Source organism: Peromyscus eremicus, chromosome 9 (assembly GCF_949786415.1).
Source record: "Peromyscus eremicus chromosome 9, PerEre_H2_v1, whole genome shotgun sequence".
Lineage (NCBI taxonomy): Eukaryota > Metazoa > Chordata > Mammalia > Rodentia > Cricetidae > Peromyscus > Peromyscus eremicus.
In genome coordinates this window covers 77,608,398-77,669,345 of record NC_081425.1, presented here as the reverse complement: position 1 = coordinate 77,669,345, position 60,948 = coordinate 77,608,398, and the positions used below count along the sequence as shown (strand labels likewise).

At 37.5% G+C, this 60,948-nt stretch overlaps 2 protein-coding genes across 5 annotated transcripts in view; both read left to right on the top strand.

Moving 5' to 3' along the window:
* The first annotated feature begins 375 nt into the window (after positions 1-375).
* Positions 376-47,705, top strand: Ppp3cb (protein phosphatase 3 catalytic subunit beta). 4 transcript variants are annotated; one of them, XM_059273804.1, is made up of 14 exons: positions 376-502; positions 13,802-14,002; positions 14,639-14,763; positions 17,592-17,703; positions 21,573-21,718; positions 22,155-22,294; positions 22,399-22,476; positions 22,581-22,675; positions 25,746-25,871; positions 30,305-30,382; positions 37,444-37,525; positions 38,260-38,357; positions 43,826-43,855; positions 45,936-47,705. In XM_059273804.1, the coding sequence occupies exons 1-14, from the start codon at positions 418-420 to the stop codon at positions 46,112-46,114; spliced, it is 1,575 nt and encodes a 524-aa protein (XP_059129787.1). In that variant the 5' UTR covers positions 376-417; the 3' UTR covers positions 46,115-47,705. The 4 variants fall into 4 exon arrangements, with proteins under 4 accessions (XP_059129787.1, XP_059129786.1, XP_059129789.1 ...); XM_059273803.1 differs by having other exon boundaries at positions 37,441-37,525; XM_059273806.1 differs by lacking the exon at positions 43,826-43,855.
* Positions 47,706-60,616: 12,911 nt separating this feature from the next.
* Mss51 (MSS51 mitochondrial translational activator) overlaps positions 60,617-60,948 on the top strand; it is a 5,188-nt gene continuing 4,856 nt past the window's right edge. The window contains exon 1 of the mRNA XM_059274515.1: positions 60,617-60,948. This exon is cut by the window's right edge and continues 1,160 nt beyond it. The gene's annotated coding sequence lies outside the window, so the exon portion shown is untranslated.

Below are 60,948 nucleotides of genomic sequence, written 5' to 3'. Positions count from 1 at the left end.
TAGGCAAATTGTCATATGTTTGTCTAATAGCAGGAAATTCTGAGCTCTGACTACGTCTCTTCATTCTCCTGGGCTCCAAGAAGGCCAGGGAAATGTCTTTTCTTCCTTGCACTCACCACAGCCTTTAAATCTGCTCTGCACTCTCTCCTTACTGTCAAGTGTTTATGCATGCAAGGAATTTTCACCTGATCCCTTGGCCTGCTCTCGTTTCGGTAGTAGGTACAGTAATTTTGCTCAAGTCCCTAGAGCCTGTCCCGCCCCCGCCCCCGCACGCGCGGTGCATGACGGTCTTAGCCCCTCTGAAGGGAAAGAGGGTCCGCCATGTTCCCCGGCGGCGCCGCCGCTTGGCTCTGGTAGCCGCCGCCCCCGCCCCCAACCCCGCCCGGCCCGGCATTTAGCCGAGCCCCGGGCCCCAGCATGGCCGCCCCGGAGCCGGCCCGGGCCGCGCCGCCCCCGCCCCCGCCTCCGCCGCCCCCTCTCGGGGCCGACCGCGTCGTCAAAGGTGAGAGGTGGCCAAAGCCCTGGGGGCCTGGCGTGAGGCGCGGTGTGAGGGCGGGCGGGAGTCCGTCCCCTCGGGAGCGGGCCCGGCGGGGCGGGCGAGTGACTGGCTGCCTCCCTTGGGGAGTGGCCCCTGGGCGGGTCCCCGCTGGGCCGGGCTGAGGCGGTGGCTGCTCCGCGGGCTCCCGCTCGCCCTGCAGGCCGGGGCGGGGGTTTGGCGCGGGGCGTCGCTGACGCGGGGTTCGGGGCCGCCCGCCCGCGGGGCCGCGCGCCCGCCGCAGTGAGCCCCTTTGGTCCCTGCACTGCCTGTTCCCGGCGCAGAGCCCGCGGTGAGCTTCCGGCTCCGCGACAGCTGCACACCGGGCTCGCCCGGGCGCACCGAGGGGCCCCGGATCTCCTGAGCGGCGCGTCGTCGTGACGAGCCGTCGAACTGGCCCGGGTTCTGGCCCACGCCTGCTCCCCGGTGACAGCGCCTAGCGAGCGTCTGCCGCGGGGCGTTCGCGTTCGGTCCTCAGGTGCCTCCCCGCGCGGAAATTGGGGGAACCATATGGAATTGGACAAGGCTGAAGGATCCAGACGGGATCTAAGAGCCCGGACTCGGAACTGCAGAGCAGGGGAGAAAATCGTGTTATAGAAAGAAGGCGAAAAGTCGCATATATCGGAAGTAGTAGATAGTTTAAAAACCGTCAGCACTGATTAGAAAGGGTTACTGTCGCCTCTAAACATAGGGCATAACTCTAGAAGAGAAAGTGAAATCTTTCTCAGCCAGGGAGGAGGAATTAATGGATAATTGTGTACAGGTAAACAGGATTATTTAAAATAGAGAAATTGATAGGCAGTTAAGAGGTCCTTAAGAGTCCAAGCTTTCTGAGAGAGCATGTCGACCACAGACAATACTGTGGTTATTAGTAAGAACTTGAAATTATTTTCTTTGCTGTATAGCGTAGTCAATAAACAGAAACTGTAAAATAAAGATTTCGTTATTTTGATTACATTTAAAGATTTTTATTTTCAAATTCATCTTCTCAAATATAGTGGCACAGTGTTTAAACACTGTTAGCTCAGTTTTGAACTGTGACCATGGTTTGCCATTAAAATACTTTAAAACAAGAAACTCTTTTCTCCTTTGTGTTTTTTTAAATTTAAAGTTTTCAGTCTGCACTTTTGGTTCTTGAATCTAGGCGTATGTGATTGGGTTAGGCATTAGAATGAGCTGAATAGTTTATGAACTTCTTTTTCAGAAAAATCTTATTTTTTTTTTAGGGAAGAAAGATCAGACATTGATCATATCAAATCCTTTAATTTTATGGGTGGCGGTTTAAATGGAGGACACTGCCTACCTCTTCATTTTCTTAAATATATTTCCTATATGTGCAGGTGCTTTTCACCAGAATAATAGCTGAGTTCACATTCCCGAACCATGTATTTATGCTGTCCTCATGTGAATCTTGTTCCTTGACATATATGTGGCAGTACTTTTCCCATACTGCTTTAATGAAGCAAAAAGGAGATTCCAAGCATAAGGCAGATGCCTTAGGGGTGAGTTGTGAGCCCAAGACACAGCCATTTACAGTTTATTGGTTTGAAATTAAAACCATGTTCGGCTAGGTGGTGGTGGCGCACTCCTTTAATCCCAGCACTCGGGAGGCAGAGGCAGGCGGATCTCTGAGTTCTAGGCTAGCCTAGTCTACAGAGTGAGATCCAGGACAGGCTCCAAAGCTACACAGAGAAACCCTGTCTCAAAAGAAAAAAGAGCTGGTTTTGAAATTTTCAGTTACAAAGCTTAAAGTAAACATAGCTTGTGCATTAGTTGTGTCTTCATGGAGACAACTTTCATTTCCTTGTGGAATTTATTAAAATTCCTGATACTATGATGGCACATGTATTTAATCCCAGCACTCGGGAAGCAGAAGCAGGAGGATTGCTGTTAAGTTTGAGGCCAATCTGGTCTATATAGCAAATTCCAAGCTAGCCAGAGCTACATAATGAAACTCTGCCTCAAAATAAATATAATTATTAAAACAAATTAAGCTCAGATTTCATTTAAGTTCAGGATATTGTTTAAGCTTTGCATATACACTATTTCATAAGAGTGAAAAATTACCATTAGTATTGAATATAACTAGTCTTTTACTCTGGAACATTTTCTTCTTGTCTTTAAATTTTAGGTTCAGTGCTTCAACTCTAAAGACCTATTTTATGGATATGTAGGTTTTTTTGTTGTTTTTGTTTTAAGGTCTTGTTTTATGTGTATGGATGTTATGAATTTGCACTACATATGTATGGTGCCCCAGGGGGCCAGAAGAGGGTTTCAGATCTTGTGGAATTGGAGCTACAGAAGGCTCTTAGCAGCCATATTGGTGTTGGAAACCCAATTCAGATGCTCTGGAAGAGCAAGCAGTAAATGCTGTTAACTGCTGAGCCATCTCAAGTCCCCAGACATATAGCTTCTTAGGAGAATATAGAATGTTTTGTTTACTGTCACACTTATGAAATTCACTTATAAGTTTGGGAGATTTTAATATTTTAAGTGATTCGTTTATAAATATGATGAGCCTGTCACTAAACTTGTTAGTAGCAATTGTATGTCTCTGGTCATGGTTGATTAGGTTTCCTGGTTAGTTATACTCAGTTCTGAACCTAGTAGTCCAGCTACTGACTCAGTTCAAACTCTCTTCATTAAAAATTTAACAGAGCCAGGCGATGGTGGCGCACACCTTTAATCCCAGCACTTGGGAGGCAGAGGCAGGCAGATCTCTGAGTTCGAGGCCAGCCTGGTCTACAGAGCGAGATCTAGGAAAGGCACCAAAGCTGCACAGAGAAACCCTGTCTTGAAAAACCAAAAACAAACAAACAAACAATAAAAATTTAACAGAGAGGCTGGTAGTTAATCCCATGTACTTACAGAGGACCCGAGCTCCGTTCCCAGCATCTATGTTAAACAGCCCACAGCTTTCTAACTCCAATTTCAGAAGATCTGATGCCCTCTTCTGGTCTCTGTGGGAAGCTGCATTCATTTGCTTATACTCCAACACAGACACACCATGCATACACATAACTAAAAATAAAAATGAACCATTTAAACAAAAAACAAAACAAAAACCTGATGTGGTTAGTCACAATGGCGTATGTTCTTAATCCCGATACTTGGGAGGCTGAGAAAAAAGGATCACTAGTTCAAGATCAGCCATGGCCACATAGTGAGACTGTGTTTCAAAAATCCCCAAAAAATGGGTGGTGGCTGGTGGCGCACGCCTTTAATCCCAGCACTCAGGCAGATCTCTGTAAGTTCGAGGCCAGCCTGGTCTACAGAGCAAGATCCAGGACAGGCACCAAAACTACACAGAGAAACCCTGTCTGGAAAAAACAAGAAACAAACAAAAACCAAACCAAAACAAAAAAAATCTCCCAAACAAAACAAAATATTGGGGTTGGGGATTTAACTCACCTGGGTTCGGTCCTCAGCTCCAGAGGGAGGCGGGTGGGGGGATGTTAAATAAATCCCAATTTGTTTCTGAAGCTTCTGTTACTCTTTTTTGTATATATTTCAATTAAGAAAATGGAAACAGGCTGGAGAGATGGCTCAGTAGTTAAGAGTACTGGTTGCTCTTCCAGTGGTCCCAAGTTCAATTCCCAGCACCCACATGGTGGCTCACAACCATCTGTAATGAGATCTGGCTCCCTCTTCTGGCCTGCAGGGATACATGCAAACAGAACACTGTATACATAATAAATAAATAAGTCTTTTAAAAAAGAAAAAAAAGAAAGAAAATGGAAACAAACAGGTTTATGAGATGGCTTAGTGGGTAAAGGTGCTTGCTGCCAAGCCTGACAACCAAAGTTAATTTAATCCATGAGACCCACATGGTAGAAGCAGAGAACCAGTTCCTCTGGAAAGCTGTTCTCTGACCTACACACACACACACACACACACACACACACAGGAAAGCTGTTCTCTGACCTACACACACACACACACACACACACACACACACCACACACACATAAATAAATGGAATATAGCTAATAGAATGTAGGCTTAACAAAAAAGAAAATGGAAACAAACTAGGAAAAATGCAACTGTTCATATGTACTTTATTGCCACATCAGTAAAATGTGTAATTGAAACATAAAATCCTGATTAAGGAGTATTCCTTTCTTCCGCTCCCCATAGATTTACTTAACCTAATTTGTCCAGTTAATTTTCCTCACTAAATTGTGCATATTTTGCTACATAAACTTAAAGCTAAAATGTCACTGACTTGATCATATCATATTAGATTTATGTCCATTTTAGCACCCACAATTTTTATGGGTTTTTTTCCCCTTTTTTTGGAGAAAAGGTTTCTTTGTGTAACATCCGGGCTGTCCTTGAACTTGTTTTCTAGACCAGACTATCCTTGAACTAACAGATCTGCCTGTCTCTGCCTACCAAGAGCTGTGAGTAAAGGTGTGTGCCACCACTTCCTGGCTCATTTTGTTTTTTAAAGAAAAAATGACTATACTTTGTAAGTTTGGGGTGTGAGTGGCAAAAATGCCATGGCACTCATGTGGGTGTCAGTTCTCTTATTCTACCATACGGATCCTAGCAGTTCAACTCAAGTTAAGTCTGACGATAAGGGTCTGGACCTGCTTAGGCATTTCACACAGCTCCCTTTTGATTCTTAGGTAGCCCAGAGGCTGACCTCCAAGTCAGTTATTTAGCTGAGAGTGGCTTTGTACTTAACCCTCCTGCTTTCATTTCTCTAAGTGATGGGAGTGCATGCGTGCACTGCCATGCCTGGTAACAATTGTTTTTTACATTCAACATTTCACTCCAATTTCCTAGGTTTTATTAATTATAAATTGTCACATTTTCAGATTGAACCAAAATGCTGAAGAGTGTACTTTGTTTTAAATTTATTTATTTTTAATGGGCAGCCTTATTCATTTAGGTTCCTCTACTTATAAATCAGAGCTCATTTACCAGAGTATTTCCAATACCTTAGTTTTATTAGAATTGTTCAATTTTCACCAGAGATTTGCAAATGATTAATACATACTTGGGAATCACATAACAATTTCAGTGTTGTCCACAAGTATTTTTATTTCATATTTTAAAAGCAGTTTGAGGAGCTGGCGAGATAGATGGCTCAGAGGTTAAGAACACTGGCTGTTCTTCTAGAAGTCCTGAGTTCAATTCCCAGCACCCATATGGTGGTTCACGACCATCTGTAATGAGATCTGGCTCCCTCTTCTGGCCTGCAGGGATACATGCAAACAAAACACTGTATACATAATAAATAAATCAATCTTTAAAAAAAAAAAAGCAGTTTGAATGTTAGTTTTTACAAAGTATCTTGTAGACCTATGTATAATGGTAACGCCTTAAAATGATTTTTCTTCTTTTTACCTGTTAAAATTTTAACCATAGTAAGATAAATTTTTAGTACCATGTGTCCTAGAGAAAGCAAAGGAACAGAGACCATAATGTATGTTTGTGTTTAAAAGAGAAGAGAAAGGACTATGGTCGCAAGTTATTTTATTTATTTATTTATTTATTTATTTATTTATTTATTTATTTATTTATTTATTTTGGTTTTTCGAGACAGGGTTTCTCTGTGTAGCTTTGCGCCTTTCCTGGAACTCACTTGGTAATCCAGGCTGGCCTCGAACTCAGAGATCCGCCTGGCTCTGCCTCCCGAGTGCTGGGATTAAAGGCGTGTGCCACCACCACATTTTAGAAGGAAAATGCCAAGAAGGAAATTCAGCTGCTTAGTAGAGAACTGAAAGCCAGAGCTATTGAATGAATAAGCAAGGCTTGTAAGGGGAAGTTTGGTGAAAAGAACCTTGATGTATTAAATAAGATGTGTTTTAGTGTCAATCATATGACTTCATAACAATGTTAATTTATATTCACAGATGAAATAATTGAACAAATTGATAGTTGATTGACTGTACATAAAATTTATTTTAGGACATCAAAGTTATAAGCTGGGCAGTGGTGGTGCATACCTTTTATCCTAGCACTTAGGGAGGCAGAGGCAAGCGAGTCTCTGAGTTCGAGGCCCGCTGCTCTGCAGATGAGTTCCAGGACAGCCAGGACTACACAGAGAAACCCTGTCTCGGGAAACAAACAAGCAAACAAAGTTATAAAGTAGTAACTGTAGGAACTATCTCTCTTCTTATTTGTAGGGAGATAGTGGCAGTGTAAGAGGTAAAGTCTTGATCCTTGGAAAAATAAGTACTCATAAAAAGTTAATAAATTTCTTTGAGTATGGATGTGGTTAATATTTATTGCAAAACTAGCAAGTTGTCTTAGTTCAAAAGATGTAGTAATGCCTGGCCTGGCAGGGCTCTTTTTTTTTTTTTTTTTTTTTGGTCTTTCGAGACAGACATTTTGGTGCCTGTCCTGGATCTCACTCTGTAGACCAGGCTGGCCTTGAACTCAGAGATCACCACTGCCCGGCTAGGGCTCTTTTTTTTTTTAAGACAGGGTCTCATTATGTAGCCTTCAAAGACCAGGTTGGCCTTGAACCCAGATCATCTGTCTGCCTCTGCCTCCCCAGTGCTGGAATTAAAAGTGTGTGCCACTACACTCTTTTTATGGGAGATAGATATATATTAATAAGAGAAAAGTCTTGATCTATTTATTGTTTGTTCTTTTACTCTTTTGGCTCTTTGGTCTTTGGGGGCCCATCACCCAACTCCCAAATAAATCACACACAGAGGCTTATTCTTAATTATAAATGCCTGGCCTTAGTTTGGCTTGTTTTCTTTTGGCCAGCTTTTCTTAACTTTAATTTATCCCATATACCTTCTGCTTCTTCTGTAAATCTTACTTTCACTCTTATTGTGTGGTTGGCTGTGTGGCTGCCCCTGGTGTCTTCTTCTCCTTGTTCTCTTGCACCTCCTTCTTTTCCTCCCAGATTTCTTCTCATATTTATTCTCTCTGCCTGCCAGCCCCATCTATCCTTTCCCTGCCTTGCTGTTGGCCGTTCAGCTCTTTATTAGACCATCAGGTGTTTTAGACAGGCACAGTAACACAGCTAAACAGTTAAACAAATGCAACGTAAAAGAATGCAACACATCTTTTCATCATTAAACAAATGTTCCACAGCATAAACAAATGACATCTTAAAATAATATTCTACGACATTAAAGGATGGGTAGGATTGAAATAAAAAGGTAGGGTTGTTTGCATGTGCAGTGTTTATTGTGTACATGCTTTGTACCAGGCATTTTACTAGGAATTGGAGGATTTAACTCCATTGGTAGTGTGCTTGCCTAGCATGCAGGAAGCCCCAAGTTTCATCACCAGTACCACATAAATCAGGCATAGTGACACATCCTTGTAATCTTTAGTATTTGGGAAGTTGAGTCGGTAGTATCAGAAGTTCAGGGACATCTTTGGCTACATGTTGAATTTGAGGCCAGCCTGTGATACATGAGACCCTGTTTTAAAATAAAAGGTATTAAGTAAGATAGTCTGTGTGGCTAGTAAAGTGGGGATGACAATTTAAATAAACATCTTGAGTTAGGAGCAAAGTGCTATTAGAATGATAAAGGGAAATGACAGCAAGCTCAATTTAAAGCATCACTAAGCATAATGAAAGCATCACTAAGCATAATGAAAGCATCTCTAAGAATAATGTTTAGAGGTACTCCTTGAAAGATGAGTAGAAATGGAATACAGAAAACAAACAGAAAGGTACAGAGTTTAAAAATGCATGGCAGTAATATGTAAGATGCTTGGCAAGGAATGGCAGATAAAGTTGGAAAGGGACCTTTTGTGTTCCAAGGTAAAAAGCTGAAATGAAGCTTTAACAGCAGGCTAGCCTCTGGATGATTAAGAATGCAGACTAGATAGAATCAGACTTCCTGGCATTGAAAACTACCTCTACCACTGAATAACTTCATGTAGACAAGTTCTTAACATTCTAAGTCTTAGTTTTCTCATCTAAGCTAGTGTTAATATGGTCCTATTATAGAGTTTCTGGCAAATTAATGAAGATAGTGCATGTAAAGTATGTGCTGTAGTGCCTGGCCTGGCATGTGGACAGTACTGAATCAATGGTAGCCATCACTGTTACTGTTTTTGAAGATTTTAAAGTGGAATAGTGATCTGTTACGGTTTTGAAAGCTAACTGATGAGGTTGTGTGGAATAAATTATTAAAGGAGGTAGAAGCTTTAATTAGATTTAGTTCTGTTAGTAAAGTAGTTCAAGAGATGGATGACCAAAGCATCAATTAAGGGAAAGAAAAAAAAAAACAACAAACAGGTCTGATTATGCTTAATAATAGTAGGAGGTAGATATATATTGGATAAATGATGGAGAATGGGAATGAAACAGATAAACAACACTATCTAAGGGATAATAAGATTAAATTTGTTTTGGGGATTGATTCAATTGAACAGTTATAGTTGGAAGTACAGATTGGAGTTATTTGTTAAAGACTGAGAATGGTCACATTGAGAAAGACCTTAAGGTTCTCTGCACCCAAATTTAATGGCTTAACAACCATCTGTCACTCCAGTTCTGGTGGTTCTGATGCCTTTTTCTGGCCTCCAAGGTCACCTGCACACATGTGCACATACATATACTCAGGTCCACACTTATAAAAATATGGCTAGAGAGATGGCTCAGTGGTTAAGAACACTTGTTACTTATTGCTTTTGCAGAAGACTCATTCAGTTCCTAGCACCCACCTAGTGGTTAACATCCATCCAGAACTCAAGTTCCAGGGAATATGACACCCTTTCTGACCTCCATGGGCACCAAGCATACACATGGCACACATACATACTTGCAGATAAAACAACCTAAAATAATTAAAAATATATAAAAATAATAAATCTTTTCAAAAAGTCTAAAATCCAGAAAAGGGGGGAATCCATAAAAATTTAAATCTGAGTGTAATACCATGACAAAAATAGCAAAGAAGGAAACAAAATTTGATGAAGGAATACTTAAGGAACAACCACAATTAAAGAGATCCATGGGATGCTTTGAAAATTTGAAAATAATGTTATTGTGCTTACTGAATCTTTCCTTAGGTCGTGTGGCTACTCCATAGTTTTACATCAGACTGATGAAGAACCTATTGTGTGGTTTGGTTTCATATTTGAGGTAGAATCTCTCTGAGCTCAGGCTGGCCTTGAATTCTTGTTCCTCCTGCTTTTACCTCCTGAGTGCTAGCATAGCAGGTGTGCACCAGTATTTCTGCCTTGAGGAGCTTTTGATGATCCCTTAGATCAAATGAAACTTACCTCTATGTTGATATAAAGACAGATGATCCTGGAGCATCATTTAGACCTAGTTTGAACTATGGCTCTGCACCTTGAGAAGCTGCTTAACATCTCAGAGCCTGTTACCTCATTGATGAAATGGAGATGAAATCTATCTGATCACACAAGACGTATCTGAAAATCATGTTGAACTGGGTATTGGAAAGCACTTTACAGACTAAATCATAAATACATTGGCATTGCTACATAAATTGGTCTTAAGATGTATGAGTATTTTAGAAACTACTATATACTAACAATTGAATAAACTATATATTGTGGATCATTTGAGATACAGAGACGAATGACCTAGCCCCTTTACTTTCAAGGCACTCATAAGCTGATAAAGAAGACAGGCATTTAATGATGCAAAGTTGTAATACAAGTATATGCCATGTCCTGTGTTTTTTGGCCCAAAAAATAAAGGGTACGGCTGGGCGGTGGTGGCGCACGCCTTTAATCCCAGGACTCAGGAGGCAGAGGCAGGCGGATCTCTGTGAGTTCGAAGCCAGCCTGGGCTACAGAGTGAGTTCCAGGAAAGGCACAAAGCTACACAGAGAAACCCTGTCTTGAAAAACCAAAAACAAAAAACAAAAAAAACCCGAAAGAAAGAAAGAAAGAAAGAAAGAAAGAAAAGGTACTGTTAATGTAGGATAGGAATGTCATAAAAGTTTCCAAGAATGAAACACTAAATGAGATTTAAAGGCCAGGGGTAACTGGGTGTGGTGGTTCCTGCATGAAACATCTTATTATTTGTCCCTGGGTGTTGGGGGCTAAAGTGAGAGATTGTGGAAGTTAAGTTTAAGTTCAGCATGGGCATAGTGAATTCCAGGTGAATCTGAGCTAGTGTGAAACCTTGTCTCAATTCCCCCAACATAAGGTGAGATTGTATACCCAAAACAACATGACATGCAAAGTAAATCAATCTATCATCTATCTGTCTGTCTATTGAACAAGTTGTCACCATATAGCTTGGCTGGCTTGGATCTTGCTGTATAGACCAGGCTGGCCTCAAACTCATAGAGATATACCTACTTCTGTCTCCTGAACCCTGTTCTCTGCACTACCATACCTGACTAAAATAGTGTAGTTGTTTGTTTTTTTCTACTCTTTGGGGGCTTGCCACTCAGCTCCCAAGTAAATCACACACACAGACTGATTCTTAGTTATAAATGCCTGGCCTTAGCTTGGCTTGTTTCTTGCCAGCTTTTCTTAATGTATATTTAATCCATCTGTCTTTTGCCTCTGGATTTTTACCTTACTTTATTTTTGTATACCTTTCTTTCTTACTCTGTTGCTAGTTGTGTGGCTGGGTGCCTGGCCCCTGATGTCTTCTACCTCCTCTTGCTCCTAGATCTCTCCTCTCCCAGATTTCTCCTTCTATATGTTTTCTCTGCCTGCCAGCCCTGTCTGTCCTTTCTCCTGCCTTGCTATTGGCCGTTCAGCTCTTTATTAGACTATCAGGTGTTTTAGACAGGCACAGTAACACATTTTCACAGAGTTAAACAAATACAACACAAATAAAAGTAACACACCTTGAAATAAAATTCCCCATGGGGTGGTGGTGGTACAGACCTTTAATCCCAGCTCTTGGGAAGCAGAGTCAGGTAGATCTCTGAGTTCGAGGCCAGCCTGATCTACAGGGTGAGTTCCAGGACAGCCAAGACTACGCAGAGAAACTCTGACAGCCAACACTGCACAGAGAAACCCTGTCTCAAAAAACCAAATAATAATAATAATAATATTCCCCAACAAAAGTTTTAAATTAATGTAATTTAAGAAATAAAAGTAAGTTAATGTCTGAAACATAGAATATGTTCAGAATATGAGGTATTGGTAAAAGATGGGGGTAAAATATAGGTGGGTATTCAGTCATGAAGGACCTCTATGTCATGATAAAATAAATAATTTGAATTTTAGGGATGGATAGATATCAGCACAGTGGTTGAGAGCAATTAATGCTCTTACAGAGGACCTGGTTTCAGTTGCCAACACCCACATGGTGGCTCACAGCCATTCATAACTCCAGTTCCAGGTGATCAGATGCCCTCTTCTGACTTCTGAGAACACCAGTCATGCATATAGTACATATACATAATACATACACACATGTGGTACACATACCTACATGCAGACAGAATACTCACACAAAATAAATAAAAATTTCAATTTTATATAATAGTGAAGCCAATCTGAAATAGAATATTGATGCTTGAATTTTAAAAATAGTATTCTGTAGGTTTAGGCAAGTGGCTCAGTTAGTACAATGCTTGAGGACCTGAATCCCTTCCCCGAAACCTAAGTGGGCAATACAGTAAGTTAAATTACATAGGTAAACATTTGGCTTTGGTTTTATCTATATCCCTAAAAGATCATATTAAAGTTGATCAGAAAACATTGTATGTTTGTTTTAAGAACATGGAAGATGGACTGGAAAAGGTAAAGGTACTTGCTGCCCAACCCTGGCAACCTGAATTTGATCCTGGAATCCATGTAAGATGGAAGTAAAAAACCAACCCTACAAATTTGTCTTCTGACCACCACACACATATTGTGGCACATATACTCATATCATGCAGACCAATAGTTCTCAACTGATCTAATGCTATAACTCCTTAATACCGTTCCTCATGTTTTGACCCCTGACCATAAAATTACTTTTCTTGGGCTAGAGAGATGACTTAGTGGTTAAGAGCACTGGCTGCACTTGCAGAGGACCTGGGTTCAATTACCGGCACCCACATGGTGGCTCACAACCGTCTATAGTGGGATCTGATGCCCTCTTCTGGCAAAAAGTCAACAGAGCACTTATATACATAAATAAATATTAAAATTACTTTTGTTGCTACTTCATAACTGTAATTTTGCTACTGTTATGAATCATAATGTAAAAAATTTGTTTTCCAATGGTCTTAGGTGATGCCTGTGAAAGGGTCATAACCCACAGCTTGAGAACTGCTGATGTAGACACATACACATACTGTAATATTTGTTTTAAAAATAGCATGGAAGATTACCTTATATTTGCAGTTTTTCTGTTCAGACTTATATAGTAATAAGTATATTTTATAATTTGAATATGCTTTATAATTAGTTCTGACTGAAAGTGTTTTGTAGTAAAGAAAAAAATTTTAGTTATCTTGAAATTTTTTTCAAATAATTCAATTCTCTAACTATTTTCAACAAAGAACATGTTTGTTTGTTTGTTTGGTTGGTTTTTCAAGACAGGGTTTCTCTGTGTAGTTTTGCGCCTTTCCTGGAACTCACTTTGTAGACCAGGCTGGCCTCAAACTCACAGAGATCCGCCTGCCTCTGCCTCCTGAGTGCTGGGATTAAAGGCGTGTGCCACCACTGCCCGGCATAGAACATGTTATTTGTATATAGCTTATTATTTCTCCCCTTCTCCTTACTAGAGATTGAGTGTAATGCCTTGCACTTGTGAAGCAAGCACTATACCACTGAGCCTAGGTCTCACATAGTTTAGCTAGGTAGCTTCCTTCATTTAAACTTGTTTGCCTGCTTACTTTTTTATTTTTGAGACAAGCTTCAGTAGCCTAGGCTGACTGCAGATATGCTAGATTCTAGACCTGTGTAGCTTAATAAGAGCTGTGGAAGCTGGGTTTGGAGGAACACCTGTAATCCCAGCACTTGGGAGGTAGAGGCAGGCGCATCTCTCTGGGTTCATGACCAGCCTGGTCTACATAGTTCCAGGAGAGCCAGAGCTGTATAGTGAGACCCTTAAAAAAAAATAAAAAATAAAAAGAAAGAAAGAAAAAAATATATATATATATATGCGCACACTTAGCTAACATGTAGAAGGACTTGGATTTCATCTCAACCACACACAGAGAGCAATGTTATTTGATTACTCTTTTAGAAAAAATTTGTTTAAATTAACACTTCTATCCACTAAATGAAGAAGAAAACCTTTTCAAATCTATTTTAAAAATTTATTTTTGATTTTATCTAAATCCAATTATTAGTTTCTTTGTTAATATATTGTTACTTATGTTCATTTTTTTTAAAAAAATGCAGCTGTCCCTTTTCCCCCAACTCATCGGTTGACATCTGAAGAAGTATTTGATATGGATGGGATACCCAGGGTTGATATTCTGAAGAATCACCTGGTAAAAGAAGGTCGGGTAGATGAAGAAATTGCACTTAGAATTATCAATGAGGGTGCTGCCATACTGCGGCGGGAGAAAACCATGATAGAAGTAGAAGCTCCAATTACAGGTAAACTTACTTGTGTTTTGGATATTATTTAACCAGTATTTAGTTGATTGGAGATAAACCTATTTCCTTTTCAGTCATATCATATACTGATTAATATTATATGGACATTGTCTCGATTTTAGATTTTCTGTAGTTTAGGTTTTTGTTTTTAATATGTGTACATGAAGCTAGTCTAATATAAAGGTTTCATCAGTTGTATTGGCCGTACTTCAGTTTGATTCAGTACTTACTTTGCTCTTAATTACTAGTGGCAAATACCTTGATATATCAATCAGCATCCTAATGTGATCATTTGAAGGCCATTGAAAAGTACTGAGCTGAAATTGGGGTTTTATTGCCAGCATTAGAATCTTGTTATCCCTTGAAGTGCTTCCTTAGCTTCTAAAAGAGGAGCTTTATAAATTTAGATGAAAAATTCGTTACTGACAAATCTTGTTTACTTCTGTTACATCTTGTTTTAGATCTTGAGCACATGAGCACTTGGTTAGATATCATCCCTATGGTGACTCTTCTTAGACCACTCTTCAGATATTTCTTGATAGCATTTATACTATCTCATGTTACAGCAGTTAGAGTTTAAGTAATATTTGTTAATTCAGAGGCTTTTTTTCATATCTGATAATCTTCTTGTTTCAGTGTGTGGTGACATCCATGGCCAATTTTTTGATCTGATGAAACTTTTTGAAGTAGGAGGATCACCTGCTAATACACGATACCTTTTTCTTGGTGATTATGTGGACAGAGGTTATTTTAGTATAGAGGTAATAATCATATACTGTCATTTAATTTACTATTGTTAATATAGATTATTAATCCTAGTACAATAAGTTCCTAAAAATACTTGTATTGGGTTCTTTTTAATACCTCTGTATATTCTGAAATTTGTAGGAAAAGCTATTATTTATTCCTTTTTCAGACCATTTAATTAGTTTTCTTTGTATCATTTCTTATAATTACTGTTTTTTCCCCAGTGGAAATGATGAGCAGACTGAAATCTTTACTGTCTTTGTATCTCATGGCTTAAGAGCTAATGATAGTCATTTCTTTACCTCTTTTGCCACTAAGGGCATTAAACCATGAGAAAAATTACATTTTCCTTAAAACTAGGCATTATATTATGCTTTTATTGCTTAACCTGTAGATCTATCTCATCGTGATGCTATTATGACTCAAGAATATCTGAAACCATTTTTTTTAAACTTAAGAGGCATTAAAATGACCTATTGTTTGTCACTTAATTCAATGATTCTTTTTGCTTCTTTTCCTTTTGATTGTATAAAGTATGGAAAAGTACAGAGCAGCCTGTGTTTTCTGACACATATATCTTCTTTATTTAAATGAAAAATGGAACCATATTAAAACATTTTTTTCTATCTTGTCTTCATATATCTGTATACTGTGATATTTTACACATTGGAAAATACAAACCTACAGAGTCATTTTAATAACTGTATTGCCTTCCATTGAATAAACAAGCCATAACTTCTTGTTAGACACTTATGGTTCCCAAGTTTTTTCATTGAAGTGATATCTTACTGGAACATTGTAGTCCTATATTTCTGTGTATTTACCCTATTTATTTCTATAGGACAAATTTGTAGGTAGACTTGTTTAGTGAAAGCTCTGTCAGTATATAATTTATGTTACACATTTAATATATCCCAACCAGGTTTAAGCATTAACAGATACTGGTTAATTTAGTCCTCACAACATTGTTATGAGGTAAGTACTATTATTTATCCATTCAGTAGATGAAGAACCTAAGGTTTGAAGTTAAATTAACTTGACCAAAGATAGTAAGTGGCACAGTCAAGCGGTCTGACTCTAAGCTTGTGCTTTTAATCACCTGTCCTAATACTGAGGTCTTCTTACCCGGCAAATTTCCACTCTACTTAGTGTTGCATATATCCACTTTTAAGGTGTTCTCAGTATGCTGTAGTTCTTGATAAGGACTTTGGGACTGTGTCTGTTCCTTCCCTAGAGAATTTTATTATCCTAGGCTCTTCTTCCCATTCATATTTTCATTATCAAACCCTTTAATCTTTGCTTTAAGAAAAATTAGAAAATGGTCCTGTCTAACAAAGAATTTAGTGTAATTGATAAAATCAGTAAAGTAAAACTTAGTTGTTAGTGAGCATGTTGGTGTATATGTACTCATTTAATGTTTTGTAGCAGCACTCAGGAGGCCAGAGGCAGGCAGATCTCTGTGAGTCCGAGATCAGCCTGGTCTACAGAGCGAGTTCCAGGAAAGGCGCAAAGCTACATAGAGAAACCCTGTCTTAAAAAAGAAAAAGAAAAGACTGTTTTGTAGCTTAGTTAGTTAATAATACTGTTACAAAAAAGAAGATAAAGAATCAAAACTAAGAACAGTTTATTTTTAGTAGATGTCTTTTTGGCTTTATTACCTTTTTTTTTCCCCTCAATAAAATGAAGGTCTGAATAGTTATGCATTTCAATGTACTTGATTAAAATAATTTTTCTTTTCTTTTTCTTTCTTTCTTTTTTTTTTTTTGGTTTTTCCAGACAGGGTTTCTCTGTGTAACAGCCCTGGTTGTCTTAGAACTCACTCTGTAGACTAGGCTGGCCTCGAACTTAGAGAGACCCACCTGCCTCCCGAGTGCTGGGATTAAAGGCGTGCGCCACCACCGCCCGGCTATTTCAGTGTTTTTATGTTATAAAAATTTCACTTTCTTTGAATTGGAGTAGATCAGTGGTTCTCAACCTTCCTAATGCTGCCACCCTTTAATACAGTTCTTCATGTTGTAGTGACCCCAGCGATGTTGTTTTTGTTGCCACTTCATAACTGTAATTTTGTTACTGTTATGAATTGTAATGTAAATACCTGTGTTTTCTGATGGTCTTAGGCTACTCCTGTGAAAGGATCATTCGACCCCCAAAGGGGTCACAACCCATAGGTTGAGAACCACTGGATTAGATAATAAACACCTGCCTAATGTAAGGAAACGTTTGTAAACAACAAAGCAAACATAGAACTTGGCACTTGTGTTAGGCAGTGTGGCATAATGCTTAAGATGACAGGATCCAAACCTGTATTTATTCCTTTGGAGCTTTGTAATTTTGAACAAGTTACTTAGCTTACTGATTTAGTTTCCTTATATATAAAATAGAGGTAACATGATAATTGCTTTTTGACCTTTTGGCTAAGATAAAGTGGAGATCTATTACATACATCATTTTTTGTTTGAGAAAAATTGTTAGGTACTCTAGTGCTCAGCACATTGTAAGTATTCTATAACAGTTAGCTGCTTTTTTTTTTTTTTAATTATTAAGGAGGAAGCTATTTTGCTAAGCTATGTTAAAAAATCTGTAAATCTTAAGTTTAAGTAATTAAGTAGGTTGATTCATTAATTCAAGTATTCATTGCTCTTCTATTTGCTAGATACTTTTCTAGGAGAGTCAAAAGCAGTAATACAACAAAGTCTGATTTCATAAAGTTTATGTTTATTAAGGAATAAAGCAATAAAGAGTAAGAATTTGTAAGGTTAATATAGTTAAAAGAAAAGAAGCAAAGATCAATGTAGTTAAATAAAATATAAGAAAAATTCAGTGGAAACATTTTCTTTTGCAGTGTGTCCTGTATTTATGGGTCTTGAAGATTCTATACCCAAGCACATTATTCCTTCTGAGAGGCAACCATGAATGCAGACACCTTACTGAATATTTTACCTTTAAGCAGGAATGTGAGTACCTTCAGGAGAAGTGTTTTCAATTCCTTGGTATTCTTTTGGATGACATTGGTAGTAAGAGATATGAAGGGTGACAGTGGAGTGCATAAGAACAGATTCCATGACCACACATGTACATTTCTGAGAAGAATTGTTAAAGACTTCAAGTTTATTTCCGGTTAAGTTTTATGGATATACCTAAGAACAGTTTGGATTTTTTTTCATAATTTTTTGAATGTCTTAAAAGTGGTGTAATAATTTTATGTATTTATTAAGCTATATATAGTTAACAAAGACCAAGGGGAGTGGTGGTATTGTTTCCTGGCAGGTTTTTATCAAAAAATTATTTATTTTTATTTTATGTGTATGGGTGTTTTGCCTGCGTGTATGTATGTGCACCACATGTGTGCCTGGAGTTCAGAAGATCCCCTGGAATCTGAATTTCAGATGGTTATGAGTTGCCATGTGGGAGATTGGAACCTAACTCTGGTCTTCTGCAAGAACAGCCAGTGCTCTTAATCTCTTAGCCATTTCTCCAGTCCTCCTTTATAGACTTCTATGTCTCCATTTTGAGGCATCCCAAAAAACATACATTTATCTTGTCATCATTATAGAACATTTCAAACATACTGTTAATGAACTCAGTATTTTTTAAGTTTATTTTTAGTGTTTTAAATTATGTGTGTGTTTGGGTATGTATGTGTACATGTGTCGTGGTATACATGGAGGCCAGAGGCATCAGATCCCTCTGGAGCTGGAGTTACAGATGGTTGTGAGTCATTTTGTGTGGGTGCTGGAAATTGAACTCGGGTCCTTTGGAAGAACAAATACACTTAACCACTGAGCCACCTCTCCAGACTTGAATTAAAATTCTTAACCTACAGTATTTATTCCTTTTTTCTTTCAAATAAAGCAATAATAATCTATCAGCCACTAGATGTTGGCCTTTTTCACACTTCAAACTTGTTTAATTAATATCTACAACCATATTAAGTCTTTGAATTAAGTTCTAAAAATAGTTTAATTCTATGATGTTAGAGGGACCCCTTACAAATACAAAAATATATATGCATAAGTCTCAACAATGTATAGTATTTGCTTATAACTTGTTTATATCCTCTCATAGACTGTCTTTAATGCCTAATATGCATAAATGCTGTGAATATGACTTAAGGTTAATTGTATTGTTTAGGAAATACTAAAAAGGAACAAATAAGTCATGTGTTTATTGTGAAGGCATTTTTTTTTTCTGAATAATTTTGACCCAAGGTTGACTTAATCTACAGATGAAGATCCCACTAATACAGAGAACTGATTGTAATTTTAGAACTACTTGGGCATGGCAGCACATGTCTTTAATCTTAGCTCTCAAGAGGCAGAGGTAGGCGGATCTCTCTGTGTTTGAGGCCAGTGTGGTCTATATAGTAACTTCCAGGGGTGCATATTGAGACCCTGTCTTTAAAAAAAAAAAGAGAGAGAGAAAAAAAAAGGGAAAAAAAAGAGAAAGAATAAGTAGAGACATAGAGACAAGAAGAAACATAGAATACAGCCATCTAACTTCAAGAATGAGGCAATCAAACATAAGATGAAATATGGAAAATGCATGTTGATTTAAGAGTTCAAATTAAAAGTTTTATTAAACCACATTACTAAACAATTGATCTATCAGTTAAGAGTCCCTGGGTGCTAGATGTATAGGGATTTTTCTCTTTTTAGATTTAGTTATAATTATGTATATGTGTATGTATATCTCTGGGAATTGGTGAGTGTCAGTGCCTGTGAAGGCCAGAGGCATCGGAAGTCCCTGGAGCAATTAAAGGCAGTTGTGAGCGTGGGTGCTGAGACTCAGACTCCCATCCTTTGGAAGAGCAAGAAGCACTCAGAGTTGCTGAGCCATATCCCTAGCCCCAGGAGTTTTCTTATGTTTGGTTGTTAACTAAAGATTGTGGTTTTAATAATCTTCCCTACTCCCATGCATGTGCATATTTTATATTTTTGGTTGTGAGCTTAGCCTTTCTTAGTGGCTGAGCCATCTCTCCAGACCACATGTGCATATTTTCCCACATTTAGTCCCAGGCAGTAAGACCATAAGACCTCTCTAGTAGTAGCTCTCAGCCGGGACACCCTGTGGGTAAGATAGACTTCTTTCTTGAAGTCAGAAATAAATAAAGGGGGGCGGAGAACTAAGCTTTATTTTTTTAAGGTAACTATCAAATATCCATCAAAAATGTCACTTAAAACACCTAGAAATTTAAAAGCGTATTGAACTCAGGAATGTGTATATTTCCTTAAAAGTAAATGATTGATTTGATGGAGTTTTGTCTTTCATGTGTTTCTGATTGGCTTCCTGCTTCATTGCCTATTTTAAGCCTTCATTTAGATAAAAGGAACCTGGTACTCATCCAGTTTAAGTGGGTGAACTTTAAATTTCATTGTGATGATGTGGTGGTCTTGCTGTAATAATAATTTTAGGATTATTTAGTATTAGAATTAAGTTAGTGTTAAAACTTTAATCCCAAAGTACAGTTTTAATTTTTTTTTAAAGTTTATTTATTATGTATACAGTGTTCTGTCTGCATGCTAGAAGAGGGTGCCAGATATCATTGTAGATGGTTGTGAGCCACCATGTGGTTGCTGGGAATTGAACTCATGACCTCTGGAAGAGCAGCCAGTACTCTTAACCACTGAGCCATCTCTCCAGCTCCAGTTTTAGTTTTTTTAAAAAAATATTTTGCCGGGCGGTGGTGGCGCACGCCTTTAATCCCAGCACTCGGGAGGCAGAGCCAGGCGGATCTCTGTGAGTTCGAGGCCAGCCTGGGCTACCAAGTGAGTTCCAGGAAAGGCGCAAAGCTACACAGAGAAACCCTGTCTCGAAAAACCAAAAAAAAAAAAAAAAAAATATTTTATGTGCATTGGTATTTTGCCATGGATGTTGGGTCCCTGGAACTGGAGTTACAGACAGTTGTGAGCTGCCATGTGGGTGTTGGGAATTGAACCTGGGTCCTCTGGAAGAGCAGTCAGTGCTCTTAACTGCTGAGCCATCTTTCTAGCCCCTTTAATTTTTTTTTTTTTTTTTTTTTACTAGTCCTATGGAAGTTCAAAGTTGAACTGTTTTTAGAAATTTTATTTACTTGTTTTTAATAATATTTTGGGACTGTCTACTACATATCCAAAATAAATTTAGAGAGAATAAATATTTATCTTTGTGAGGCTGATAACTTTGCTAATTTTTGTTGAATCTTAGGATGGAAGAGGCTTAAAAAAAAATCTATGTATAGTAAACTTCATTCTTCATGGTGTTGTAGTTCTGTGAATTTTAACAGTTGCATAGTATTGCCCACCACTGTATTCATGATACAGAAGTTACCTTGTGCCGTAAATTCATTTTCGCTGATTTGTTGTTGTTGCTTTTTCACCCAGTCTCAACTTCTGACTCCACTTAGGTGTTTGCTGTGTTACAGTTTCCTTGGTCAGTTCAGAATATTTCCCTTTAATAATTGAAACTAGCTGTTCAAAACTCACTAAAAAAGAAAACAAACTATAAAATATTATGAAGAGGATAAGAAATAAAAATCCAGTATTGGTACATATTTTAGGAATAATTATGCCTGTGAGATGGCTCAACAGATAAGGCACTTGAGACCAAACCTGATAATATGAGTTCAATCACCCAAAACCATGTTTTGGAAGGAAAGAGCTGAATCTTATAAGTTGCTCTTTACTCTTCATATATGCACTTGTGTGTGTGCGCGCGCGCACACACACATACACACACACACACACACACACACACACACACATATATACACACACACCTGAATAAATGTAAAAACAAATTTAAAATAACCAAGAATTTTCAAATGCTAATCCTTTTCTTTTTCTAGGTAAAATTAAGTATTCCGAAAGAGTCTATGAAGCTTGTATGGAAGCTTTTGACAGCTTGCCCCTTGCTGCACTTCTAAACCAACAATTTCTTTGTGTTCATGGTGGACTTTCACCAGAAATACACACACTGGATGATATTAGGAGAGTGAGTATAACCAACCTCTGAAGTTCGTTCCTGTTCACAGAATTTTTGGTTAGAGAGGGTTTTTTGTTGTTGTTGTTCTTTTTTTTTTTTTTTTTTTTCGTTTTTTAAGATAGGGAACTCTCTTTGTAAACCAGGATGGCTTTGAACTCAGAGATCCGCCTGCCTCTGCCTTCTGAGTCCTGGGATTAAAAGCATGCACCACCACTGCCTAGCTAGAGAGTTTTTAAAAGCATCAAATTTAGCATCAGATTTATTTTCCCTGGTAAGATTAGGTAATGATAAAAATTAATGTACTGGTTAATAGACTAATTTCAAGGAAATACCTCTTGATCATTTAAAACATTATAGTACAGACTGTATTCAAGTTGCTATCCCTTTCTTATGTACATTCTGTCTTCACTTGAAGTATTTCTTCTTTGTGTCTTTTATTTCACAGTTAGATAGATTTAAAGAGCCACCTGCATTTGGACCAATGTGTGACTTGCTATGGTCTGATCCTTCTGAAGACTTTGGAAATGAAAAATCACAAGAACATTTTAGTCATAATACGGTTCGAGGATGTTCTTATTTTTATAAGTAAGGAAAAATGTCCAAGACTTATCACATTTTAATTATGTAACATAGTTTGTGCTTCATACAAAAAGAATTGTTTTACTTAATTTATTCTTTTCCCCCTACAGCTATCCAGCAGTGTGTGAATTTTTGCAAAACAATAATTTGTTATCGATTATTAGAGCTCATGAAGCTCAAGATGCAGGGTAAGAATTCTGTTTCCCTGACCCAAATTTACACTTTAATACAAATCATACTTAGTAATCATGATTGATGCTTTACGATGCATATTAAGCTATTTGTTTTGCAGCTATAGAATGTACAGAAAAAGTCAAACTACAGGGTTCCCTTCATTAATAACAATTTTTTCGGCACCTAATTACTTAGATGTCTACAATAATAAAGGTAAGATGTTGTTGATAAAAAAAAAAAAAACTGTATAGACAACTTAGCCTTTTAACTTACTTTAAAAAATAATAGGGGGCACTGTTTGAAACTGTCCAAGTCTCATAAAAAACTAAGATATAAGGGAGGGGAGAGAAAAAAAAAATTGAAAATGTGCAACCAAGTTGTGTGCAACCTGCTCTACAACTTGTTGCTCATAAAGCCATTTGTAAAAGTGCTCAGAGTTAAGCACATCCACAGATGATTTTGAGTTAAGTACAACCACAGATGATTTTCTTAAGTCCCCTCTCTTAAATCTTCCCTTATAACTGAGAGAATGTTTTTGTGTCTGTCTAGAGTTGGTGCTATCACCGTTTTGTTTATTTGCAGTGTCTACTTGTTTACTTTATCATGTTGTTTGTTTTATGTTCATGAGTACAAGTTTTCTTTTTTTTTTTTTTAATTTTTAAAATTTTCTTTTGTCCCAGTAGTCTTAAATTACGTGCTCAAGATTTTATTTGAACCTTTAAAAAAAAAATAATCCCCTGTGGTCTACATTAAAGATATCCTTCTCTTTCTTTTATTTACCTTTAGCCTTTGTTTTATACCCTTCTTCTTTACCTTCGATTCCAGTGGCATCCATTGCCCTCCTTTGCTCCTAATTTGATCTGACTATAAAGATTGGATTTCACTTTATTCTGAACCTAACTTACTGATTGAGAATGCTTCAGGCTTATATTCTAGTTAAATATGTTCCAGGGACATGGAAGATGAGATAGGGTTTTACATAGTTCACATATTCAGAGGAGAAAATTTAGAGGCCAGCTTCTATTCTGTCTCGACATGTCTAGACTTCAGTTGACTATTTTATAGCTTCAGAGGCAGACTAGAGTAGATGTGCCAGGAGAAAAAAAACAGAAAGTTAAGGAAGTTAAAAAGTACATTTAGAAAGATAATGAGGTCATTGCTAAATGTGGGTCACCGTTTGAAAGTGTTTTTGATGGCAGTAGATGACAGTTAAAAGATTAGACTTTATCTGGGATTAAACAGCATACTAGAGCATTTTGATATAGAATATGCTATAGGAATATATAGATACCTAATGAAATATGGCTTCATTTTGAAAAGTAACATTCCTAAGTTTATCAAGAACAGAACTGATTGTTGCATCTGTCGGCCAGTACCCTCACTCTTCAGCTGTTTTCTCTTAATGTAAAAGGAGCGAGTAGTTAGTATTCAGTTGACTGCTACCTTGGTGCCTGTCCTTAGGAAGTTGGACTTAGGAGGCTAGGAAATCAGTTTTTTTTAATTTTTTAAACTACTGAGTCTACTCTGTCAGAATCAAATGTCTTAGTAGTTTTGATTTGTGCATAATTGATGCTTATGATTTGAGTGTTTATATAGAATGAGCATATTTGTGATATTTCTTTCCCACCCATAAGGCAATTTTCTAGATTTTTATTTTTCTCCTTTAAGTAAAAAGTCTGAAAGGTTGGTATCAGCCTAAAATTTCTGAGCTTACCTTTAAAATATTTTTCTTCAACATGTGAGTTGTATAAGGGGGAAAGCATACCTATTGAATTAATAGGTAACACAGAGCAAGGTTGCTTTTGGTTCTAGGCTAGCCAGAATTTCAGATGTTGGATTTAACATCTTTATTTCAGTGCTTTTCATTAAAATAAAAGGGAGAAGAGATAATCCACCAGGTCATAAGGTGAACAGGTCTCTGTGTTCATGTTTCCCTACCATAATGTAAGATATCATCTGAGATCAAAGCACCAGGCAAATTAATCATGAACTACAATCTCAAAAGTAAACCTTTTTTACTTTCGAGTAAACCAGCCAAAGTAAACCTTCATTTCTGAGTTGAAAAAAAAATTACATTATATTTGTAAAATATTTTATGGGTAGAGAGATGACTCAGCTATTAAAAGGCTAGGCTCACAGCAAAAAATAATATATTTTATACTTTTTTTTAACAGTTTCATGTGTTATACATTCTCTGATCTTAAACTTTTAAGATAGAGAGGGTGGATGTTTTGGTTCCATTTTATAAATGAACAGACTAGTTAAATGATCATGAGTTGCATAGCTAATGCATGCTGTACTTTAGGCTTGAATCTAGCCCTTCTAATTCCATGTTCCAGAAAGTAGTATAACCAGTACCTGAAATTTAAGTTGGTTATGGTTTATGATTATATTGGGACATTAGAAAGATATCTAAGGGGTTGGGAATTTAGCTCAGTGGTAAAGCGCTTGCCTAGCAAGTGCAAGGCCCTGGGTTCGGTCCTCAGCTCTGGAAAAAAAAAAAAAAAAGAAAGAAAGATATCTAAAATTGAGGTGAATATGTCTCCTTGGATTATTTAGTTATATTTTTTTTCTTCTGGTTATTTGAATAGATATTTTTCTTGCTAAATGAATAAAATATATCTTTGAAGTAGTTTCACCTGATTTCATATACTAAGTGAAAGAAACATTTGTCCAGTTATAATATCTAAATTGGTGGGGATTTTTAATTGTTTGCCTTGTTGAATTTAGCTGTTCTTATTAGCTTGCTTGTAGTTAAAAGGATCTTCTTTAATTCCTCAACTTTGTGAGATTAAAAAAAAAAAAAAAAACTAGAAAATTGCCCATTGCCATTCTGTGTTTCCCCTAAAAATTGATTTTCACAATTTTGGATTTATTAAAGTGCATGTTCATCATTGGATTGTAAAGTAAAATAAGCATTCTGGAAAGAATCTGAAAATTTCATTAATAATGAGTAAACACTTAATATTTTTATATATTTTAAATGGGGTATGGTGGCACAGACTTTTAATGTTAACACCCAGGAGGCAGCGGCAGGCTGAACTCTGAGTTCAAGGCTGACCTGGTCTACATAGTGAATTCCAGGCCAGCCAGGGCTATCCAGTGAGATCCTGTCTACAAAAGAAAAATAATGTGTGTTATAGCAAAAACTTCATTCCGGTCTCCTCCTACCAAGCCCATATTCTGCTCGTCCCTCTATCTTAGGCAGATACTGTGCTTTATGTGTTTGATGCTCTTCAGCCTCAAGACAGTTTGCTCTATTGATATTGCACTTACCTTGCAGCTGCTGTACTAAAGTATGAAAATAATGTGATGAATATTCGACAGTTTAATTGTTCTCCTCATCCTTACTGGTTGCCCAATTTTATGGATGTCTTCACATGGTCTTTACCATTTGTTGGAGAAAAAGGTATGATTTTTGTTTTGTTTTGGTTTTTGTTTTTACAAAATAATTATTTTACTACTTTTACATTTACTCCAGTTTACTATCATAGACACATACTTGCTAGAGGAAACTGAAACCTGGCTCCACTGTGCTTACAGCTCTACTTGTGTCTGTGGGTGTGGATATGACAGCCTCAAAGATATTTTGGTTTGATGTTTACAGCCCCCATGTGAGGATGTCTGGGGGACTGGGAGAGGATTTATAAATAGCCTATGTTGTCTTCAGCTGTTGGATTTTCTTTCGTTTTGTTTTAAGCCTAAATCTTTTATGGAGGGTTAGCTTTGCTTTGGAATGGACACTTCCTGCATATTCTAACACCATTTATCACAGCAGTTTATTGGAGAATTTAATAGCCTTCATTTTGGCAATGTTAGCTATTTTATAGTGCATCTGTATTCTAAGAGAAGTAGAAAAATCCAGGTTCTATCTAACTATTAAATCTAATATTCTCCTATATAAAAAATATGAATATATTTTTAATAATAATGCTTTCTGACAAATGTTGAGACATAGCCATTAGAACTTTTACCTTTGAGAAATAACCATTAGGCTTTTAAAAAGAAAATAAATACTGTTTAAGAGGTTTTTTTTTTTTCCTAGTTGTGTAGAATTAGGATTTTGTTGCCTTTTTTTCCATGTTAGTGTTCATTCTTTTTCTTTCTTTGTTTTCTTTTTTCTCCTTTTAAAAAAAAAAAAAAAAAAAAAAAAAAGGCAGTGCATCAGATTTCATATGTGGCAAATTGACAATCTGAGAATACAGATAGAATTATAAAACATTTTGTTCTATACCTCCTCTGTTTTTTTCACACCTCTTCCATGTTACAAAATGTTCCTTTCTCTGTGATATGTCACCTCTGCCAAGGCAATTTTTGGTTCTAAAATTTAGAATTAATGACACTGTATGTTAGAGTTTCTGCAGATTGCCTCTACTCTTCATTTACCCAGTAGGTCTTACGTTAAGTTTATATGGAGATAGAATTACTCATTTTAGCATTTGAGAAGAGGACTAGTTAAAGGCTTAGGTGGAAGGGATGCATTACACTTACAGCCTTCTATCTTGGGGCTATGAGAAATAGTTCAATCATAGCATCATCAAGCTAAATGGAATTTAAGAAATCATCTCTCTCACTGTGTTGTCTCTAGGCTAGATTGCAGCTCAACTACTTTAATATAAGATCATGAGGGTGGAGTATAGGCATCAAAAGGATAAAGTAAAGAGGAAAATGGTCATTTTGTGGGTTCTAATTTAGTTATCTTATCCTCTGTGTACTATTTCATAATAGCTAATGTGTTTCTGCTATGAATGTGTAAGTAGACAGATCACAGCCCATAAGTGAATTTAATAATTTATATTGTACACTTCTTGAGAGATCAGGAAATTTAAGCTGACTTCTGTTTGCCTGCTACAAGTGAAAAGAAGATGGAGAGCAGTAGACTTCTGTTGATCCTACATTTGATTGCTACCAGATGATCTTTAGAAAAGAAAAACAGGAGGATTCATAAAGCTGGGCATAGTGGCTTATTCCTGTAATACCTGCACTCAGGAGGTGGAAACAGAAGTATTGCTGCAAGTTCAAAGCCACATTATGCTCTTCAGGCCATCCAGGGCTACAGAGTGAGACTTCAAATTCATTTCAGTCTTGGTTCGGCCTCCAAAGTATAGGATTATAGTCACAAACCATTTTCTCTCTTTTTCAGAATCACTTTCTTTTTGTTTGTTTGTTTTTGTTTTTTGAGACAGGGTTTCTCTGTGTAGTTTTGGTGCCTGTCCTGGATCTCACTCTGTATCCCAGGCTGGCCTCGAACTCACCGAGATCTGCCTGCCTCTGCCTCCCGAGTGCTGGGATTAAAGGCGTGCGCCACCACCGCCTGGCCAGAATCACTTTCTAATTTCATTTAAAAAAAAAAAAAATGGAGCTGGACTAGGTCCACAGTTTTATCTCAGCACTTAGGAGGTGGAGGCATGAGGATCAGGAGTTTAAGGTTATCCTCTGCTACATCTTGAGTTTGAGGCGAGTCTGGGCTAGCTTCCTCCTTCCCCACTTTGCCCAAAATCTCAACACTGGAAAATTTTTAATTCATATTATGAATTCCTGTGTACCAGTTATTCACCTTGTACAGTTATCAAATCACCAACCCTTTGTCATTAATATTCCTATACTATCACCTCTGTATAGCTAAACTTGTCTGAAGCAGTTTTTTTTTAATCTATAGCTATTTCAGACTGTATCTCTATAATATGGAGACTCATTTTTAAGTCTACATTAAAACGTTTGTTGATTTCTTTTTTTTTTTTTTTTTTTTTTTTTTGGTTTTTCGAGACAGGGTTTCTCTGTGTAGCTTTGCACCTTTCCTGGAACTCACTTGGTAGCCCAGGCTGGCCTCGAACTCACAGAGATCCGCCTGGCTCTGCCTCCCGAGTGCTGGGATTAAAGGCGTGCGCCACCACCGCCCGGCGTGTTGATTTCTTAATACAGAGCATATAAAACCATTTTGAGAAAGGGAAAATGGATGTGTAAATATATGTATATGCGGAGAACATTTTTCATATTTTCTTGTTTTGAGGGGCGTGGGTGTTTCAAGACAGGGTTTCTGTGTGTAGCCCTGGCTGTCCTGGATCTCGCTCTGTAGACCAGGCTGGCCTAGAACTCAGAGATCCGCCTGCCTTTGGCTCCTGAGTGCTAGGATTAAAGGGGTGCACCACCACTGCCCTGCTCATATTTTCACATAGCTAAAATGAATTGGTAAACTCTTGATTATTGTTTCTAGTTTAAGGACCTTTATTGTAAGACTCTTTTTTTGAGACAGTGTCTGTCTATGTAGCTCTTGCTATTTAACCTAGACTTGCCCTGAATTCATGGTCCTCTAGCCTCATTCTCCCCAGATTTCTAGTGTATACCACCAGTCTTCATTTAGTGGTCATTCTTTCTTTTTTTAAAAAAAAAAGTTTTTGAAATGTTTCACAAATTTACAAATCATACAGGGGCGGGGGGGGGGGCATGTTAATCTCTGAAGTGTTTCCATTTCAGTTTATGTGCTGCTGATCACTGTCACTCCATCTCTTCCTCTAACCAGTCGTTGTCAGCTATAAGCAACTCCTAACGTATGGTCTCCATGGATTATTATAAATATTTCATATAAATTGAGTTGTACAATATGTAGAGGTTTGTTTTTATTTGTACTGGTTTCTTTCCACCACCACTCCCTTTCTTTTTTCTTTTTCTTTTTTTTTAAAGATTTATTTATTTATTTATTTTGTATGTATGAGTGCTCTGTTGACTTTATACCAGAAGAGGGCATCAGATCCCACTATTGATGGTTGTGAGCCACCATGTGGTTGCTGGGAATTGAACTCAGGGCCTTTGGAGGAACAGCCCTCTTAACCCCTGAGCCATCTCTCCAGCCCCTATTTTGATTATTTTTGTGTACGTGTTTATGTGTAAGTTGGTACAGCTACATCTGGGTGCCTAGATACGCACAGACTGTGGAAGCCAGAGGACAACCTTGGATGTTATTGTTCATTCTTGTGTCTTCTACATTGATTTTTAAAACAGGCCCTCTCACTGGCCTGGGGCTCACCAAGGTTAGTTAGTTCCTTTGCTTCAGAGTACAGCATAGCACATGCCAATGTGGCTTGTTTCAGGAGTTGATGGTTTTGATGAAATTTAATATAATTCTTTTTTTTTTTTTTTTCAAGACAGGGTTTTGCTGTGTAGTTTTGGTGCCTGTCCTGGATCTCGCTCTGTAGATCAGACTGGCCTTAAACTCACAAAGATCCACCTGGCTCTGCTTCCCAAGTGCTGGGATTAAAAGCGCCGCCTGAAATTTAATATAATTCTTAAGAATTACCTAATCCATAAAGATTTACCCCTGTAATTTTTTTTTTTGTTTTACAATTTTAGTGATCTTTGTTCCATCTTGAGTTAGTTTTCATATTAGTGTAGTATGGGTGGTGTCTAACCTGTTCTTTTTCAGTAGATAGGCAGTTTTTGGAAACTATTCTTTATCTGCTAAATTATTTTTGGCATCCATGTAAAAAATTGAGTTGCCATTAACTGTTCAGTTTTATTTCTGGACTCCCAACTACTTTGCTTTTATCTATAAGACTATTTTATAGTTTTTATGACTTCTTCATAAAATGTATGATGTCCTCTATAAATCCACTCATATGTTATTTATGGAAACTCTTGTATTTTTTAGCAGATCTTTGGTGTCTCTGAATTCTAACTCTAGTTTCTCAGAGTTCTAATCTATTTATTTGCTTTCATTTTAAAGTTTTTCAGTTTTTAAAATTCTGTCATTCCTGCCATTACAGGCTATCCTATTGAATTATCGCTCTGCGTATATGTGGGCAGTTGTAGATAGGCATCTAATATATCTCTTTTCTTTTTGAATAGTGACAGAAATGTTGGTAAATGTTCTGAGTATTTGCTCTGATGATGAACTAATGACAGAAGGTGAAGACCAGTTTGATGGTATGAATACTTATCTTACTATTTTTATAATGAAATGATATCTCTTTAACTACTGAGTCTCAGTATGCTCTATTTCAGAAAAAAAAAAGTCATCGCTTTCCGGTGGCTATACAATTTGATAAGTGAGAATTCACTCATACACCAACCCCCCTCCCCGCCCCCTACACACACACACACACACACACACACACACACACACACACACATATATTTTAAGTTTTGAGAATAATGTTAGGTATTTTTTTTATCTATGTGGGAGTTTTCAGAAAGGGGAAGTTTGGAAGAAAGAACAGAAACAGAAAAATGGAGAGTTCTTGAAAGGATGCGGTTCTTGATGAGTGTGGACATTACTTTGTGAAGAGGTTCTTTAGTGCTCTGTTCCTAGTATATCAGAAACGTCTCTGAACGCCCTAGTATTGCATTTACTTCTTTACCAATGTTGGCTGTTCTCATCCTAGTGTGCTTATGTTCTGGAAGACTACTTGCATTTTGCTAGAGATTGTGGAAGTTTTTCTTTTTCCTCTAGAAACAAGGTTATATGTCTGCTCTCATATAAACCAATAAGCTTGTGTACCAATTGTGTATTTATAGTACAAAGGAATACCATTAAAATTGCTTTGTTTTATGTTTTGAAATTTTTATTTAAAATTTTTTAAGCTACTTAAATTTTAAGAGTATAAAATAAAAAGTTAAAATAACTTAAAAGCTGAACACTGTTATATTCCTTGTTCTTCTTATGTCTTTATTTTTGTATACTTTTTATAGTATACTGTACTTATATGGTAGTCAGTATTCGGATTCTTCATTGTGTTAATTATGGTCTACATATTGGTAAGATTTAATAGGAAGGTGTAGTGCCCTTTTTTTCCTTCTATTTTCTCTCCACCCTCCCCTCCCCTCCCCACTTTTTCTTGAAATGGTCTCATATACTTCAGGCTAGACTCAAAACTCACCCTGTAGCTGATGACCTTGAACTCCTAATCACCTCCTTCCTAATCATTAGTATTATAGGCATCATGTGCCATCATACCTGGCTTTTTCTATTGTGTTCTTGAGACAGAATCTTGCTGTGTAGCCCAGTCTGGCCTAGATCCTACCTGTCTCCTTAGTGCCAGGGTGTCAGGCATGTGTTAACAATCATGTTTGACTCAAGTTTGATTTTAAACCCATTCATTAAAAATACAGGTGTTGTGGGTTGGGGATTTAGCTCAGTGGTAGAGTGCTTGCCTAGCAAGTGCAAGGCCCTGGGTTCAGTCCTCAGCTCTGGAAAAAAAAAAAATACAGGTGTTGCTATTGCCATGTACTGGTGGCAGGCAGAGCTAATGCTTTTATTACTGTAGCTTTAATTAATACCTTTAAAAGCAGATTTATGTCAGTTTTTTTGGGGGGTTGGATAATACACATTTTTTTCTCTCCTAAGTTTCTATTTTAAAATATTTCATTATATATGGCTTTTTTCCTTTAAAAAAGTATAAATAGTTGTAATTTCTTCTCCATGTTCTGTCACTGTTCTAAGAAAAGATCTAGGTTCAGATTCTAATTTCTTTTTATTTACTTTTTTTTTTTTTTTTTGGTTTTTCGAAACAGGGTTTCTCTGTGTAGTTTTGGTGCCTGTCCTGGATCTCGCTCTGTAGACCAGGCTGGCCTCAAACTCACAGAGATCCGCTTGGCTCTGCCTCCAAGTGCTGGGATTAAAGGCGTGTACCACCACCACCCAGCCTAATTTCTTATAAATGGCCCCGAGGCTTCAGGAAAATTATTTAACCTTTTGAATTTACACGTCCCTCATCAGTTTGAGGATAATAATAACTGTTCATAGTGTTACATGTATTGAGATAATACTGAGGTGGTGATTGAAATGAATCTTGGCACATGCCTCGGCTTTTTTTACAGTTAAAATTTTCTGGCAATTTGTCACTGAAATATCTCTGAAATTTCTCTGAAATATCCAGTGGTTATTTCGATTTTCTTATATAAATTACATTTGAGTCTAGAGTATTTTTTAAAATACTATTTAGCTTTCAAACTAAAGATTTTCTTATATATAATTAGTCCATTTACTGAAATTTACTCCACTGAATTATAATTCCAGTTAGAATTAGGGTTTTGTTTTGTTTTGTTTTGTTTTGCAATTTCATTTATTTGTATTTTGGGGTGCATGAATGTTTTACTCCATGGATACCTGTGCACCATGTGTGTACAGTGTCCATGGAAGCCAGAAGAGGAAGTTAGATCCTCTGGAACTGGAGTTGTAGACAGCTGTGAGCTGCCATGTGGGTGCTGGGAATCAAACCAGGATCCTCTGAAAGAGCAGTCAGTGTTCTTCATTTCTGAGCCATCTCTCCAGTCAGAATTAGTTGTTTTTTTGTTTTTTAATTAAAACCCGTATATTTTTAATTGTTGTTTTGACTACTATTCAACTGCTATTTTTTCTTTCTTTTAAAAAAAATTTTTTTTAATTTTATTTTATGTGCATTGGTATTTTTGCCTGCATGTATGTCTGTGTAAGGTGTCAGATCCCCTGGAGGTAGAATTACAGGCAATTGTTAACTGCCATGTGAGTGCTGGGAATTGAACCCAGCCTGTGCTCTTAGCCACTGAGCCATCTCTCCAGCCCTTCAACTGCTATTTTTAATATCATCTCTCTTTGTACTCAGGAATTCAATGTTTTACAGGTTTGTTTTACATCAAGTAAGTTCAATAGAATTATTTCACACAGTAATTTTAACTTTTTTTTTAACTTCTAAAAATAGGTCATTTGCATTAGTATTTTCTTATTTTTGTCATTTTTCTTTCAATGTTGTTATTGTTATTGCCAATAACATATTAAGTAGGAGTAGTAGTAGGTCATTTTCTTGTAATAAAAAGGTCAAAAGTTTCATAGTTAAGGTTAACTTAGTACTTGGTTTGGGTACCTATAAATATGGTTGATTTTAAAGATTTAACAAGGATAAACAAAAGCTTTTATTAATTGTTCAAAACAAACTAGGAAAAGAACACATAACTTATCACCTATCTAAAGCATAGAAGTAGTAGAATATACCTTTTAAAGAGGTTTTATTTATCTTAATGTTTTTCCTATCAATAAGATGTAGAATAAATTATGCCAATTTATTTATTTGTTGTATTATTCTTGCATTCCAGGACTGAGTTAAATTTCATTATTAAAGAAGCAGTATCATTTGATGAAAATGATAATGGTTTAGTAGTACAAACTTAGAGATCACCTGCCTCTGCCTCCCGAGCACCTTTCACTTTTATTTGTAGCTATGCAGCCTTGGAAAAGTCACCCAACTTCTTAGGTTCCTCTCATTTATAAATTGAGAGAACAAAAAAAAATGACATTTTATTCTCAAGTAACTTTTACAGTTTTCAGCACCATTTATGACAGTTTCTATGGGAAAATACAGGTTTCTGTTTTGCATACTAGAAGTAGATCTCCCTTCACTGTCGGCATCATAGGTGCAATTACTCCTCATTTTTCCACCCTTTCATTACCCAAGGGTTAGTATCTAGAATTCTAAACAGATTAAAAAATAGGAATCAAGGAGTTTGCATAGAGGAATGGGAGTGATTTGGGAGAGAAACCTTTGAAAGAGTGGAGAAAGGGAGGGTGTTAAGATAAACGCTCAAGTTCAGCAGAGAATTCAGAAAAGAACTGTTAGAAGCCCACCAACCCCACACTTCCTTGTTTCTTTCCCTTTAGTCTTTCTTTCTCTGTCCCTCCTTTCTCCTTTCCTTATATCATGATGGCATGACTTCTCTCTTCTCTTTCTCTGTTCCTGCACCTCACTGAAGCCATTCTATGGATCTGGGAAGAAAACTGACTTTAGAAAGAAAACTTGATAGAATGGAGTTTGTTATGGAAGCTGAATGAGGGTTTAGTTTTTCTATAGAGAAAGGGGGGAAATAGGACTAGAGGTTTTCCAGTTGCAGGAAAGAAAGAATAGTTTTTAGATATTCGATTTTGAGATTGGTTAAAATGGATTAAGACTATTATTGATGGCTCTTTGGTATTCTGTACTGTTTGTTTAATGCTTGTATGGGTAGTTTTGTTTTTCAAGATAAGTTTGCATAAACATTGCATATAAAAATTTGTAGCATCCTTTCTAGAGGTGTTAATTATGAAAGAATTTTTGACCACTAATTTCTATGATATTTAGAGTGCATACATTTCTTTCCAATATTTGTCTTTTGTCTTCAGTTTGGTAAAAGAAATGCATAATTACAGTGCCACTAAATTAAACTCTGTAGTTCTTGTAATGCAGTCATGTATCTTAGCATTAGAATGTAAGATCTGGAAAACTCAAATTAAACCACCTCCACTGCCTACTCTTAAAGCTATTTACTTGCTTTGAAGCAATCTGTTGCTATTTTTGCAAAAGATGTCCCCCGGTCTTCCAGATTGGATTGGGAACAAGCAGCACATTGTTAATTTTAAATATATGCAAACATTCTACAATTCAGACTGAAGAAATCATATCATCTTATTATAGAGTATGGGAGGCTCAACTTTTTCTTTATTGGGAGTGGGTGAGGCGTTCTACTGAGGAAAGTTACCTATATTTTCTGTATATGCTACAGATTTTGCATATGTTGATGTCCTTGGAGAACCACATGAGTTTGTATCTTATTTGTGTCATTGCTTTTCACTTAACATACTTTAATGGGTGGCCTAATTCCTTAGGGTTATGACTATAAATGTGTGATTGTTAGCACGGTCTTTTATTGGTCTTATGTGTTTTCACGTGGTTTTTTTTTTTTTCTGTCCCTAATTATGTCTACTTTCATCAAAAATTGTAACCATTCTATTCATAATTTCTTTCTCAACACATGTCTTTTAAGAAATCTTTGCTTTAGAGCTCTACCCTGTAGCATCTGTCTTTTATTCACCAAATTCTACAATATTACATTTTTCAAATTTTCAAATATAAGGGCCTTCATTTTTTTTCTCCCTTTCTTTCTACATTCATCCTTCAGTACCACTGCCAAGTTAAATCTCTATCTTTTTATTTGTCTCAACCACCTTTTCTCCATCATTCACTTCCTTTTTTCTGGACTCTCCATCTGAAGAACGGCTCATATATGGCAATAAAAAAGGTACAGACCAGACAGAGTAACATTGTTTTGAAATATGACTTCATAAGTTACCTCATGTCCATGTAAGTTGGCACATTCATTGCATAATGTTTTGAGAGTCTTCTGGGTCTTTTGCAAATTTAGCCTGACTCTTATCTGAATTAGTATTTGATGTTTTAGAAGTCATATTCCAAGACATCTGTCTTTCTGTGCATGGAAATAGTTTTCCCTCTTTTCATTCCTCTTGTTTTAAAATTTCATTCTTTTGCTTATTTGTAATGTTTTGTACTTTTCCCTGCATGACTAGGGGTGTTTGATTGTCTGTCTTATTCCCCAAAGTACTTTTAAAGTGGACATTTACTTTACTATGATGCATGATGTGTTTGTAGACTGATTTTAAATCCTGATTTGTACAGTATATTTATATTCCTTAAAATTGTTTTGAGTTCAGTATAATTTTCATGTCATTTGGTTTTACAGATATATAAATTAAGGCTGAAAATACAAATGTATATTGTTATAGCCATCCTTTTCAACCTGTTACTCCTTATACAAAATCAAACTGTTTTAAAATTTCTGCCAATTTAAAAATAAAGTATCTATATTAATTTATTAGAAGAAAATCAAACTTTATATCCTTGGAAAAGTCGTTTAATAAACTTAGGGTTTTTTGTTTGTAAAATAAGGAAATATCCCCAGTGTGTCTTCAGATTCTGATATTTTTTGATACTTAACCTTTTTTTTTTTTTTAAATCTGAAGAACATCTCTTTGATGTTATAATGACCACATAGTTTTTTGGAGCTTTAGTGCTCCCAGTATTCCAATATTAACCTTTAGAGAATAACATATAAGGTAATTGGAGCCCTGCTCTCTAAATATGTGTTTTTTTCCTTGAAATTGGACTTTTTTTTTTCTGGTTTTCTTTCAGTTAAGTCTAACCATCATCTTAGTTTTCAATTATATGTATTTGTAGTCTGCTTGAATTTTAAATGAAATGCTCTCACCTACAAGACTTTGGATTGTTCAGACCTCTGCATACCTAAGGCCCATTTGCTCTAGCATCTTAGCCTTTCCTTGACCTTCTCCTCAACAGTGGTGCTTCCATATGTGTATTTTCATCATGTTGAAGCACAGGTTTAAGGAAATGTACTCGGGTCCAGATTGACTCTGGTTGCTATATATGTGGTAACAGTGCTGAGATTATTGTTCTTGCTGGAGACCAAGGGAAGGAAGAGTGACCTCTGAGTCTTTGTCCAGCCACAGAGCCAGCTCTTTTGGTGTGTTCTTTAGCCAGCTTTTCGAGGGAGTTTCTTCTTACTGTTTGTCTCATATTCAATGCCCGTGGTTATAAAAGCTTAAGTATACTTGCATGGCTGTGGAGGACAGCTAATCCATGCAGTTGAGATATTCATTGTTGCTGAAATACTTCTGTAGTCACTATTTTGTGACCACCTTTGTGATTATTACCCTTTGTACATTATTTATAGACTAACTTGGAGTAAAGAAGCTTATTCTTTCATAATAGGATGAGATATTTCTAGTGTGCATGTTAAAGGCTTTTGTGATAGTTAAACAGAAATTTTCCATTTGTCTTAGTGTGCATGCCATAGGCTCCCATGAAAATGTAAAACTAGGATTGTTTCTAGTTTTTTGTCCTCTGGTTTGTAGTTCAAGTTGAGCTCAAGTCTCCCCACCCCCACACAGACCCCCCCCTTTGTTCCTTTCCTGATTAGTCAGTGTTGAGAGATAATTAAAGTTTGTGAATTATTCTTATCAGACCCCAATATTTGACTAGTGCTGAGCTAATCATTGAGGGAGGAAGAAACTTCCTGGCAATGATTTCTAGTGCCTTCCATGTGAGCTGGTAGCAGGAGACTTGGTATTGATTTAGATGAGTCTGGAGTAGGCTAGTAGAATAATAGAATAATGCTTGAATGCCCTAAACTTGAGCCCCTTTTTCTATTTATTCCATTGAAAGTAGGTTCAGCTGCAGCCCGGAAAGAAATCATACGAAACAAAATCCGAGCAATTGGCAAGATGGCAAGAGTCTTCTCTGTTCTCAGGTATTGATACATTTTCCTGATTATTTTGCAGAAATTATTTTATTATATTTTATGAGCATTGTTCTGTTTGAGAACCTAGAGGCAATGTGGTTTTCTTTTTCTATTGAAACTAGTTGTACATTTATGCACCGATGAAGGGAATAGAAGTTCCTTTGAATCTGGTGGTGTTTTGTTTGCCTGATTGTTTTGTTTTGTGGTGCTGTAATTAAACCCAGGACCTAGAACATACTAAGCAGGTAGTCTGCCACTGAAATTAGGGTTTGTGCCCTTTGGATCTTGCTCTTTCAGTGAAAGCACTAAATCTACACCTTAAAATTAGATCAGGATAAGATTCCTGGTGAATTTTCCCATCTATATAGGATATCTGTTTTGCTAGAGTACATCTTGCCTTCCTGGGGTTAAAATTCAGAAAGATGAGGTTTCAGGAAAACAATATATGTTTCAATTGTAATGTGTCTACCCTCCTAAATGAAACATTTAGAATATGGGAAAATATGTATCTTGAAATTGAGGGAAATATGTTAATAACAATGATTGTCATAAATTATATATACGGCCTACATCTGGGCCCTAGCTCTTCTTTTAAAGTAAACATTTATTGATAGATTTTTATTTTGTTTGGTTTTTGCTTTTTGTAGTTTTGGGGATCAAGCCCAGTGCCCTGTGCATGCTAGGCAAAGACTGTACCTCTGAGCTACTAAATCTCTGATACTTGTTACATTTCTCTACTGTAGGGAGGAGAGTGAAAGTGTGCTGACACTCAAGGGCCTGACTCCCACAGGGATGTTGCCTAGTGGAGTGTTGGCTGGAGGACGGCAGACCTTGCAAAGTGGTAATGATGTTATGCAACTTGCTGTGCCTCAGATGGACTGGGGCACACCTCACTCTATTGCTAACAATACACATAATGCATGCAGGGAACTCCTTCTGCTTTTTAGTTCCTGTCTCAGCAGCTGACATAGCAGGGTACTATATGATAGGCAGTTATCTGATTAGTACCTGGCCAGGGCACAATATTGATAGAATGGGTTGTCTTTCAACTGAAAATAATCATCAGTTCCCCAGCTTTTCATAAAATGATGTGGGAGTAGCTCATGTCATAATTCTGAAATATTTACTGATTCGTTTGTCTAATGCACCTTTTTCTTTTAAAAGCCTCAGTCAAGAATGTGAATCAGGGATATACATATTACACAAATGGAAATGTAATTCCAAGTTTCTTAACTTTTAAAATTTATATAATTGTATTAGATTATGCTTATATTTTCAGGTATATTTAATTTTTGAGTTAAAATTCTGCTTAGGCCCAAAAATCTTCTTTATGCACTTCATTTGCCAAAAAATTTATGCCAAGTTTTGTACCCTAGTAAATGATTAGAGTTTGTTTTCTGTGGTGTTTGTTAAATGTTCTATGTATAATTGCCTGTCTGTAACATGCTGTTTCCTTCCTCTGCAGATATAGCTGCGTTCCTAAATCTGTCTGTCTTTCTTTAGGGTAGTTGTATGTCTGTAAATATATGTTCAATTAAATTATTCTATCAGACGCTTGTCTGTCTTTTGATGTAGAAGCAGCTTTGTAGCACCTTGATTTTAGGTTTGCTGCACTTGGTGCATTCCGAACATGAATGTAACGTTAGATATTAAGCTATTGTTATAAAGGGTTGAATTTAAATCCTGTAAGTCAAAATTGAAAGGGTGTTATTAAGTGTGCCTTTATTTTGCATGGAAATAAAAAAATTATACGTAAAGCATTCCTGTAATCTGGCTCATTGAATATTTTATGTTTTTTAAAAAGCTAACTTGATTGTTTTAGTATCTGTGTAAGTACTGGGTGAATTTGAAAGCCCATTACAGATTAAATAGAAGAAAATGCTGTGAATATTGCAGCTCATACACAGTAGCACACAGTCTCAAATGTCTTTCCCTTATGGATAGAATACAAAAATTGTAATGTGGAAAAAACTATACATAGAGCCACTTTGACAGCCCTCCAAGGCTCATTGTTCTATTAAAATAGGCAGTGATAGATCTTTTGTCCATAATACAGTTTCTTTTTGGTGTATTTAGTGATTTTTTTAAAGTGGAAAAAAATTTAATTTAAATATTTAATGAAATTCCCTTAAAATGTCATTTTACTCAGTTCCAAAACAAATCCTTTCTAATTAAAATAATTTTTGGTAGACAAATAATTTGTATCCTATATATGTTCTATTTTATATGTTATTCTGTTGTCTGCTCTTTACCACTGGTGCAACCAAGAATTTCAACTCAGTACAGTAATGGCTTTCAGACTGAATAGAAACCACATAGAGCTTCAGATTCTGTGCTGAATAAGGTTTTTCTGTTGGTTTGTTTTTGTTTTATTATTTCCGTTTTTGTCATGGTGCTAAAGATCAAATAGTCTAGCTCCTTGAACATTACTGAACCACTAAGCTATGTACTCATCCTTAAATTTCTTTTCTCTTTTCTTAGTTTTGGATTTAAGAGAAACTGTTTCTGATTTTCTTTATTTTCTTTGCCCTCTATTTCTTTATTACAAATATTTTTAAATGCCAAAGAGAATTTCAAGTTAAAATGGTGATGAATCATTAAATATTCAATAAAAATTGTTACTAGTAAAGGATAATTCTAATAAGGAAAAGTATATCCTTTGTTTAAAAAAGAAAAAAAATTAAAGGATAGCATATGTAAGTAAATCTACTTGTTAGTTTTACATTGTATCCATGGCAAACCCATGCTTTCAGATTTTACAGTTAGCACCTGCTAATTACATGCTTTGTTGACAGCTCAGTACTTCTATTTATTCTTAATTTGCATGCAGCCTGAAGCTTATTTCTTCAACTTGGAAACTACCCTCAACTGCAGGGAATGTTTGAAAGACAGCAGCTTTGCTGGAGGGACTGTCTGTTCCTAGTATAGAGTGAGTTACTGGAAGGAGCTGAGCTTAAGGGGTCTAATTCGGGAAACTGGACAGCTCCCTACTTCTGCTAGGGATGGCTCTTGATGTTATGGTTTGAGCATTTGGTGGAAGTTATTTCCCTAGCATATGAAAATTTGTTTTAAAAGAAGTAACAGAGCTCATATAGAAACTACATCTTTGAGGTTTTTTTTAACTGAAAGATTAATGTTTTAAGCTCCTACAGATAGAAACACTAATGTTAACGTATGACTGAGAGGTAATATAAAAATAAATTTAATTTTGAGACTTCAAGACTATTTTCAGAATATAGAAATTACCTTTTCAATGTCTTTTACATTTTTTGTTTTGTTTTTCGAGACAGGATCTCATGATGTAGCCTTGGCTGGCCTGGAGTTCACTATATAGATCAGGCTGCCCTCGAACTCATACAGGTCCTCCAGCCTCTGCCTCATAAGATACAAATCCTCCAGCTCCTGCCTCCTGAATGCTGGGATTAAAGGCACAAGCACCACCATGCCCAGCTTCTTTTTAGTATCTTTTTTTTGTTTTGTTTTGTTTTTCAAGACAGGGTTTCTCTGTGTAGCTTTGCGCCTTTCCTGGATCTCGCTCTGTAGACCAGGCTGGCCTCGAACTCACAAAGATCCGCCTGTCTCTGCCTCCCAAGTGCTGGGATTAAAGGCATGCACCACCACCGCCCGGCTTCTTTTTAGTATCTTTGAAGCTAATTCATATGTTATTTCTTGGGTGGAGGGGGTTGTTGTTGTTGTTTTAAAAACTACAACTCTGCTGGAGTTTGATTTTGGAGTTTTGTATTTTATTTCATGGTAATTTGATTAGGAATCAGTCCTATAATTCTGTCCACATCACAGCCTATATGGGAAAAATATGTAGCTATCTCTACTTTAATAATGCCAAATTCTTGTTGATCATTTGTTCTTTGTTGTATAGACGAACATAATAGTTAAAGGCAACACTATATTGATACTTATTAGCACCGTGACCTGTGTAATTGAAAATTAATAAAAGAGAAGTACAGTAGTGGCTTTTAGATTGAATTTTATAGTTACCAGATGTTTCTTTCTAGTTTACTGTTCAAGCTTCAGATGCCCATATTTCAGTTCTAAGCCTTTAAACTTGACAGAATATATAACTTACTGTCAAGTTTTTTAGCTTAGAGTTGATCAGTAGAATTTTAAACTTTTGATATAATTAACTAGATACTAATCCTCTTAATGAGATCAATTTTAGTCTTAATTTATCATACACAAGTTGTAGCATATTTCATATCAGTCACTTCTGCTATCACAAACTCTTAAACCATAGTCCAATAAACATTTTTTTTTCTTTCAACTTTCAATTATAATGAAAAGTGTTCACATTCTGAAAGGGGCTGATACTGAGTGTTTAAGGACTGATAAATATAGATGGGTCTCTTTTCATTCTGTTTGGTGTATTTTTGTTTGTTTGTTTGTTTGAGACAAGGTCTCATTGTGTAACCCTGGCTGGCCTGGAACTCACAGAGCTCCACTTGCCTAAGTGCTGGGATCAAAGGCATGGCCACCATGCCCAGTTAGATGGATCTTTTGTCCTAGTTTTCTCTCTGGGAAAATTTTGTAGAATTCTTTCCAGATACACAGTGCTCAATTTTTTTTTTTTTCAAAGTTGAGTTGCACAGTGGGCATATATTGTGTATGTCTGAGTTTGATTTAGCAAGTAAGGAATATTTAATCTTTATTCAGTATTCATTCTACCTCTTTTGGATCCCCAACTCACTTTACTTTCTGGTTAAGATCGCCAATGTTTTCTAATTTAGTTTTTAAGGCTCTTCCATTCATAACTGTTTTGGATGAAATAAATAATTTCTAAATCATACTTTTTCTTAAAAAGACATTTCAGAAGTAAGTATTGTAATTACCTTTATTGTAGAAGAAGCAAAGCAGAAGAAATGGGGGCATTCTTGTTGTAATATTCTGAGCATGCACCCTTTGGGTACAGAAGGGATAACATTATCAGGCAGGTACTATTATTCTTTGCATTTTTGGATCCTGGTCCCCAGTGTGAGCTCTTTTTTGTTTGTTTGTTTGTTTGTTTAAACCCAAAAATTATCAAGTAACATTTAAAATTTTTTTGAATTACTATTTTATTATCTTATTCATATGGATGTTTGGCCTGCATATATGTACACACACTGTGTGGATGCATGGTGTCCTCAGATCAGGAGAGGATGTTGCATCTCCTGGAACCAGCATTACAGATGGTTGTTAGATGTTAGGAATCGAACTTCAGTTCTCTGCAAGAACAGCAGATGTTTGGAACTGCTTACTGCATTGCCCCAAAAGGCAACTTTGACTGCAGAATGCAAGACTAAATAGTCAATTCTTTAAATGGGCCAGTACAAGTTATGCCAAGAATTTTTTTCTCACATGACCTATGTATTGTACTGTATAATGAAATAATTAGGATTAATTGCCTGAACTTCCCTTAATGCCTTTCTGATTAGCATATGGGTTTTAAAGGCCCAGTAGCCTTTCTTTCTTCACCTAAGAATTCAGGCTTCTCACTTCTAAGCAAATTAATCATCATGATAAACTTAATATAAATAGAATTTTAAAATGTTACAGATGTTTAGATAGTTGGACAGTCAGTATTAGAGTAGGAGCTAGGATGCAATGGTATACACTCATAGTCTCTCAGCTACTTTAGAAACTGGTGCAAGCCAGCCTCCTTCAAAACAAACAAAACCCAAGTTCCTAGCATAGAAATGGTTCCTTTTAGGCTCCCCCTAAAGAACAGAACTTGAGAATTAGACTAATTCAACAAATTCAGGGTCCCTAAATTTCATCACAGTTGTACTAGATTTTGCTGCTATGCTTTACATTATAAATTTAAAGGGACAGAAAACCATTACTGACCCCTTCTAGTTTGTATCTTAGGGAACCAAGTAGTGATGAATGTTGTTGGTACTAGAAGTGAAAGAAAAGATTCTCCTGCTTGCTTTTCTGCTACAGTGCTATTATAATTTTCCTGTAATGATAATGCACTGATAAACATAGTGAAAAATTCTAGTGCCATCAAAACACTGAATTTAAGATGAGTAATTAATACTGGAGTACATTTGCATGGGTGCTGAGGTGTCTGTCGCAATAGGTCTATATGTCCTGTGTTCTGATGTCATAGTGCTGTGTGTAAGCTGTGCTGTTTTAGGAATTTGGGGGATTGGGTGGGGCTTTCCAATATGGGTATAGTTTGTGTTCAATTGTAAATGATGATATAGATTGGGTACTGTGATATATTAAGTGATCATTGCCTTTTCTGCTGTACAATATGACCCTTCTCATCTCTCTCATTCATTTTGCATGCCTCTGCTCACTTCTGTACAGCCACAGTTGAGGCTATTGAGGCTGAAAAAGGTACGATCAGAGTCCTTGCACTGGGCAGAGATCTGTGGTCTGTGGGTGGGCATCAGAGAATATCCTGTGGGTGTGTCTTATGCCTAGCTTACACAGATGAATCATACTGGCTGACTCAACAAGTTTAACAGTCACAGTCCTCTTTTTTTTTTTTAATCACAAGAGCTGATACCTATAGAGTCTTTTCTCTTTCTGATATAATCCAGAGTTTATTGTTGCTGAATTCTTTAGCATATGTTGTATATCATAGCATTTATGTTGCCTGTTTTAATGGACATTATTAAACTAACCCTGCAAGTGGAGCTCTAGCCCATATTTTGTGTTTTATGCTACTCACATTTTTTTCTCTATGTAAAACCCCCACTAAATAAATATGTGAGTTTGTTTTTGCCCATTCTAGTACAGAAACTGATACTATAATGATTTTTGTTTCCTGCAGTTTAGGCTGTAGTTTTATAGTTAAGATTATATTCATGTGAATCAATACTTAGCTTGATCTTACACACTTCTAAGTGGCCACAGCCATTTGTTTGGTTCATGTTTATAAGTAGTGCTAGACAAAGCAGTATATATTTTAAAGTTCTGCTCATTTATATCTATAAAATAATTTTTCTCTTTAAAAAGAAAGCAAAGTTTTAAATTTCAATAATTTTTCCTTTTTATTTTTGGTGGGAATGTATAACTAACTGTTAAGTTGTAGTTAAAACTAAGAACAAGAGTCAAAAAATGGAGAATCTAGATTCTATTCTGACACAGAACGTTTCTGGCCTTTTTAATATCCTTTGTGAATTACAGGAGTCCTGTCCTTCTAAGTGAAAGAATCTAAACTTAAACTCTTGAGAGTGTACAAAGTACTACGGGAACTAGAAAATAATAACTGTTTTGTTAATAAAAGAGTTTTAGCTAAATTGCAAAAGAATAAAAAATAAAATAAAAAATAAGTAGTGCTAGAGATTAAATCCATAAAACAGCTAGACTGTAAGTAATTATATGGATATCTTTCTTAATGAGCATTTTATTACTGGTATCTGTATCTTCCAGATGAAGTGAATGAGAATCCATAAGAATTGATGTAAGCTGGGCTTGGTGGTAATGTCTATCCTAGCAGTAGGGCCATTGAGTCAGGAGGATCATGAATTTGAGGCCAGGCCAAGCTATGTAGTATATATGTATATAATGATTCCAAGGCCAGCCTGAGCTATGTAGTGAGACCCTGTCTCAAAACAAACAGTTAAAAGAACCCTTAATGCCAGGCGGTGGTGATGCACGCCTTTAATCCCAGCATTCGGGAGGCAGAGGCAGGCCTCTTTGTGATCTCTGTGAGTTCGAGGCCAGCCTGGTCTATAGAGCTAGATCCAGGAAAGGTGCAAAGCTACACAGAGAAACCCTGTTTCGAAAAACCAAAAAAAAAAAAAAAAAGAACCCTTAATACTTAAGAAGGATTACCATTTATTTTGACATAGTTTGTAGTAATTGGCCAGAGAATGAAAGGAAACATGTTCTAAAATATGAAACTATGCCTACTTTTTGTTTATCAACCGAACACAGTTCTAACTTGAGGGTCATTTTCCACTTTTTCATTTTATACTGGTATTCCTCCAGATAGTTCTTACCCTACTCCATTTCACCTTCACTTCTTGAACATATTCTTGGGTTGGGGATTATTCTTATTTAGCTTCCTCAGTTGCCCCTCTCTTTGCTACCTCACCTTTGTGATGGTCACCTTGTGATCTAGGTTTGAGGTCAGAGGAGATAACTGGTTTAGTAGAAGCAGGCCAATACCCTGAGACCATTGTCTACAGGTTGATTTTGGGGGCAGGGAAAGGCAATTTTAGTGTTTTTGTTTTGCTTTACTTTAAGACAAAACAATGTTAACTTGTTATCTATGAAGTTGTCATCTTTTTATTTAGATTTAAGTGTTTCATATTTTAATGGGGAGACTAAAATGGGTATAGAATTCAATTAAAATTTAAGTGTTGCTATTTACAGTCATTTCTTTTTTTCTTAAAAGTCATTATGTTTTTGAAAACTCAGAATTGTTTTTACAATTACTGACTTATCAAATTTGCATTTTGTTAAGCAATACGAGGATTCTCTCCACCACATAGAATCTGCAGTTTTGAAGAGGCAAAGGGTTTGGATAGGATCAATGAGAGAATGCCACCCCGGAAAGATGCTGTACAGCAAGATGGTTTCAATTCCCTGAACACCGCACATGCCACTGAGAACCACGGGACTGGCAACCATAGTGCCCAGTGACCAGCGGCTTCCCGGGGACTCTCAGGTCTTGGGCCCCAAATGGACAGATCACCCAAGGAGCTGGAGGGGTCGGCCAAGCTGATGATAAATGTCACAGTCTCTCTGAAGAAACCATTGTGCTTTTTGAGACCCTTGCCCCCTTCCTGGATGGAGGCTTGAGGGCCCTGGGACATGTGCTATCTAATAAGATTGGGTAATCGCTGCCACAGTGGAGAGCAGTGAGCAAGGGGCTTGGGGCAATTTCCAGTGGAGGCTATCTACACCTCCATTTATGCTTGTGGTTCACACATTTACGTTTACAAATGAGATTTCTTTTTTTTTTTCCTCAGTAGGATTAGGTTTTTTTTCAATCATGACTTTAAATGCAATCTTTAGAGTTAACGTGGACTCTCCCCCCACCCCATGAAATGTCTTTAAAAGGATGAATTAGCATGGTCTTAAAATATATTTCTGAGGTTACTAGCTGTATTTTGAATTGTAGGCAAAATCTGAGAAACCCAGTTGGTGTTTATACAAAATGCTGACCTCAGGTCTATAGTTCTTAAATGTGGCTAATTCTGTAACATAGTCTTGGTATTTTTCAATTATGAATGCATAAACTATTTCTAAGACTCTTACTTGAACACAAATCAAAAAACCAATTTAGAATCTTTTTTGCCCATATCTTTTGAGATTTACACCCCAGAGATTTAAGGAAGAAAAAAAAAAGCCTAAATTTTCAAATTATAAAGAATTACAGAATTACTCATTTAAGGTACTTTAAAAGAAGTTTGTACATTGTCAAAGTAAATTTTAATTCAAATCATGTCTGTAAAACTTGACGTATTTTGTGTATGCATGTTTTCATTTTGCAAATATTTAATATATAGACCTATGATGTACAGGTACAACATGTATAGGTTACGTAGATGTTATGAGAGATTTTAGTTTATTGTGAGTACTCCAGTTGCTTAAAAAACCACCAGGGTGATTTGCTGCTGGCTTTCTATCATTTTTATGTTTAAATGCAAAGGAAATTTTAAAATGTCTGGAAATGTTTTTGATGAAGTAATGCAGCCTAGAAGCAATGGTTCTCTTCAACCCTTCAGATGTTAGTGGAAGCATAAAAGTCAAGACTGCATGTTGAAATTTTACTTTTGATAGTTACAGAACTGCTTGGTTAAACTAAGTGGAACCATGTGCTAATTTTACACAGTTATTGACCTGTGCTGATTGCCACTGTAGTTTGGTATTTCCCTTTACTTTGGTGGCCTGCTTCCCTCATGCCCTGGAATACAACTCAGAGCTCCAGGCAGCGGAACCATCTGTTGTTTTGTTTGCCAGAAAGTGCACCCTGTATGGTCTCCTGTCTAAGTTGGAAATATTATGCATGTGCAGGACTATTCGAATATTTTATAAACAGTAGCACACAATAAATTCCATGCATGGGCCGCTGCTCCAATCTCTGTGTTGGGTTTTATTTGGAAGGTATAGTCTGATTTAACCTTTTTATGCAAATTGTAAAATTCTGTTCATGGAGCTAGGATATCCTTCAGAGATTATCCTATAAATAATTAATTATGATTTAATGAATTAAAGTCTTGTCTATAAATTTTACTTGTATTTATTTATTTATTTATTTTTTTTTTTGGTTTTTCGAGACAGGGTTTCTCTGTGTAGTTTTGGTGCCTGTTCTGGATCTCATGCTGTAGACCAGGCTGCCCTTGAACTCACAGAGATCCACCTGGCTCTGCCTCCTGAGTGCTAGGATTAAAGGTGTGCGCCACTACTACTACTACTACTACTACTACTACTACTACTACTACTACCACCACCACCACCACCACCACCCCCCTCCCCCCACCCCGGCTTATTATGCTTTTTTTTTTAATGTGAGTATTTGAGCATTAGAGGACTTTGAATGCCTCCAATAATCTTCCAAAATATAATATTCAAAGTCACTTGGGGCTAGGGCTATAGTTCAGTGGAAGGTTGCTTGCCAGTCATGTGCAAGGCCCTGGGTACCCCACCGTAAACAAGAGTCACTGTTTTCACCAACTCTTAGTTGGAAGAAATGTTCTAGTCTTGAACTTTGTTAGAGTGATAAATTGTGTTTTGATAAATTGGGTAGTTTAGCAATAAGCAAAATACTAATATTTGGTTACTCTGAAATTGTGCTTTGCCTTCTGTGCCATGGTTGAAGTGAGTATAACATTGTGCAAATGGAGAAATTGCTCACAATTTATAATATAATATGACAAATAGCTTTAAACAGTAACTATGATACACATAAAGCATAGTTTATATCAAAATATATATCTTGTCAAATTCCAGATAAAAACAACCCAAACCGGGTGACGGTGGAACACGCCTTTAATCCCAGCACTTGAGAGGCAGAGGCAGGCGATATTTGTGAGTTCAAGGCCAGCCTGGTCTACAAAGCTAGGACAGCCAGGGTGCTACACAGAGAAACCCTGTCTTGAAAAACCAAAAAAACCAGACAAACAAACAAACCAGAACCTAAGTTGTTTATTATAGTATCCACCATAATAATTAATTTGTAAACCAGTCCATTAGCTGCCTCTAAAATTACCATGTATTGTATACTTTAAAGATTTTTTCATAGTTTTTTTTTATGAAAATTACATTGTTAAAGTAGGAACTTAACTAGTATTTTAAGTGCTAGGAACTTCTTAGCACTTCTTTGATTTATTACTAGGGATATATATATATATATATTTATATATATATATATTTGTGGGAGTCATAGGTAAGCATCATTATCAAACTTGAAGAATTACAAGTTGGTGGTAAAAATTAAGAAGGAGAAAGTAAAAGAACAACTTGGACAAATCAGTGTACATGAAAATGGTAGACTGTCATCCAGCCTCACAGACATCTTTCAGATTAATAAAGTAGGAACCCCTGTGCAGCCTCCACCCTCTTGCTCCTTCCTTTTTTTTCCTGAAAAGAGTCTAGGTAGCTCAGATTACCTACCCTTCAATTCTTCTGTCCTCTTGCCTCAGCCTCCCTAGGCAAGGGCTAGGATTTTTACAGGGATGAACTACTATGCCTGGCCTGCCATCTTCATGGATAGTTTTACCAAAAATGGTTAAATACTTAAGATAATTTTCATTGCAACTCATGATGCAAATTGTGGAAAATACAGATCTCTAAGTTGTTACTTTAAATGTCTACCAATGGAAGTAGTAATGCTAAAATAGAAATTGCCCCTATCAATTTTTTACCCTGTCATTATCCTTTATATTCAAATATGATACTTCTAAGTTAGCAGAGTCAGTCTGATTGATTGATTGATTGATTGATTGATTGATTGATTTTTGTGCCTTCTGGAATTCAGTCATCAGCAACAGAACTCTTAACCCCGTTGAAGGTCATCATTTAATTTGAGGCCATTTTAGTTTGAAGTTGGCCTTGAAATCTTTACTCACAATAGTCACCTGTTTAGTCAGTGTTTTTGAATATTACAACTGATTTCCTTTGTTTACAGCTATTCTAAATGGTGTTATGCAATGTTTCATTAACTCCTTATTTGCTTGTAGTTCATGCTTTATAGTTTGAGATTCCTTTGGAATCCTTTCTGTTGCTGGAGTTTTCCTGCCTGGCCCACGGTCAGGGCAAATCTCTCTCAGGCTGGAGAATTTCTCTCCAGCTCCCGCCACCAAGTCCCGCCAGTCCCAGAGCCCATTTATAAAATAAACATACAGACTCTTACATTATTTAAACTGCTTGGCCATTAGCTCAGGCCTGTTATTGTCTAGCTCTTACTCTTATATTTAGCCCATTTCTATTAATCTTTATTTTGCCACATGGCTCATGGCTTACTGGTACCTTACATCTTCCTTGTCCTGATGGCGGCTGGCAGTGTCCCTCCCTCAGCCTTCCACTTCCCAGAATTCTTTTCCTTGTCCCGCCTATACTTCCTGCCTAGCCAATGGCCAATCAGTGATTTATTTACTGACCAATCAGCAACACACTTGACATACAGACCATCCCACAGCACCTTTCTTTGTGTTAAAATTTTGTAATTTGATGTAGTACATTCCAGGACCCTATTGCTAGAGGCTCTGTTTCCCAGAGGCAGGTAAGTGACAGCTGAGGTCAGACATAAGCAAAAAACAAAAGGGGGAGGGTGGATTCTTTAGTCATATAGGACCACTGTCCAAATATCTGCTGTTAGGTTCTTCAGCTCAGTAGTTGTAAGTGGAAAGGAGCCAGGATGTGTGATTGTACTTCTGGATCAACATCCTTTACCAGGAATGGAAGGATAGCTGAGTTAATTCTTTCCTGTTTTCTGTCCCTATAAATAGTAAGTACTTTTACTCAGTACTGAAAATATTGGTCTTACCTATTTTGATATTCCAGAAGCATTTATTCCTCTTCATTTATTTTTCTTTTGAAATTGTCATGTCTCTTCCTTTAGAGAGTACTTCATGCTCCTTCCAGTGAAGTGTTTTTACAAAGTAGTTCTCCTTCTTTTTCCTATAGTTAAGTTCCTTGTACCATTAAATGCCATCTCTCTTTTTTTTTTTTGGGTAATTATATTTGTACTTGAGCCTAGATTGGACATTGTTGAATTCTGTTTGAGCAGTGTGTTAGGCTAAAAAGGGACATCGGGTTTGGAGAACTCATCTTGGATCTAGACTGACACCCACCTTTTCCCTTTTCCTTTGGTCTGGTGTCTGTCCTTCCAGCCAAGTATTGATTCCTTAATTAATCCCAGGGGATTCCCCCCTCCCCCCATGAAGCTGTAAAGTGAGAGAAGAAATGCTACCTTGAGAGACATCCAGGAAATAGTTGGTTTCATCTTTCCTCAGCTTGCCTGGCTCTGGTGAGTTGGGAAGTGTTGACAGTCTTGAGCCCTCCTGGCAGAGAATAAAGATCAGAAAGAGAACTCAAGCAAGTGTCCAGGTCCTGACTTGCCTCGTTAGGGAGAATTCAGCCTTGTCTGTATGGTTGGCAGGTCACACCTAAGTAACTGAGACCCAGCATTTCAGCAGTTTGCAGACGAAGTGATATGAGGGAACAGCTGCAAGTGAGACCCAGCCTAGATCTGAAGAGGTCAAGCGTTCACTTCACTTGGAGGAAAGAGAAGGAAGCAAGCCTAGGGCTTAGCAGGGTAAGTTACTTTCCCATCAATCTGTCTACTTAGTTCATTTTATAATTCTGTAAAGTATCACTTGAGGGAGTGTTAATCACTGATTAAGCAGCTAGTGTGGTCAGAATAGCAGTATTCTTTTTTGTTGTTTTTCGAGACAGGGTTTCTCTGTAATTCTGGCTGTCCTGGAACTAGCTCTGTAGACCAGGCTGGGTTTGAACTCAGAAATCTGTTTGCCTCTGCCTCCTGAGTGCTGGGATTAAAGGTGTGCTCCCCACTACTGCCTGGCCAAAATAGCAATATTCTAAATGTACTATTCCCCACTTCTGCCTTCTCCCCACATTTGGGGCTTTTGTTCTTTGGTTTTTGAGTCTGGGCTCCAACTCATGATCACCCTGCCTCAGCTTCCTGAGCACTGGAACAAGTGTTCATCATCATGGCAGCCTTCCCTTGCCCTTTTCAAGGAAACCGGTGACCAGTTCTACTTCCCGCTGTCTTCCCACCACCATCCAAACGATGTATTTGCTGATGGACTCAAGAAACTACAATGGGTTCTTCTGATCAGGAGACAGTGAGACTGTAACTGTATCTTCTGTGAAATATAGGACTTTTGTTAATGAGGAGGGAGAAAACGGGAGAATGCCGTTTAGGAATGGGTTAATGATTTAGGTTAGACACTGGAGAGGAAGGATGAGAAACCAGCTTACATTTCTATACTCAATGGTGTTTTCTCTAAGTCATCAGGATGCCTAGAAGAAAAAATTAAGCCATCTCTTTTACAGGTACAGTATAGGCTGAATGCTGGTTAAGTTCTGAGTGCTCACCACAGCTCCTTCTAGTTTCACCCTTCCGTATCCTCTGGTGTTTTTTCCCCTCTCTCCTTCGCTTTTCTCAGTTTATACCCCTTGAACTTGGAGGCGCTTGGGACTCTGGGAAAGCTAGAACCAAGGTCTGAGTCTACAGTATACAAATTCAGAAATGGTTACACACACACACACACACACACACACACACACACACACACACACACACATTTAATAACCCAACTTCTCATTCCTACATTCTCACCTTCCTGTCAGAAAGCAAGTACATTTATAACATAGGTCATCATTATGCTCTTGATATGGACTGGTGCACTGCTTTTGATTTCTGTCTAGTAATATCTTACCTTCCTATGTATACACATTTCTGAGCATAAATCTCCCATTGAAGGAAGGAATCCTTGAAAATGCATAAATGAAGCAGTATCTTTCTGACCTTAACTGTCTCCCACTATGGCAAAAGGTTATGGGCTAGTTTCAGGAAGTTGCTCATTAGAAACTTTTGGATGTAAGACTGTACATCTGTCCAGTTAGATGTACTTTCACCTGGGGAATGGTTCTAGCATTTAAATGCTTCTCTTAGAATGCAGTAATTCTGGAACACATTGAACATAGGAGTATGTGTGATGATTAAAAGTGGATAGCAGGGAGCTGGATATAGCTCAGAGTGCTTGCCTAACATTTATCAAGCCCTGGTTTCAATCCCTAGCACTGCACACACTGGGTATGGTAGTGCATGCTTGTAATTACAAGCACTAGCAAATGGGTGCAGAAGAATCAGAAGTTTCTGACCATCTTTACACAGTTCAAGGTCAGCTTGGGCCTTGAACTGTGTGAAGACAGGTGGACTGGGAGTTTTGCTCAGTGGCAGAATACTTACTTGGTATACAGAAGGCCTTAGGTTTGATCCCTAGTATCATGGAAGGAAAGATGAAGTACAGGCATAATCAAGTCCTTGGAAATGGGGTTCAGAAGTATGAAGAGAAAGAGTGTTCCCATTTACTCTTTATACAGGGACATAACTTGTAAAGCTTAGGACCACCAGTTTTCATTAGGTCCCATATCCTCACTTGTGTTGTGTAGAGAATACAGATGAGCTTTTATTGTCTCTGCTTTATGGACTCAAACAAGCCATTCACTCCAAGGTTGAGGAGAGATACTAGAAGGGTGGATGGAAAAGAGTGCAAGAGAAAAATGGACATTGATTCCTCCATGAACCTCAGGCCATGGATTTATAAGAGCAGCACTTAAAAGATGGGTATGAGCTGAATGATTCTGGAAATATCTGGATTTTGCCACCTGCGTACATTTTGCAGCTCCATGATGGTTCTGGAGACATCCCTTTAACAAATCTGATTGCAAAGAGTCAAATGTCAGGCCATTTTTATAACAAAACATGATCCCTGATGTGAACTTTGTTACCTTGTTTTCAGTAGAACCAACTGCTGCCAGTGTTTTTATCCTGTATCCTTTCCTTGTCCCTGGAGACAGTAAACCTGGATATTAATAACTTTAGCCTCTCCGTGTCTACAGATATCTTTATTTCTTAGCTCCATTCACATATAACATGAAATTTAAAAATTTAAAAGTTAGCAATTAAATGGCATTTTGTAGTCTGTTGATGTAGCTCAGTTGGTGCTTGCCTGGTTTTGTATGAAGCCCTGGGTTTGATTCCCATCCCTCATAAATCCAGTATGGGGGTGTCTATTAGTAATTGGAACACTCAGGAGATAGACACAGAAGAATCAAAATTTGAAATTCATTCTCCTCTCCATAGGAAGCTTGGGATACTTGAAACACTTCCAAAAAGTTTTTTGTTGTTGTTGGTATTTATTTATTTATTTATTTATTTATTTTGGCTTTTTGAGACAGAATTTCTCTGTTGCTCTGGCTGTCCTGGAATTCACTTTGGGACCAGGCTGGCCTCAGTCTCACAGGGATCTGCCCGCCTCTGCCTCTGCCTCTGCCTCTACCTCTACCACCACCACCACCACCCGGGTTTAATTTATTTATTTTATTTTAATGTTCACAGTGGTATAAACCTCTATAAAACATTTTCATCCCTAAAAAAAAAACTTGACTGGGGCAGTTATTCCTCATTTCTTATCCAGTCCCTGATGACTGTCAATCTATCTCCAAGTTTACTTCTTTTTTTTTTCTTCCCTACATATAAATTTCAGTGTGTTCACCATTCATCCATTATTGGACCTTTGGTTGTTTCAAGTTGTTGACTGTCTGGACAGTGTTGTTGTGAGCATTCATATAAAAACATGTATTAGGTAACCATTTTCAGTTATTTGGAGGTGCATACCCACGAATTGCTGTATCATGTAGTAATTCTATGTTATACTACTTTTTTCCTTCCTTCTTTCTTTTTGTTTTGTGAGACACTGTATTCCTGGCTAGCCTTAAAATCACTGTGTAGTCTAGTCTGGTCTAGAATTTGTTAGTCCTCCTGCCTCTGAAATATTGAGATTATAGGTGAGAGCTATACATGGCCCCCTTTTTTCATTTCTCTTTTGAGGGCCATCTTTATGGGTGGATGAAAAGATACTTTATTATAGTTCTGATTGGTAATTCCTTAATGACCAGTGAACATGTTTTCTTCTGTTTATGTTCCATTTGCAAATATTCTTTGGAAAAATAATCTACTTAAATATCTTCTCTTTTTTAATGCTTTTTTTATTTTTTTTTAAAGATTTATTTATTTATTATACATAACAGTGTTCTGTCTGCATGTGTCCTTGTAGACCAGAAGAGGGCACCAGATCTCATTACAGGTGGTTGTGAGCCACCATGTGGTTGCTGGGAATTGAACTCAGGACCTCTGTAAGAGCAGCCAGTGCTCTTAACCACTGAGCCATCTCTCCAGCCCCGCATTTTTTTTTTTAATTTTTGAGAATTTTAGGTATGTATATAATATATTTTGATCATATATACCTCTCATTCTTTCCCTCAACTTCTCCTGAACCCTCCACGCACACACACATACAACATGGCCCACTCCCAGATTCATTTCTTTTTAATATAACCCATTGAGACCAGTTAGTAGTGCCTGTATATGTTTGGGTGTGGAGCCATGCATTGGAACATGAGTAAACTTCCAGTGACCACACTCCTATCAGTTAGGAATCAGACCTCCTGAACTTCGTCCCACACATGCTAGAATTTTGCCTAGCTTGATCTTCCATTGATCTTGTGCAGGGGACCACATTCTATAATTTTATGACTACAAAACCATGTCATGTCCAAAAGGCAGCAATTTTATGGCATTCCTCCCCATCTTCCAGTTTTTATATCCCCTCCCACTCCTTTCCCCATCCAGTGTTCCCTGAATCTTGGTGGGTTAGTGTGTGGTACAGATGACAGTTTTCCCATTTAGGCCTGGGCACTCAAGGTCACGTATTCTTAGCACTTAAACCAGTTATGAGTTTTTCATTAACTACTATGCATTGCGAAAAGAAGTTTCTCTAACCAGGATCAGAGCAGTACAAATTTATGGGAATAAATGTAAACATTTAGAAAGCAGTTTGACAACGTGGGAATTTAGCAAAATAGCAATACTAGGTTTCCCCTAGATCCTTTGAATTCCCCATTCAGGCTTTTGACCAGGTTTACAGTACCAAGCATGAATTCCTTCTTGTGGAGCTGGCCTCAAATGCAATCAAAAAGCAGTTGGTTCCTCCATAATGGTCATGCCATCATTTTACCTTGAGTGAGCACATCTTATAATTTTAGCAATTAGAGCTTAACACTGGGTAAGGCCATTGATGTTTTTTCTCCCCCCACAGACCGCATAGCACCTCTGGGACTATGAAAGCTAGCCGGCAGAGAGAAAGATTCCTAATCAGTACTATATGTCTTGTATCCAACATATGTATTATCTTCAGCTGTAGGGCTTCCACATCAACTTAAGTATAATTTGCCTATTTTTATTTTTATTTTTATTTTATTTTTTTTTTTCTTGGTTTTTTTGAGACAGGGTTTCTCTGTGTAGCTTTGCACCTTTCCTAGAACTCACTTGGTTGCCCAGGCAGGCCGGCCTCGAGCTCACAGAGATCCGCCTGGCTCTGTCTCCCGAGTGCTGGGATTAAAGGCATGCGCCACCACCGCCCGGCTATTTGCCTGTTTTTAATTAGGTTGTTTGTCTCTGTTGTTCATAGGAGTTAGATGTTGTTTTGAGACAAGGGCTCACTATGTGGCCCTGTCCTGGAACTCTGGCAATATAGACCAGGCTGGCCGGAACTCACAGAGATCGGCTTGCCTCTGCCTTCTGAGTGCTGGAATTAAAGGTATGTGCCACCATGGCTGGCAAGAGTTTTTTTATATACTCTACATATTAAATCTCTTTATGAGTGTATAACAGAAATATTTCCTCTAATTCTTTGGGTTATTTCACACTGTTGATGGTATCTCAAGTCATTTTTTCATTAGTTCTCAGATTATTCCTGTCAGTATTTCTACAGTCATTCTTTTCTTTGTATTAAAAAGTCCTTTTCCCTGTCTGCATGCATTCAGAGTATTCCCATCTTTCAAGATCAGTTCCAAAACTAATCTCTGGTTCATGAAGTCATCCATTACTTATTTACTATGGAGACTGTCTTCTTCTCTCCCACAGTGCTTTCTAGAAGATTTCATAGTACTTTATACCCCCCTTTAGATGAAGTGCTTAAGTTTTTTCCTGTTTTCAGTTGACAGGGTTTCTTTGTTATAACCCAAACTGATCTCAGACTTGTGATACTCTTGCCTAAGCCTTCTACTGAGATCACAGGCACCATGCCCAACAGAAATACATATGTTTTCATATTTGTTTCCCTGTAGTATTTTACAAGTGATTTTACCTGTTTATCAATAAATACACATTGGATGAATGGAAGTTTTAATTTTTTCCAGTATGACCTCTTGTGTCTAGGCACAGGTAAAAGAAAAGACAAGAAGAGAAACTTGGGTATCCCAGAGTCCCAACTAGACTAGTGGATGGATATGGCCTTCATTTTACTTCAAAATTTATGTTTTATTAATTTTTTTTTTTTTGAGACAGGGTTTCTCTGTGTAGTTTTGGGTGCCTGTCCTAGAACTCACTCTGTAGACCAGGCTGACCTCGAACTCACAGAGATCCTCCTGGCTCTGCCTCCCAAGTGCTGGGATTAAAGGTGTGTGCCACCACCTCTTGCTGGTAAAGTCATTTTTAAATTAGCACTTACCATTCCAATTTTAGTATGTGTCCTGCTGAAGTAAGCAAACACACACACACACACACACACACACACACACACACACACACACATGATTTATTTACTTTTTTAAATTTTTTTTTTAAAGATGTATTTATTATATATACAGTGTTCTGTTTCTATATATGTCTGCACACCAGAAGAGGGCACCAGATCTCATTATAGATGGTTGTGAGCCACCATGTGGGTGCTGGGAATTGAAATCAGGACCTCTGGAAGAGCAGTCAGTGCTCTTAACCTCTGAGCCATCTCTCCAGCCCCATGATTTATTTTTATTTCACATGCATTGATGTTTTGCCTGCATGTGCATTTGGATGAAGGTGTTGGATCCTTTGGAGTTACAGACAGTTGTGAGCTGCCATGTGGGTTCTGGGAATTGAACCCAGATTCTCTGAAAGAGCAGCCAGTGCTTTTAACCACCAAGCAATCTCTCTAGCCCCTGCTTTTACTATATTTTTGCCTTTCTGGTGCTCATTTTGTATTGCACTTACTGTATATTTCTTAAGTTTATTACTTACAATTTATTTCAAGCAAATTTAAATGCACTTTATTTTTGGTTAACTTATAAGTTTGGTTTTGTTGTTGCTGTTGGGACAGAATCTCATTGTGTAGGGCTAACTGTCCTGCAGCTTGCTGTATAGACCAGGCTGGCCTAAAATTCACAGAGATCTGTCTGTCATTGCTTCCTGGATCCTGGGATTATGATGCATGTAGTACTACACCTGACTACTTTGTTCTTTGAAAAAAAAAATTGGTTTTAATTACATTTATTTATGTGTGTGCCTGTGCATGTACATGCACGCATATGCACAGAAGTCAGAGAACACCTTTTAGAAATTGATTTTACTCTGATCACGTGGATTCCCAGGGTCAAACTCCAGTTGTCAATCTTGACAACAAGCATCTCTACTTACTGAGCCACCTTGCTGGGCATACTGTTTTTTTCTTTGTTAAAAAAAAAAATAAAATGTAAAAACAGCTTAAAATACAAAACCAATGCCTCTACTCCAAATAAGTTATGGTTTAAAAAAAAAGCAAACAAAAAAACGGGGGGGGGGGGGCTGGAGAGATGGCTCAGAGGTTAAAAGCACTGGCTGCTCTTCCAGAGGTCCTGAGTTTAATTCCCAGCAACCACATGGTGGCTCACAACCATCTGTAATGAGATCTGGTGCCCTCTTCTGACACACAGACATACTGTATACATAATAAATAAATAAATAAATAAATAAATAAATAAATAAATCTTTAAAAAAAAAAAAAAAGAACAGGTGGAGAGATGCCTCAGCAACACTTACCTGCTGTTCTTCTAGAGGACCTCGGTTTGGTTCTCAGCACCCACATGGTGGCTCACAACTGTCTGTAACTCTAGTTCTAAGGATCTGACGCCCTATTCTGATCTCCGCAAAACCCGGCATGCACACAACACACAAATGTGCAGGAAAACACTTACAAACATAAAAATAAATCTTCTAAAGAAACTTCAGCCCGGAGTTGAAGTGGCTCAGTGGGTAAAAGTGCTTGCCCAGCAAGCTTAATGACCTGAATCCTAATCCTGGAATCCAAATGGAAAGCCCAATCATGAGCTGAGTAGCAGACACCTTTAATCCCAGCACTCGGGGAGGCAGAGCCAGGCAGATCTCTGTGAGTTCGAGGCCAGCTTGGTCTGCAGAGCGAGATCTAGGACAGGTGCCAAAACTACACAGAGAAACACCCCCCCCCCAAAAAAAAAAAAGAAAAGAAAAAAGAAAAGCCCAATCACACATCCATAGTTCCTTGTTCTTAGGCCAAGATGGGAGGTAATGATAGGAGAATTGCCTGAACAGTTGTGAGCCCCCTAGCCTAGATTGCACAGTGAGGCACATAAGGAGAGATCGTGCCTCAAATGAGGTGGAAGGCCAGAAAAGACTCCACAAGTTGTTCTCGACATTCCACATACACATTGCAGTATGCATGTATCTATATCTATACACAGACATGTAAAATAAGTTCTTTTTTTTTTTTTTTTTTTTTGGTTTTTCAAGACAGGGTTTCTCTGTATAGCTTTGCGCCTTTCCTGGATCTCGCTCTGTAGACCAGGCTAGCCTCAAACTCACAAAGATCCTCCTGCCTCTGCCTCCTGAGTGCTGGGATTAAAGGCGTGCCCCACCACTGCCCGGCTAAAATTAATTCTTTAAAAGTTCAAGATAATATTAGTCCCATTTATCTTAAGTCCTGGTATTGTTTGGAGGACAAGCATCAGCCAGATATTATGGCAGGCAACAGATCCCAGTTTGTTAACAATTTCTATTTTTAAACCATCATTAAAGAAAATCCTATCTAGAGTCACACCATCTTTATGTTAGGACTGAAACCATGCCATTTTGATTCCTATGTTCCCAGTAAAAAACTGGTAGTTACTTAAGTTGGCCTAGATATGCTTAACTGTTCTGCATCCCTGTAATAAAGATTTTACAGTTTCTGGTCTGTTCTTCTCATTTGCTTTTGAGTAATTTCGTGTATTCTTTGATGTACTTCTTGTAGACTCTTGATGAAGCTGATTCATGACTGTCGACACCAGTGATTACAGTGCTTTAAATACCTTTCTCTTGGACCTTCAGTGTTACCTTTTTTTTTTTTGGTTTTTTTTGAGACAGGGTTTCTCTGTGTAGCTTTGCGCCTTTCCTGGAACTCACTTGGTAGTCCAGGCTGGCCTCGAACTCACAGAGATCCGCCTGGCTCTGCCTCCCGAGTGCTGGGATTAAAGGCGTGCGCCAACACCGCCCGGCTACCTTTTTTTTTTTAAAAAAAAAAAAAAAAAAAAGGTTTTTCGAGACAGAGTGTTTCTGTGTAGCTTTGGTGCCTGTCCTGGATCTCCCTCTGTAGACCAGGCTGGCCTCGAACTCACAGAGATCTGCCTGGCTCTGCCTCCCGAGTGCTGGGATTAAAGGCGTGTGCCTCCACAGTGTTCCCTTTTATCCCACTGACCATTTTGCCCTCCATGCCTGTGTCATAGAACAGCTTGTCATGCTAATGAGGTCCTAGTGGATGATCATGATGGTGACTAGATCCACAGCACAAGTTAGAGGGAGCTCAGGGAAGAGCAGACAGGGTGCCAGGGCAGCCAGAGCACTACAGGGTGGAGAGGAGAGCCAGCAAAACAGGCTGATGCAAGCCGGGCGGTGGTGGCGCACGACTTTAATCCCAGCACTTGGGAGGCAGAGCCAGGCGGATCTCTGTGAGTTCGAGGCCAGCCTGGGCTACCAAGTGAGTTCCAGGAAAGGTGCAAAGCTACACAGAGAAACCCTGTCTCAAAAAACCAAAAAAAAAAAAACCAAAAAAAAAAAAAAAAAAAAACAGGCTGATGCCGAAGATTTATGTCTTATCTCCAAACTAGGTGAGGTTAGCCAGTTTTCCATCTGCTGCTAACTTTGGATAGACAAAAACTTGTGTTGCTTTTTCTTCTTTTTAAAGTTAATTTAGCAGTGTGTTTGCTGAGACAGAGAGGGTGGCACACTGCTGGGCTACATAAGAATCTGCTTCAAAACAAATTACAAAAGATTCTATGTATTTAATATATTATGAGAAATCCACAGAGTCTGCTTAAAGGGTAAAGGAATTTATTAGGGAGGAAGACTCACTACAGCATGGGAGATTTATCATAGGGTCCTGGAAGTCCGTGGTACAGTCCAACACTGTTCTTCC

What these genes read in the sequence shown, in the direction of transcription:
- Ppp3cb (XM_059273803.1), top strand. Translation starts at nt 418, where the DNA reads ATGGCCGCCCCGGAGCCGGCCCGGGCCGCGCCGCCCCCGCCCCCGCCT. An exon ending in GGCCGACCGCGTCGTCAAAG is followed by an intron (nt 503 to 13,801) that starts GTGAGAGGTGGC and finishes AAAAAAATGCAG; the next exon opens with CTGTCCCTTTTCCCCCAACT. An exon ending in GAGGTTATTTTAGTATAGAG is followed by an intron (nt 14,764 to 17,591) that starts GTAATAATCATA and finishes TTTCTTTTGCAG; the next exon opens with TGTGTCCTGTATTTATGGGT.